Source organism: Glandiceps talaboti, chromosome 6, assembly GCF_964340395.1.
Source record: "Glandiceps talaboti chromosome 6, keGlaTala1.1, whole genome shotgun sequence".
NCBI classification, from domain to species: domain Eukaryota; kingdom Metazoa; phylum Hemichordata; class Enteropneusta; family Spengelidae; genus Glandiceps; species Glandiceps talaboti.
In genome coordinates this window covers 14399706-14471794 of record NC_135554.1, presented here as the reverse complement: position 1 = coordinate 14471794, position 72089 = coordinate 14399706, and the positions used below count along the sequence as shown (strand labels likewise).

The 72089-nt window shown below is 35.4% G+C and overlaps 3 protein-coding genes across 4 annotated transcripts in view; all 3 read left to right on the top strand.

Annotated features, from left to right (window-relative positions):
- Positions 1–17777, top strand: part of LOC144436877 (protein dbl-1-like) — an 18858-nt gene extending 1081 nt beyond the window's left edge. Inside the window, exons 2-3 of the mRNA XM_078125738.1 lie at positions 1096–1344; positions 16945–17777. Coding sequence (XP_077981864.1) covers positions 1096–1344; positions 16945–17777 — 1082 coding nt within the window. The remainder of the gene's footprint in view (positions 1–1095; positions 1345–16944) is intronic.
- Positions 17778–24859: 7082 nt separating this feature from the next.
- Positions 24860–32232, top strand: LOC144436044 (palmitoyltransferase ZDHHC21-like). Its single transcript, XM_078124700.1, has 7 exons — positions 24860–25100; positions 25984–26082; positions 26950–27061; positions 28117–28261; positions 30083–30199; positions 31290–31354; positions 32076–32232. Exons 1-7 carry the CDS (start codon positions 24860–24862, stop codon positions 32230–32232), a joined length of 936 nt encoding a protein of 311 aa, XP_077980826.1.
- Positions 32233–40324: 8092 nt separating this feature from the next.
- Positions 40325–70143, top strand: LOC144436538 (nuclear factor 1 X-type-like). 2 transcript variants are annotated; one of them, XM_078125351.1, is made up of 13 exons: positions 40325–40550; positions 40974–41514; positions 54281–54346; positions 57433–57513; positions 57862–58161; positions 58853–59035; positions 59220–59359; positions 59984–60139; positions 60394–60601; positions 60913–61094; positions 61570–61744; positions 62140–62184; positions 63359–70143. In XM_078125351.1, the coding sequence occupies exons 1-13, from the start codon at positions 40542–40544 to the stop codon at positions 63394–63396; spliced, it is 2124 nt and encodes a 707-aa protein (XP_077981477.1). In that variant the 5' UTR covers positions 40325–40541; the 3' UTR covers positions 63397–70143. The 2 variants fall into 2 exon arrangements, with proteins under 2 accessions (XP_077981477.1, XP_077981476.1); XM_078125350.1 differs by having other exon boundaries at positions 63097–70143.
- Positions 70144–72089: the final 1946 nt, after the last annotated feature.

Sequence of the window (72089 nt, the reverse complement as noted above, 5' to 3'; positions counted from 1 at the left end):
GATATAGCTCCGACACATCTCTGTTTCTGAGTTATCAAAGTGCATATATCCAGAGCTAGCTAGGTCCGCGCTATTAGTGAAGAGGTGCTGAACTCGACATCAGCAAAAAACATTGAAAATGCGAAGGAAATGAAGAGGTACAGGTAATGAAATCTTGCCCATTCCTAGGTTAATCGGAACATTCTTTCACACTATACTATACGCCACATGCCATTTCACACGCATAGGATAACCAGGTCTTCAGTACATCAACTCACATTTGCGTTCATACGCAGACACGACGCGACATTACATATACTGCACTTCTCGAATTCTCCATGAGAGCGAGATGTACGAACTTTTTCTCAAATGTAGGTCATTTTACAGTCTGTAATTACTACGCAAGTTAAAAGAGTTCATTCCGGGTGATGTGTATTAATTACACCATACAACTTTTTCTAACGTATGGAATGAAAACCAACATGGCCATTTGTCGAAAAAGAAATGCACTCAAAGTTCGGATGATTGACACATTGGATGTCAGGTTAGTCTTCCACGATTGCCACAGGATACTCGAGAACTTCGTTGATTCTCTAGTCTAAATGTATGTTACCGTGAACCCGGGCGCGCGCTGTTGATGACCTTGATAAACTTACTACCAATCAGAGATGAGGTAAGTAGCACTATTGAACAGTGAAAGTGTGCATTGTCGAGTGTGATTGGCTACAGTTATGTTACACCTGACGTCGTAAGTCAAGGTTGGCATATTAACAGCACACTGGAAAGGACAGTGGAAATTTTTCACTTCATTATCACATCAGTATTTAACATTTTATCATACACAGTGCAAAGACGTATAAATTCGCCGATAAAAGACTCACAATTTCATTCCGTGGAAGATTTCGTGTTTCTCTCTCTGTACCATACACGGCTCAGTGGAAACTGACGGAATTAGAGAAAACGGCTGTAGAATTTACAGACAACAAAGTTTTCGACTGCAAGATTAAGACAACATGGCAATATCATTTCTCTGCAAAAATTTCACTTCAATGATGATAGTGCTCTGCATTTTTCTCTCCCGTCTGGTAAAACTTTCGTTTGTTGATTCTGCACTAGTTAAGAACACTTCAAGACATCTAACCGACTACGATGACCTGGGAAGAGAGTTCCCCGAATTGTTTGGGTTAAAATTGGCAACAAAACCAGAGATGTTGGATATAAAGCCCCATCCCCCGAAGTACATGTTAGATTTATACACCCAGTTGCAATTGGCAGAGAGTACGGAGACAACATCGTCTGCATGGCAGCGTGATACAATATCACCTTACAACGAAGGCATGATACAAAGCTATCTACTGCAGAAAGGTACGTAAGTATATTTTTCGTAGACACTACTACGTAATCTCGATATCTCTAAAAACCAAATCAAGTAGTTTATATTTTGAATAATGCCGCCATCGTGAATATACAATGAAAATATAGCCATAACGTTTAGTGAATTAATAAAAGAATGTGGGAAAATATGCTGGGAAGTGGGAATGGGTTGTACAAATTATGCATTGCAAGATTTAGCAAAACAAGTCGTAAATAAATGAATGAATGAAGGAATGAATGAATGTACGTGCCTAAATTCTGTTATTTGTTCTTGGTATTTTGAGAAGTTAGATTTTCGATGTTCAGCCACTATCAAATATTGCTCTAACTACAACATTACTGATTTGGCAAATAAAAGTTTAACTGTACGATTTGTGTCACTTGGCATTGCAAAATTGTTATCAAATGAATTGTTAATAGCGAATGATGTACTGTTTGACAAAGGGGGAAAGGAGGGGGAGTGGGGAGGGGGGTCAGTATCATGAATCATGGGGAATAAAAGTGGTCATTTATGAATAACGAAAATTAAACAAGTCGATCATGAATCACAGAAAATATAATACCGGTAGCAAAATTTAGTAAGTTTTTAATGTTGCTTCTTATATAGCGCTTTCCCACCCAGTCTGGGTGCTCAAAGTGCTTTACAATTATTACCCCTGGCTTGGATCTATAGCAGCACAACAGCCCTTTATACTTCCTCAACTCCCTAGGGAGCATACAATCCATTGCAGCCTTAATAAGCACATAGGATTAAAGCATTCACATTGCAACCTCTATCCTACCAGGTCCCCAATTATACAGCTGGGTTGACTAAGGCACAGTCATGGTTCAAATCTTGCCCATTAGGGACTTTAGCCACTCAGAAACAATGGCATTGGTGTTACTCAAACCTGCAACCTAGAGATTCCAAGCCAATCACTCTAACCATTTGCTCATCATGACTCCACTTTGCTTTCCTCTGTATTTAGAATAAGATGAAAACTGAAATTTTCATCAACTGTCAAAGTTTTCTAAGAAAGTACTTCTGTTCTGAATAGCAACTGAAAGAAAAATAACAAAATAAGAAGTAGAATTTACATCTGTATAAACTAACACTATATACCGGTATAGTGAAACTTTACAAGATCTTGGAATAGACAAAATAGTTCGAAAGAAGAAGTGTAATAGAAAATCAGGAATACAGATATCTGTGTGTTAGTCAAAGTTTGGTGTGTATGCAAAGATCGTCTCTACTTCAGAGTAATAGTCAATGGTTAAAGACTAAATATACAGTATTTTCTTCATTTCCCAACACAAATGATATGTCAAACCATCGACAATCACACCTTGTACAACATGCCAATTTGCAAATTATTGACCACAAAAGCATGTTTTAGTTCATCTTAGACTATCTTCAATGAAATGTTCAACAGTCGAAAGCTACCAATATAAGTCTATGACATCACTTTCACAAGATCATGGAATCACAAGAAATAAGATATTTCATGAATTCAATGATTTCAGTCATTCATGGCTCACATAAAATACATGTTACAGATCACAGTTGGTTTTTTTTTTAGCCTTTTCACAAATAACAGGAAATAAAAAGTTGCAGTCATGAATCACAAGAAAACACTTTCCCCCTCTTGTGTAGCTCTTTACAACAACTGGTATTACTAAATGTAAATGACTGCAAGTTGATTCACTTTATCTTCCTGATTGAATACACCATGGTTATACCATCATAATGCTAGTGGTACTGAAGCTATGAAGATGGGATCAGCGTTTCTCGTTTTTTTCTCTGCTAACACAGGCAGTATAGTAGTACTAGCAGTAAATAGCCAGCACATATAGTAAACATTTTATATCTTGCCTTCAGGAAGAACCTTAAAACATACTTTACATGCTTGTTCACGAAAGTTTTCAATATTTAACTGTACAGCACCTCTGAACTCTACTTCGTGTTGGATACAGATGTTCTATAAATGTTATGATTGATTGATTGATACATCTTAATATATTGGCTAACCATTTACTGTTTATCTGGTGATTGGTTTAATACAAATTTAAAATTGTCAGTGTAACTGCTACAACAGCAATTTAAATATATGGGACTTTTTTCATTTGGTTGCAAGGATTATATAAAAAGTGAAAACTTCTGACGAGTTGTGCATAACAGTGAGAAAAAAGAACTAAAACAACACAGCATGAACACTAGAATCAGTCTTTATTCGGCCAGTTAATGGAGTGTGAGGATTCTGCAAACTGTAGCCAGTAAATGGAGTGTGAGGATTCTGCAAACTGTAGCCAGTTAATGGAGTGTGAGGATTCTGCAAACTGTAGCCAGTTAATGGAGTGTGAGGATTCTGCAAACTGTAGCCAGTAAATGGAGTGTGAGGATTCTGCAAACTGTAGCAAAATAAGGGAAACATAAAAAGACAACAGAAAAATTAATTTTACTAAAAAAATCTTATAATTCTAGACAACACAGTTGCTATCTCTTCCATCATACAGAGCAGATTTGTCTCTAATATAGCATCTAAACAGAATATTTTACTTTTTACCATTACCAGTGCATTGTCCTTCCTGAACTTTTAGCCCATGGTTTATTAATTTATGTGTTGTCTAGAGTGTATATCTTAAAAGGTCAAATCAAATATTAATAATTATTTGTATGAAAACAAACTGCATTGCTTAAAACTTCACATAACAATAAATAAGCCTTCATAGAAGACATAGCCCCCAACTGGTGTGTTGTATGGTCAAGTGATTGCCAAAATAGGAAACTTGCAAACCTGCCATGTTGAATGTTGCATCATGGGAAATGTGATAATAAATACTAATGAATCGGTATTGTAAGCAATATTGTTACATTGTTTGCAACCACGAATGATCAATTCATAGTTACCCTGACAATTGTGGGAGGTTCTTTTATTGGTAGCCCAGATTAGGTATTACGATAACCACAGATGATCCCATAGTCCTTTACGTCTGAGCATGCTCAGTCTGGATTGCAAGTTCCCTATTTGAATGGCATTTCTAGATACAAAATTTCATAATCTATTGACCAATTTGTTATTTGACCTTGGGGTGATCCTGTAAGAGTTGCATATACCTATTCTCTGTATCTTGATTTTGATAAGAAACCCTGTTGAAAATATTGAGTAGATTTTAATTCACTAGGCTCTCCCATCCTAAACAATTATTCAGGCTATGTATGTCCACCTCAAAAATGTGTATACGTGCGTTAATAAGAACTGTCCTCTGTCTGTTGATCGATACCAGAAAATGCCAGTATTTTTTGAACTTTTTCCAAAGATTTTTGTTTTTCTCTTGAGATACTTAAAGACAGGTGTTGAAAACACCTCTCAAGTTGGATAAACATCCACAGCTTGTCTCCAATCATAAAGAACTTAAAAGAATAAAGATATTGTCCTATTGAATACATGCGTACCTAAGAAAATACCCCCCAAAAAAGAGGTTGACATTTTTAAGCTACACAAAAATGGTATACCTTTACTGTACTAGAGCAGTATTGTGTACATCATCCCCAGAGTTCAGCCATAAATGTTGTTTCCTTTTTGTACACCCAGAGATTTTAGGTCAGATCAGTAATTTGAATAAATAAAGTTTACCTACAAGCTTGTAGATATCATTGATTGAAGTTTTGCCTGAATAAAAAAGCAGGAATATTGTGGAGAACATCAAGTATCGAATATTTCAGACCAATTTTAGAAGTGGTCTTCTTTATGGTGAAATCCATGCCAAATTTCACTGACCCACACTCCAATATTCTGCCAAATCACTACTTAACTATAATAGCTACATATTGTACATAATTGTTTGTCCAATGCCCACAGTGAAGAATTACACTTAAACTACATGTAGTTTAAAACCAGTCAAAACTGGTTTGAAAATAATTTCAAACCAGTTGAAACTGGTTAAAACTGGTTAAATGAAACTGCTCACAACCACAAGTAAATAAATAATGAACCTTCTTTGACATTTACATCTAAAAAGCCCAAATTATGAATTATGGAGAAAATAGCTTTATCTAAACAGTTAACAAAATATTTGCATGTCTTATGATACAATTTCTGATAAATTTCTTTGAACGTACATTAAAAATTATACTTTTTAATAGATTAAGCAGAAAAATCTGTGGTTACAAAGTAAAGTGGATATCAAGTTGTAAGTTTTACAGTTTACCAAAAGTAATGAGGTAATTAAGGTTAGGAAAATATCCCATGCTCGAACAACACAAACAGCTAGGGACATGCAATTGCACAAATGTCACACAAGCTCTACAAATGAGCTTCGTTCATTTAGGCGAAAAAACCCTCCTCCTAAATAAATGTTCACAAGTGCAACATTGACACGTTTATATATAATGTAATCCATGATTATATTAAAATTGTAGTGGTCACACCACTATGATAGATGCACTGTAAAAACAGTTAACACATTACCTGTAAAAATAACACTGGAAACCCCAAAGTACAGTAAAATTATCACATTAGCAGTAAATTTTGATCAACATATAAACATCTCAATAGTAAATACAGAACTTTGATGGTGTGACAATTTTCTACATTAGCAAAGTTTGTTTATTGAGCTTTTGTGCCATATGTGTGATCATCCCTCACCATGTACCAGAATGAAATGACAAAGTCACCTTAAAGTATGAACAATGTCATACAGAGACTAGAAGGAGTATTAAGTCTAGAAGTCCAGGAGCTCAATGTCACAACCATGAGATCATCCAAAAGGGCAAGGATTTTTTACCTACAATTTCAAAATGGAATTGAAATGAGCATCGTGTTGTAAAATGAGACATTTCTGTAGATTTTAATGAATTCTACAGAAATCAGAGCTCAAATATACAGCACCTGGGCCGGCTGTGATTGATTAACAAGTTGAAATATGCTGAAATTCAAGTTACGTGAGACCTTGACGTGTATCATTTGTAGACAACAGATGTGTCTGGTATGTGAAGGTTGCCAGAAAAACAAATCTCTGTACTTCATGTTGTGCTAAACCCAGATTTTCGTGTCGACCACCACGTACCGTACGTGGTCATCGTCTATTTACAACAGGTAACACTGAAATAAAGCACTTTCTCTATGTGCTACACTCATTTATAGCATTCACATCAAGTATAAAAGTATATTAATTCAATTGGTTTATTTACAAGCCTAGAATGAGGCCTTTCTAATGTGGTCAATTAACAAATGAAACACTATACTTTTTACATTAGATATGGATGCTATAAATGATTGTGGTACATACAGAAAGCACTGTACTTTGGTGTTAGGGGTTGTATTTTAGTTTAGCTATTAAATCAGTGCAGGTGAAAGTAGGCTTGGCAAAATAGTGTACAGTATTAAAACCAAAGTGTGCTTTGTGATTCCAAATGAACTTTTGTAAATATGTAGCTGCAGCATTTCCTTCTTTCTTCTTGTTTTATAATTAATGAAGAAGATTTACTGTTTCTATCGTGATTGTGAATTATTGTCAATTCTAGATGCATCAGCAGTCATCTATAATATTACACTGACAGATACTTTGAATAACTGAACAATCTGATGTCATGTAAAAGTTCTCCGTTATGACCCATTAATTTTTCTGAATGGCTTCCCAACCAACTAGAGGGTTCAATAGGGAACTTGCAATCCAGACTGAGCATGCTCAGATGCAAAGGACTATGGGATTATCTGTGGTTATTGTAATACCTAATCTGGAGCTACTGATAAAATAAACCTCCCACAATGGTCAGGGTGACAATGAATTTTATCATTTGTGGTTGCAAACAATGTAACAATATTGTTTACAATACTAATTGATTAGTATTTATTATCACATTTCCCATGATGCAACGTTCAACATGGCGGGTTTGCAAGTTCCCTATTGTTACCATTACAGGTAGGATGTAGAATAAAGTGTAGCAAAGTCACATGACAAATCCAGCCAATAGACAGTCTAATATAATCGTGACATATCGCCATATCATGTGATCATGTGATGTAGATCATGTGATGTAAATCATGTGATGTAAATCATGAGCAGAAAAAGTACAAAAAGTCAAGTGTGCAAAACATGTAAAAAAATGTAAGCCAGCAGTGTGTCAACCTGTATCAGAAATGCATTACTATAATTGTACAGAGAAAAGTGAAAACTCCAAACATGCCAAAAGTATCAGTGTAGAGAAGATATCAAACAAATTTAATACATAAAAATAGTACTAATACCATACACTCACTGTCACAGTTTTTGGACAAGGTCCTGTTATTCGGCAATTACTATTGGATAAACACTGCAAAAAAGTAACCCCCATCATTGCTGCTTAGACATTTTCCTTAGGGTCTTTTTCAACAGGGTTTAAAGTCAGATGTAACTTTGTTGATGACATAGTCCCTGAATTTATAACCCTACATGAATGACTTAGTAATCGGAGGACAGTATTGGTAATCAGACACAAACTTCCACACCGATTTACATTTTTGTTATGTAAGCTATGAATTTTGCCACTGTTTGATTTAAATATTGGGCTAAAACATTGGTATTGTGGTATTTTAATCACTGTTACACTAAAGTTGATTGTTTTTGCAAAGGAATAATAAGTGAACACTTTCCTACTACCAAATTCAACTCTGGATTCGATCAGAACTAGTTCATGGCGCCACTTGGCACGCAAACGTGAACACTATCCGATATCTGAGGCACATTTTTGCTCCAGAGACATACCATATTTTCATTTAAAAAAACACCCAGATTTCGTGGCAAATGTCATCTAGTTTGAACAGAGCACTGGGAGAAAACTATTACTGAAATATTTGTAGATTTAAATAAGAGCGAAACGATATTCAAGTGATTTTCTAACATCTCTGTGTATTTTGATGTAGCGAAAACACTGACAACTATAGCAGTGTTGTTACATACGGTAACTTTGTGATCACCGATATTAGTGCTCTTGAAACCCGATACCACAAATTAGAGTTGAATCAAAGCTTAGTATCACCCGATCTTTCACACAAATGCTTGAGCATGACAATATGACAAGTCAATATCTGTCTGAAAACAGAGTCTGTCTGAAAACTACGACAACGAATGTAGTAAACATGAAGGCCAACATGTTATCCATGCAGTTACTATCTTAAAGATAACAATCTAACTTTTGTTTTCAGTTGCAAAGGCAATTATTTATAAGGATTTTAAAAATTGGAGGTCATCCATACTTAATACTATATATTTCTGCTTGAAACTTCCTGTGAACTTTTTTACATTGTAACCGTTTTGGACTGTTAGCAATTCACATTCTTGCACTGAAATAACCTCATCAATATGAGACTCAGCTCAGCAATTATGAGAGAAGTATCACTGCAGTCAGTCCAGAAGTTTTCGACTTCAAAACGCTTGACCAAACATCATTACTTTTCTTCATAATAGTAAACGTGGGAACTTTTGTTGTTGAGATAACTACTGGTTCTACCTTACATAGATAGTAAATGTCAGGAGTATTAAGTTAAACTTATTTGGCAGGCTATTCATTCAGGTACTCATGTATGTATTTATAGCATCCATACGAACTCTTCGCCTTTGCGATAATTTGGTGCTAGCTGACACAGATCATGATAAGAAATTCTAGCGGTAAATGTCAATGTATTTGTTGAGCTACCGTTATCTTTAGGGGATAAGTAAAAAACAACATTAAACACCGAGATATAAATTCAAAACAAGCGTATAACAAACAAGTTGACATCATTATTGTACATATGGCATACAAGGCGAACCCCATAATATAAACAGTGACTCAAATGAGGATGGTTGCTTACTTTTCTGATATATACACTAGACTAAGTATCATCTTCAAACCTGGTATACACTAGACTAAGTATCATCTTCAAACCCGGTATACACTAGACTAAGTATCATCTTCAAACCCGGTATACACTAGACTAAGTATCATCTTCAAACCCGGTATACACTAGACTAAGAATCATCTTCAAACCTGGTATACACTAGACTAGTATCATCTTCAAACCCGGTATACACTAGACTTAGTATCATCTTCAAACCTGGTATACACTAGACTAAGAATCATCTTCAAACCCAGTATACACTAGACTAAGTATCATCTTCAAACCTGGTATACACTGGACTAAGAATCATCTTCAAACCTGGTATACACTAGACTAAGTATCATCTTCAAACCCGGTATACACTAGACTAAGTATCATCTTCAAACCCGTTATACACTAGACTAAGTATCATCTTCAAACCCGGTATACACTAGACTAAGTATCATCTTCAAACCCGGTATACACTAGACTAAGTATCATCTTCAAACCTGGTACACACTAGACTAAGTATCATCTTCAAACCTGGTATACACTAGACTAAGTATCATCTTCAAACCCAGTATACACTAGACTAAGTATCATCTTCAAACCTGGTATACACTAGACTAAGTATCATCTTCAAACCTGGTATACACTAGACTAAGTATCATCTTCAAACCCGGTATACACTAGACTAAGAATCATCTTCAAACCCAGTATACACTAGACTAAGAATCATCTTCAAACCCGGTACACACTAGGCTAAGAATCGTCTTCAAACCCGGTATACACTAGACTAAGAATCATCTTCAAACCTGGTATACACTAGACTAAGTATCATCTTCAAACCCGGTATACACTAGGCTAAGTATCATCTTCAAACCTGGTATACACTAGACTAAGTATCATCTTCAAACCCGGTATACACTAGGCTAAGTATCATCTTCAAACCTGGTATACACTAGACTAAGTATCATCTTCAAACCTGGTATACACTAGACTAAATATCATCTTCAAACCCGGTATACACTAGACTAAGTATCATCTTCAAACCTGGTATACACTAGACTAAGAATCATCTTCAAACCCGGTATACACTAGACTATCATCTTCAAACCCGGTATACACTAGACTAAGTATCATCTTCAAACCTGGTATACACTAGACTAAGTATCATCTTCAAACCTGGTATACACTAGACTAAGTATCATCTTCAAACCTGGTATACACTAGACTAAGAATCATCTTCAAACCCGGTACACACTAGGCTAAGAATCATCTTCAAACCTGGTATACACTAGACTAAGTATCATCTTCAAACCCGGTACACACTAGACTAAGTATCATCTTCAAACCTGGTAAACACTAGACTAAGTATCATCTTCAAACCTGGTACACACTAGACTAAGTATCATCTTCAAACCCGGTATACACTAGACTAAGTATCATCTTCAAACCCGGTATACACTAGGCTAAGTATCATCTTCAAACCCGGTATACACTAGACTACGTATCATCTTCAAACCCGGTATACACTAGGCTAAGTATCATCTTCAAACCCGGTATACACTAGACTAAGTATCATCTTCAAACCTGGTATACACTAGACTAAGTATCATCTTCAAACCTGGTATACACTAGACTAAGTATCATCTTCAAACCTGGTATACACTAGACTAAGTATCATCTTCAAACCTGGTATACACTAGACTAAGTATCATCTTCAAACCTGGTATACACTAGACTAAGTATCATCTTCAAACCTGGTATACACTAGACTAAGTATCATCTTCAAACCTGGTATACACTAGACTAAGTATCATCTTCAAACCTGGTATACACTAGACTAAGTATCATCTTCAAACCTGGTATACACTAGACTAAGTATCATCTTCAAACCTGGTATACACTAGACTAAGTATCATCTTCAAACCCGGTATACACTAGACTAAGTATCATCTTCAAACCTGGTACACACTAGACTAAGTATCATCTTCAAACCTGGTATACACTAGACTAAGTATCATCTTCAAACCTGGTATACACTAGACTAAGTATCATCTTCAAACCTGGTATACACTAGACTAAGTATCATCTTCAAACCTGGTATACACTAGACTAAGAATCTACTTCAAACCCGGTATACACTAGACTAAGTATCATCTTCAAACCTGGTATACACTAGACTAAGTATCATCTTCAAACCTGGTATACACTAGACTAAGAATCATCTTCAAACCTGGTATACACTAGACTAAGTATCATCTTCAAACCTGGTATACACTAGACTAAGTATCATCTTCAAACCCAGTATACACTAGACTAAGAATCATCTTCAAACCTGGTATACACTAGACTAAGTATCATCTTCAAACCCAGTATACACTAGACTAAGTATCATCTTCAAACCTGGTATACACTAGACTAAGAATCATCTTCAAACCTGGTATACACTAGACTAAGTATCATCTTCAAATCCGGTATACACTAGACTAAGAATCATCTTCAAACCTGGTATACACTAGACTAAGTATCATCTTCAAACCCGGTATACACTAGGCTAAGTATCATCTTCAAACCTGGTATACAGTAGACTAAGTATCATCTTCAAACCCGGTATACACTAGACTAAGTATCATCTTCAAACCCAGTATACACTAGACTAAGTATCATCTTCAAACCTGGTATACACTAGACTAAGAATCATCTTCACACCCAGTATACACTGGACTAAGTATCATCTTCAAACCCAGTATACACTGGACTAAGTATCATCTTCAAACCTGGTATACACTAGACTAAGAATCATCTTCACACCCAGTATACACTGGACTAAGTATCATCTTCAAACCCAGTATACACTATAGACTAAGTATCATCTTCAAACCCAGTATACACTGGACTAAGTATCATCTTCAAACCCGGTATACACTAGACTAAGTATCATCTTCAAACCTGGTATACACTAGACTAAGTATCATCTTCAAACCCGGTATACACTAGACTAAGAATCATCTTCAAACCTGGTATACAGTAGACTAAGTATCATCTTCAAACCCGGTATACACTAGACTTAAGTATCATCTTCAAACCCGGTATACACTAGACTAAGTATCATCTTCAAACCCAGTATACACTGGACTAAGTATCATCTTCAAACCCGGTATACACTAGACTAAGTATCATCTTCAAACCCAGTATACACTAGACTAAGTATCATCTTCAAACCTGGTATACACTAGACTAAGAATCATCTTCACACCCAGTATACACTGGACTAAGTATCATCTTCAAACCCAGTATACACTGGACTAAGTATCATCTTCAAACCCAGTATACACTGGACTAAGTATCATCTTCAAACCCGGTATACACTGGACTAAGTATCATCTTCAAACCGGCCGGTATACACTAGACTAAGAATCATCTTCAAACCCGGTATACACTAGACTAAGTATCATCTTCAAACACGGTATACACTAGACTAAGAATCATCTTCAAACCTGGTATACAGTAGACTAAGTATCATCTTCAAACCCGGTATACACTAGACTAAGTATCATCTTCAAACCTGGTACACACTAGACTAAGTATCATGTTCAAACCTGGTACACACTAGACTAAGTATCATGTTCAAACCTGGTATACACTAGACTAAGAATCATCTTCAAACCTGGTATACAGTAGACTAAGTATCATCTTCAAACCCGGTATACACTAGACTAAGTATCATCTTCAAACCTGGTACACACTAGACTAAGTATCATCTTCAAACCTGGTACACACTAGACTAAGTATCATGTTCAAACCTGGTATACACTAGACTAAGTATCATCTTCAAACCCGGTACACACTAGACTAAGTATCATCTTCAAACCTGGTACACACTAGACTAAGTATCATCTTCAAACCCGGTATACACTAGACTAAGAATCATCTTCAAACCTGGTATACACTAGACTAAGAATCATCTTCAAACCTGGTATACACTAGACTAAGTATCATCTTCAAACCCGGTATACACTAGACTAAGTATCATCTTCAAACCTGGTATACACTAGACTAAGAATCATCTACAAACCTGGTATACACTAGACTAAGAATCATCTTCAAACCTGGTATACACTAGACTAAGAATCATCTTCAAACCCGGTATACAGTAGACTAAGTATCATCTTCAAACCCGGTATACAGTAGACTAAGTATCATCTTCAAACCCGGTATACAGTAGACTAAGTATCATCTTCAAACCCGGTATACAGTAGACTAAGTATCATCTTCAAACCTGGTATACACTGGACTAAGAATCATCTTCAAACCCGGTATACACTAGACTAAGTATCATCTTCAAACCTGGTACACACTAGACTAAGTATCATCTTCAAACCCGGTATACACTAGGCTAAGTATCATCTTCAAACCTGGTATACACTAGACTAAGAATCATCTTCAAACCTGGTATACACTAGACTAAGTATCATCTTCAAACCCGGTATACACTAGACTAAGTATCATCTTCAAACCTGGTATACACTAGACTAAGAATCATCTACAAACCTGGTATACACTAGACTAAGAATCATCTTCAAACCTGGTATACACTAGACTAAGAATCATCTTCAAACCCGGTATACAGTAGACTAAGTATCATCTTCAAACCCGGTATACAGTAGACTAAGTATCATCTTCAAACCCGGTATACAGTAGACTAAGTATCATCTTCAAACCCGGTATACAGTAGACTAAGTATCATCTTCAAACCTGGTATACACTGGACTAAGAATCATCTTCAAACCCGGTATACACTAGACTAAGTATCATCTTCAAACCTGGTATACACTAGGCTAAGTATCATCTTCAAACCTGGTATACACTAGGCTAAGTATCATCTTCAAACCCGGTATACACTGGACTAAGTATCATCTTCAAACCCGGTATACACTAGACTAATCATCTTCAAACCCGGTATACACTAGACTAAGTATCATCTTCAAACCCGGTATACACTAGACTAAGAATCATCTTCAAACCTGGTATACACTAGACTAAGTATCATCTTCAAACCCGGTATACACTAGACTAAGTATCATCTTCAAACCCGGTATACACTAGACTAAGTATCATCTTCAAACCTGGTATACACTAGACTAAGTATCATCTTCAAACCCAGTATACACTAGACTAAGTATCATCTTCAAACCTGGTATACACTAGACTATGAATCATCTTCAAACCCGGTATACACTAGACTAAGAATCATCTTCAAACCTGGTATACACTAGACTAAGTATCATCTTCAAACCCGGTATACACTAGGCTAAGTATCATCTTCAAACCCGGTATACACTAGACTAAGTATCATCTTCAAACCCGGTATACACTAGACTAAGAATCATCTTCAAACCCGGTATACACTAGACTAAGTATCATCTTCAAACCTGGTATACACTAGACTAAGTATCATCTTCAAACCCGGTACAAAGACTGTTCTACAACTGTTAATTTGTCACCTCATCAACTCTTTATTAACTCCAAGTAACTGAGCATATTAAAATTCAACTGTCTACATGCGAGTACTATCATGGATAGACATGAATTCTGTTCAGCATACTGAATTATTCCACATGGTTTTTCACCATATTGTCAGTATCAAATTAAATATATCACAGACTGCTTTATGTCACTGTGGCAGTAGCTGTTTATAGTAATACTTAATTTACATGTCAAAAATCAGATCATCTTGCCTTGACCATACAATCATTTAGACATCCCAACAAATATCCCCTGGAAATCAAATGTCAGACCAATCTGCCCAGTATTTTGGAGTTATATTCATTTTTAGACCTTAAATTTATATATCGACAATGTATGTTTCATTATCTTATGATGTAAATCTCTGACGGTATTTCTTTCTGCATCTACATTCCTTTTAACTGTGTGATTTGTATTATTATATAATGTAAGCTCCTTCACTTGTAATAATAACAATAATAATAATAATAATAATAATAATAATAATAATCTTTATTCGTCCAAATAAATGTCATATATGTTAGTATCACTCCCCATTGCGAGCAATCAGTTTGAGCACAATTATTTTCAAACTGCAATAATGATTCATGTTTAGTGGAGAGTGAAGCCAAATGACAGATCACGATGTAGACAGGCTAAGAAACAGATACTGTCCTCAGACGCCATATACGCAGAGCAACAGCGAGGCTAATATGATGTCTGAGGACGGTATCTATCTTGTACCCAAAAGACAATCCACATAGTATTTCTCAAACACCTTTTCAAATACACTGATCATTGATTGCACCATATACCACAAAATGGTTCACTTTCAAATAGTCTGCCCATAGACAAAGCATTGGTTGTCGCATATTCTCCGTTCAATGTAAACGCTGCATTGTCTAAATCTCATAACTTCTGTGTTGACCGACACTGGCAATTGACTTTTCCCTGGACCCAATAATAAATAAACAAATTGTTACTTTGTAACTCATCATGTAGTGTGACCTAGTTTTCGGGTGCCTATTTATCAAAGTTGTTGATAATTATTACACCCAAGTATTACATCCAGCACTGACTATATAGTTACAGTTGTTTTGTACATTAATTGAGCTATCATCATTTTTTTTTCAAATATCAGACGCTGTGAATGTTGTCATAACCAGGTTTACATAGAAATAGTTTAAGTCAAACACCCTGCCATGTTGATGTACACATTATGCAGCCCTTACTATACCATTCATTGTGTGTTGTTATCTCAAACGGACCAAGTGGAATCCAAAAAATATCCTTCATAACAAGAACTGTTTACATTGTTATCAGCTAAATTTGGAACCCTGTTATCACACAGCATAAAATGCTTTCAATAATATATTAGTGATGACATGATGTAAACGAATGACTTAATTCCAAAGTAGGTTATGTTAATAATATGATACATATTAAAATCACTTGGGATGGGTTGCAACCTAGAGTATATATAGGTCAGCAGTATCTTATACTCAAAACTCTTATCAAATTTTCATGTCAGAGAATATTACTTTGATCATGTGTGTACTAGTTCACCTATGCCTATATAGTGTGTGTGTGTGTGTGGGGGGGGGGTTGTATTGGGCTGGGTAATGGGTATAGGTGCAAGGTGTACCCTGGTGGATTCCAATTACAAGCACAATCACTCAAAATTTAAAAAAAAAAAAACATGGGTCAAACGTCTAAGAGTATCTTTCAGCCAGAAACTAAGGGTCAAATGTCTTCACTCTGTAAGAAAACAAGAATCAAAAGTCTCAGAAAAATTGAAAACAGCAACCTGGGAACTATGTTTTTGAATATGAAAATCAACAACTCAGGTCTAAACTAAAGGGTCAAAGGTCAAACCTCTACATAAATGCATAAAAAATGGGATCAAAAGTGGTACATGAGTTGATTGAAAAGGGGGTCATAACATATGGTACATATGTATGTACTCTCACTATGTGCGTACCCCCACACTCCCTGTGAGTATACCCACCCACTCCCCGTCCCTGTCTGTCATAGTACAACCTTTGACAATATATACATGATATAGGTGACTGAAACAATTCATCTTCATTCCTAATGCAAATACATCATTGGTCGAAACAACAAAATACTTAGTAAATACTTTACATTTTAGATTTTTATCCAAATTTCTGGATAATTTCATCATATATTCCTTTCACTTAATGACAGGAAGTAGTGAAACACCTAAAAAAAAGTGTAATCTCTCTTTTATTATCTGTTATAGGGCAGGTCAAGCGAGGGTTTAAGAATCTTACATTTAAATACCAAAGTTCCATGGCTGAGGAAATCACAGCTGCAGAAATTATACTGACAAGGAGAAAGCTAAACCTGTTGCCATATCAACCTCATATGTACAGTCATTATCTGACAACACATAAAACTACAACAACGGACAATGTTAACCAAACAATCTATCCAATGAAGAGATCACCACGCTATGATGCATTTGATGTCACAAACAATATCAAGGAATGGCTGGCAGTAAATGACACAATAGAGTTTACAGTACAGCTAAACACTGTACGTCGTTCTTTTCCGGATGGATTTCCTTCATCTTCATTTCCACATCTTAATGATATCTATAGCCTACACAGGTCTCTTTCTCCTTTGTTAGTCCTATATCGTGGCATCAAACCACCTAGCAGTTGGGCTAAGCCTAATGAAAATCATAGGGGAGGTCATCAGTTACAATATGTACGAAATAAGAGAGAGTCAAGGAAAAGTAACTTCAAGAAAGATTGCAAACTAAGAGACTGGCATGTGAATTTACAAGATTTTTACTGGGGCAAATATGTAATCCAACCGCTTTCTATAGATGCCAGTGTCTGTAAAGGAGATTGCCCAGTTACAATGTTGGGATCAGGTTTCAATGCAACCCTTCATGCATTTATGAGGTACTGGGTACGTGTAAAAAAGGGCACAAAATGGCAAAGAGTGCCCAGAGTTCATTGTGTACCAATAACTTATAAGCCTATAACTGTATTGTACTTAGGGAAGGATGGTTTTGTAGTGCAATCCTTGCCAGAAGTGATACCTAAAAGTTGTGGATGTCGGTAACTCTCTCACAATATATAATGTAATATAGTAATCCCTGCCAGAAGCAGTACCTAAAAGTTATGGACATATGTCATAGCAACTTGTAGTGACAAAGACCCCTTAGGTAAGTTGTATTTTCCTTTGGCTGAATGAAGAAAAATATTGGGGAACAACATCTAATTACTCAGAGACAGCACTGGTTTAGTCTCTGCATGTACGTCAAAACAGTTGTCAAGCTTTTAGTTGATATTATATTATTATATTCCTGTTGAATACATAGTCTATTTTAAAATATCATGCAGCTTTTTTGTTTGATACAACCCTGTAGGAACCAACAAGAAACTGCATATGCCACACTTCAGTAGGAAGATCAATTTTTTTTCTAAATTTAGTCTAACTGAAATAAACCATTTAAATTTATTGCGGCTCCATGCTGGCATTTGGCACCGATGTTTTTCTTAGTATCAAATGCCAAGGAAAGGTTGTTGTATTGTCTAATTTGGATGTAATTAAAGGAAATATTGGAACTTTTTTTAGTCGTTGCCAACGCACAAATGTCTTGCATCCATTATGAACTGATTACTATATATACACCAAATTTTATATTCAATAATGCCAAGGTATCAATGTTTGTGTTCCTTGGATGTAATTTGTATATTAAAATAAACAAACACTTATAATGCTAGTACATAAACAAACACTTTTTATTTTAGGGGAAATAATTTTATTTATCTTGATATATTAACAATATTGTCCTGCATTAACTGGAGCCAATTTGCATATTAATTAGTGTTTACAAATTGATTATAGCAAGGTTTAGATATCAAAATTGTAATATGCATATTAATTAGCACTTTACAAATTGATTATAGGAACGTTTAGATGTCTAAATTGTAATATGCATATTAATTAGATTACCTATTGATTCTAGTAATGTTTAGATGTCTAAATTGTAATATGCATATTAATTAGTGTTTACAAATTGATTATAGCAAGATTTAGATGTCTAAATTGTAATATGCATACTAATTAGTAGTTTATTATGATAATGCCAAATAAACTAATGTAGAAAGAAGCCATAAGCTAGCTATGAAAATTTCTATACTTATTGATTTGAGGAAACTTAAAAATCATTAATATAAACATTTTCAAGTTACCTTTCGTATCCTGGAGAGTATAGAATTATATCAATTTGGATATTAATCAGTATTAATGATTACATATTTATTTAGATAGGTTACATATTAATGACTAACTTGTGTTTTAATACAAGAACACACAATGTATTGACTAATTTGCATATTTAATATGTAATATCAATTATACAATTATTGATTTTTTTTTTTAGTCTATGTAGATTGGTTGTATTCTAATGACTGGTTATATCTTCAATGCAAGCACACACACACCTTTTGTCAATTGACTGTAATTTGAATATTAAGTGAATAAGTAATATGAATTACACAGTTATAGATTTTTGTCTATTTAGATGGGTTGCATATTTGGATATTAGTAATCCGGTATTTTAGTCTTGTAATGTATTTAATGGGTTTTGATACAAACGTTGAAAGTTGTGGACTAAGAAATAATATACTATCCCATTTGATACATCCGTGTATAAAATTCAATTCTTGAAAGATTGGCAGCTGAAACAAATCTTAAGCAATATTCACTTTTATATTCTATTGTACCTTGTTTTATATATTTACTGTAAGGGTCATATTTAACAGTTTCTACTGAGATATTGTATTTATCTTATATATATGATATTTGATACACAATATGACAACTGAATGATGCATGAGTGCAGGTGTGGCGTACGTGGGGTATTTGCACAACTACTTGAAACCTCTGCGGTCATACATTCACTAGCTTAGTGAGCGAAAGTGCAGCAGAAATACCCCCCGAGTACCCACACTGACACTCACACGTCATTGGGTTCGTGTACAAGGAATGATTGTGCATTCATTTGCATACAGGTATGCAATAATATTTTTGGTATTGCACTGCAGTGCCAATTCTAGCAGTATACGTGTGCAATACGGGGCAAGTAATCACTGGTATATGTGATGTACTATATTATACCAGTATATTGATGGTGCAAATCAAGAGATCTGATTGGTCAAGACATCAACCTAACACATCTAAAATACTGATAATGCACAGTTAGTGCATCTCTAAGTGGCCCTCAATGAGAATAGTATAGTTATTTTGTGATTGCAGTCGTCTGCATCCATCATGGCAGTCAAACCTGTGCTGTCGGTTGCCTGCACAACAATAAGTCTTTCATGCTGAGTGCTAAGATATCCAAAGCCCTAGAATTTTCCGATGTTTACTCAAAATCATCTTGTTAGAGCAGCACAGCATAAGCTTACAGTGTCATTCTTGGCCCTATAAGATGTAGACACGGTGAGGCAGATCATGTACGTAAATCCATCACAAAACGAATCTAACTTCAGACCTTTCACAAATAAACTTATCACTGTACAAACAGCAAATCTACATATACGCTGCATTAGTATTAAATGATTCATCGTTTAAATACAAATTTAGTGATGTTGTCCTTGACTTCATATTGTGAGATCATCTCAGTAATGGAAGGAACCACAATTGAAATTCACCAGATATTCAGGTTCAGGGACTGATCTATACCAGGCTGCACTTCATTTCCATTCCAAAGTACACTTTGTTTCACCGGTTTTTAAAAGTTTCATTGCAAATTTTAATATACTGGTATAATATAATAGCAATAAACCACCCCCTAGGGATGGTATACCCATGGGTTTTGACCAGTTGACTACATATATGCATGAGCATAAATAATTACTTTTTCTGCTTAGATAGGCATACTCAATTAATTGTTCAGTCATATGTGATTACCCTCATCTGTATCAGGACAATGAAATCTAATCTTTTAAATAAGTATTTCATTTAGCAGTTTTCATTCATATATGTACCTACAGTGTTTACTGCAGTTAAGGCACTTTGTTTTCAGTGTAATTTTCATGCACTTGTATGCACTTGTCATAATATTATCTATTCTACACATTCAACTGAAGGTTGTGTTGTATATTTGGAGTATTTAATGACATTCCGATCAATTTGTTGAAGAAAACTAACTCTTGCACACAATAGCAATTTTAAAACTATACAAATGTACAAATACTCCATATAACCATCAAGACATTTTGTTAGTGTGTAAAGTACCATAATAATATGTTAGCATGTTTTAATATTGACATTTAATCAGAGGCTTTCACAGTATGAGAGTATGATATTTGATATATAGCATTATTTAATTGAGTTTCCTTGACATTTCAGATTATGACAGAGACATCTCTTGATAATAATTGATAATAATAATAATAAAAGGGACTATATATTGAATGTAATGTGTTGTGTATTTTTTTCACAAACATTCTAAGATAAGAAGTGTGAGTTGATCTAAGAGGAAATCAGAATATGAGTGCATGATTATTTTAACCAGTGGGTTTAGGACCTTCACTCGGCTGATTTCAGCCAGGCCTTCTCAATTCATACCTTGCTATTAATTTATCCAACAGTTCTATATTTAAACCTAAAATTACATTACAACTTTATGCAGCAACATCTCAAACCACTTAGATATTTCTTAGTCCATCATGAAATCTATCCCTTTGTGATTGGCTGATCCCCTCTTCTGCGATGGTTTCATTAATATTCATGATGAATCAGAGCACATAGTGATTGATATCACTGACATCACCACTGTGAATAGATTTAAAATCCATTTCTGGTCATAATGCTTCAAAATATTGAATTCAAATGGAGAGTGAACTAGCTGAAAGGATTAACCAAACAAAAGTCCTAGCAAATCTACCAGTGAGCTTCGTCCCAATACGCCCTATAACTTACAAGGAGATAAAACCATTCTTAAATTTGAGTGCATCATTATACATCCACCAGTGATCTTCAATCCCATATATCCTACAAGGAATTGAAACCAGTCTCAGAATGTGATCATGAGTGTATTGTTATATTCACCACTGACTGAGCTTCATCCCAATATTCACTGGTCCCTGCATACATTGCGTGTCGCACCTAGCACTCTCTTTGGCTGAAATGACCATCCACCAAAATACCGCAAAGGATTGTGGGAATATATCATCATTTTCATGGTAATTCAATATGGCCGATACAAAATGGCGATTACTAGTTACCTGCAGTCATACACACAAACTGATGCGATGATGCAGGGACCAGTGAACACTGATCACAATATGACCTACAAGAAGATGAAACTAGTTTCAGAATATGAGTGCACCATTATATTCACCAGTGAGTTTTGTCAACAGATACCCTCCAAGGATATGAAACCAGTGTCAGTGCATGATAATTTATTCACCCGTGAGCTTCATCCCTTTAGTCTTAACAAGGTATTACAATGTCTAAAGCCATGCTACAGACCAATTCTATAAAAATAAAGAAAGTTAAATATTTTTGAATATATAATATCTAATATACAACACTCATAGAAAGATATTATGAAACAAGATGTACACATATCTTGTAGACTAGTCACGGTAAATTCTCAAAAAAACATGGTCATGTATCCATCAAGTACATGTATAAGGTAAACTATAATCACGTCACATTTGCAAAATTTGAACAGTTCTTTTAAATTACTTGGACCTGTAGGAGGAGGAGGAGGGGAGGGAGGTGATTGGTGGTCCACTGGAGGAATTGGACCAAACTGATTTTTTTTTCACTGTCATGACGGGAATTTTCTGATTGGCTTTATATTCAGAGAACTACATACTACTAAATACTGATTGTGCTGTCTGAAACGATTATCAATTTTGGCCAATTACATTAGAAGGCGGTGGTGGGGGTCTGAGGCCTAACTAAAAGAATTTAGGGGTTTTTTTGTACACTGAACTATTGAGCTCACCCCTATGGGCAGTGGGCACAGAAAATTGTTTTTCAGCTCTGCTATCAATGACAAATGCCAGCTGCAGGTTGGGATGTTTTCTGATGTTGAATCACAGTTGGTGAGAAAAAGGATATGCATTTTATTTCAGTTAATTTCCATTAACTGCTAATGGATAAGCTTAAATGACTATTTTGACTTCCAGAACTAAATTACAAAAAAATTATTTCTTGAAATATAAGTGGTAATTCAACTATATCTGGAACTTCCTTTGCAAAGCTGCTGATCAGAATAGACCTGTAGGCTGTTGGGAAATATTTTTATAGTACATAGAAAATATATATAAGGCACAAAGAGCAAACATTCAAATGAAAACTGTCACCAAAGTTTACCTTTTCAAAGAGTGCAACACCTATACATGGCAATTTTTTTAAAGATTTACCTGAAACAAACTTTTTTCTGTCATAAAGTTCAGGAACATTTTTTTTTATCTTGAGAAGCATCCTACTGATGGACAACCCCACACACAATACACTGTGATTATACTATTAGTTTGATCATGGCTGCAGAGTTGTGTATCAAATCCAATCATACAGCATGCAGCAGTCTGAAAGGACTATTGTACTTCTCTCTGCAAACAGAATTTGACAGTCTCAGTCTCAGCTAGCCTCTGACACTGACACTGATTGTACGAGAATTAAAATAAAAGTTTAACAAATACAGCCATGTGGGGTCAACATACTTCTAAATAATTGTACTGCACAATACCAGCCCATACGTAGAGCGAGAGTATTTTGTTAATATGTTTGTATGCTTGCTATGGTATGTTGTTAATGTTATGCAATACAGATTGATTAATTATTGTTACTGATTTACATGCATAGACAGTGGAGGGGCGGGTGGGGGGTGGGGGGGGGGGCACTCTACAAATGGATCAAAACTGTAGTGGATAAATCAAACCATATACATATAGACGTTGGGTTGGGGAAATATTTTTCTCTATCAATATAGTATCATAACGTCTATGAAATAACGTAGCCAAAACTTCAAAAGATATGTCAAATATTTACCTGATATACTGATAGTGATAATGATACTAGCCATAATGTATTAGCTTTCACCCATGGATATATTTTTACATTAACTACAATAACTATCAACCATTTTGTTAATGAGACAATCGATCAATAGTCCATTCGTTTGATCTATAGCTCTGATTTCTAGCAGTCGACTATATTGGTTCAGGCGCAAATTATACAAGTTCTGATTGGCCAGGTTGGTAAAATTAACAAGCATGCAATGGGATTGACCTTTGACCGTATGTGTGCTCTCGAATCGCCACGGTCGTTTCGTGAAAAACACAGGTAACGGCTGTGTATATTTCGAACATCTGCCGACTTACGTTTATCTCATGGTTAGAAGAACTTGACATTGCTGATATACTACATTGAATGGATTCAGTTAAAGAAGAATTGTGGTAATAATAGTCTTTTACTTTTAAAAAAAATGTGAGGTCATCAACATTTATAGTTTGTGTGCCGCATTGTTTTGCATAATATTGCCTATAAAAGATCTGTTTTCTGCTGTTTATATCTTTGGTTGTCAGGTTTTTGAATACTCATATTCTTGTTTTCAGGTGATAACTACCTGAAATTCAAAGAGTCGTCAGTACGCATTTATCATAAAGGCAGTATTTACATTGAACCTGTGGGAATGACCTCTGACCTCTGCAAATAGCAACCACTGGGTGCTCCTTGGACAGCAGTGTCATGTGAAAGAAGAATACCTAACCGAGGAAGAAATAAGAAGGACTGCTTAATTATTGCAGATTTAACAAGGACACCTAATTGATGAACAATTCAAAAAAAAAACTAAGATTTGACTTGGACTACTTAACTGTTAAAAAATTTAATGTATTCAACTGTCAACTATCAGCAAGGACTCCTCAACTGTCAAAGAAAGGACTGACAAGGACCCCTTAACAACTTAAGGATTAGTAAGGACTGTTCAACTTTCAAAAGATTAGTAAAAACAACTTTCAACTTATCAGTAAAGACCACTCAACAGTGAAAAGATTGGGAAGGACCCCTCAACTGTAAAAGATTATCAAGGAGCCCTCAACTTTCAAAGGAATATAGCAAAGACTCAACTTTCAAAGAATTAGCAAGAACAAGAAAGATTTATAGGCAGCAGTATGAATATCCAAGGTTATCCAACCAATCAAGTCTCTACATTTCTCCTAGCAGCTCAAAAGACTGTGCCTAATATAAAAAAACTTCCATGTGGTTTAACATTTGTGCAAGATCCTGAAATAACTGGTTATATGTGCCTTGGTTTTATTGTGTTTGGTCTCAGCTATGGTGTTTTTATTATTCCTCCTCTGGCGATTTTTCCAATGCATCAGCAAGGTCAGATCAGTACTCTCGTTGTAATCGGTACGTCATCTTTCAAGATCATTTAATTTTTCAATTATCAGTATTCTAAGATGAAATTTTTCAACCATTTGATCACTTTTCAAAGCATATATTTGAAGGAGCATTTTAAAACATGATTAGATAATAGATTATAGTTGTACCTTTGACTGAAGAAAAATATATGAAATAAGAAATTTATTTGTTATATCTTTCCCTGATGCAAGTTTGCTGGAAAGAAATAGAATCCCATCGATGTTTATTGATAGAAATGTCTACCCAACTTCATCTAAACTCACTGAAAATTGGATATAATAGTAAATCTAAGTTTTGAATCAAACTCCAGATATACCATAAATTAAAAACCATCATGTTTTTACCAATGACATTTTCATGTGTTCACTTATTGTTACAACATTAACATTCCAAACATTTGGCTTGTTATTGTGTATCAAATATGTAAAAATTATGACATAGCCACTTTGGAAGAAATCACGTATGATATAACATTTTATCGACCACCTACAGTGGGTAGCATGATAAGTCAGTTGTATCAAAACAATGTACATACTGTTTGATGTCTAAGATCATGGGTTGATGTACAAACTGAATTAAGAGGTCCTGTTGCTAGTTGAAGTTTAAGTTCATGATAAGGGTGGTCAACAAGTTATAGAATGGAACTTTACTTAATTATATTTATGAATTCTCAGTCATCCAAGAATGAAGATATTATGGAATGATAATAATCTATCCTACTGAACTTGGCCACTTGTTTTTGTTTTACAGAGAAATCTGGATATATTCCGTTGAAGTCTATCGATAATAAAATGGCTTCTCTTGCCACTCAAAATATTATCATTATGCCATCAGAACTTATTTTGGTTTATTGTTGTTTGTTTTCTTTCAGGATATTTTACTGTGACATTATGTACTTTTGTGTCGTTATTTCGTTCGGTAACAAGTGATCCAGGTAGAATACCGTTAGATACTAGACCAACATCAGCTGGTAAGATATGTTAAATCATTAAATCATATTCATAGTAGTCATTTATAGAAGGCAACCAATCACATCCATTATTACAAAGTGCAATATCAGCTGTTAAGATTATAACCAACCACATTACAATACATAGATAGTAGTCACCAATCACATCTGTTATAACAAACTTCTGAACAGGTGATAAGAATATGACCAATCACATCTGCGATTACAAACTTCACACCAGTTGGTAAGCATATATGACCAATCATATCTGTTATTACAAACTTCAGATGAGCTAAGCTGATCACATCTGTTGTGATAAACTTCAGATCAGTTGATAACAGCATGACCAATCACATTTGTCATGACAAACTTCATATCAGCTGGTGAGAATATGACCAATCACATATGTCGTGACAAACTTCATATCAGCTAGTGAGAATATGACCAATCACATTTGTCATGACAAACTTCATATCAGCTGGTGAGAATATGACCAATCACATATGTCGTGACAAACTTCATATCAGCTGGGTAGAGTATGACCAATCACACTTGTTATGACAAACACCATATCATCTGAAAGACAATAACTAATCATTCCCATTGCTCTAACAACATTTCAAATGTTTTATTTCTGCCTTCCAATCTGGTTGGCATAAAATCACTGATGGAAAAACAAAGTATTAACTGTTACAAACATGTTTTTATTATCCTGTTGTTGTGCAATTGTGTGAATAGAGGGTTTGGAAATGTTTGGTCAAAGTTATGTTTACAGACAGGTTTGGTGGGTAAAAGTCAATTCAAGTCAGAGAATTACAAAAGGGTTTATCCCTGAACTATTTTTCCAGACTATACAGTTATTTTCATGGTCTTTTTTGTTTGTCACAGAGAATATCAACTGGAGTCATTGTCAAAAGTGTTTTATTCAACGTCCTATTAAATCTCATCATTGTCGAAGATGTGGACAGTGTATACGTCAGATGGACCATCATTGTCCATGGTAAGTAATGATGTGGACAGTGTATACGTCAGATGGACCATCATTGTCCATGGTAATGATGTGGATAGTGTATACGTCAGATGGACCATCATTGTCCATGGTAAGTAATGATGTGGATAGTGTATACGTCAGATGGACCATCATTGTCCATGGTAAGTAATGATGTGGATAGTGTATACATCAGATGGACCATCATTGTCCATGGTAAGTAATGATGTGGATAGTGTATATATCAGATGAACCATCATTGTCCATGGTAAGTCATGATGTGGATAGTGTATATGTCAGATGGACCATCATTGTCCATGGTAAGTAATGATGTGGATAGTGTTTATATCAGATGAACCATCATTGTCCATGGTAAGTAAAGATGTGGGCAGTGTATACGTCAGATGGACCATCATTGTCCATGGTAAGTAATGATGTGAACAGTGTATACGTCAGATGGACCATCATTGTCCATGGTAAGTAATGATGTGGATAGTGTATACGTCAGATGGACCATCATTGTCCATGGTAAGACATGATGGGGATAGTGTATATATCAGATGAACCATCATTGTCCATGGTAAGTAAAGATGTGGACAGTGTATACGTCAGATGGACCATCATTGTCCATGGTAAGTAATGATGTGGATAGTGTATATATCAGATGAACCATCATTGTCCATGGTAAGTAAAGATGTGGACAGTGTATACGTCAGATGGACCATCATTGTCCATGGTAAGTAAAGATGTGGGCTGTGTATAACAGATGGACCATCATTGGACATCATTGGACCATGGTAAGTCATGATGTGGATAGTGTATATGTCAGATTGACTTTGACTATCATTGTCCATGGTAAGACATGATGTGGTCAGTGTGTGTGTGTGTGGGGGGGGTGTACTTTTGTGTTTGTGGGTACAAATGTCGGTCATTTTTATAGGAATATAAACTAAATATTTAAGCACACACAATAGAGCAGAAAGTATAATAGCCACAATAGGCAGGCTGTTGCAATACAAGTTTAAGCCATATAATTGCAACATACATTTATTTTGTTTATTTTCCAGGATAAATAACTGTGTTGGAGAAGATAATAAGTGGATATTTGTATTATTGGTATTTTATGGTGCCTTGATGAGCTTCTATGCATTAATTATCACCATCTGCCATTTCTATGTCTTTGACCCATGTAGAGAAGACATCTGTGATATGGTAAGTAAAGTCAAATGCATGCATACAAAGAAATACAAATACAAATTATTCACATTAATAGTTGACTGTCAGCTGGCTACAGAGTTTACGTTCTGTTGTTTTAAAGTATCAAATTCAATGACTGAGATTATTTCAACTATCACAAATATGGTATGGCCTATAGTGAATGAGTGGGCTGTGCAGCTGTTGATGTAATGTCATATAAACACATGTTGTAATAGTAATACATGAAAGAGTAGGGAAGTCAGCAAGTAGATACTCTGGAAGCCCAAGATGTATTCATTGAAGTCCCAATTCGATACAAATAATCTGAGCCTTTCACCTAGCCTTCTCAGAGAGAGAGACATCTTGTTTTACACCAGTTACATATAGAATACAAACATGGAAACTGATCATAAGTAAATAAACATCAGCCATTGACATTTGCCGACTAGAGTACTACATACTTGGCATAGGTAAAAAACGTAAAAGTAGTGTAGGATTGTTTTCCTAAGGAAGTCCTGGTATATAGAATCCTATAGACTACATTTTATTTTGTCTACTGCCCTCACTAGTGAATACTGTATATTCTAACTGTGAGAATTGTGTATATGTGCATAGACAGTGTCAAACCAGACAAAACTAATACAAAGGAAAATAGTTTTGAGAGAATGATATAAAATGTCACCATGGTGCATTTTTTAGACCATGATGCTGGAAGAGAACATGGAGGTTGTAATGTAATTCACTGACATATGCTGTTCTGGTACTGTCAATTTAATTAAAAGTTTATTCAAAGCAGTTGATAAAACATAAAATATTTGTGTCTATTTTTAATAAGTTTTCAGTCTACATCATGTACATATAATGATAAAATAAATACTTTATTGATCCCACAAGGGGAAATTGGGAAACTGCCAGCAGTACAACAATCCCACAAAATACAAAAATGATACAATTATAACAGATACACAACAAGATACACATACATGTAATGTTAAATTTAAACAACTACAATAATTTAAAACTCAAACCCACAAGATCACTGCACTGCAGCTCAACACTGGTCATTAAAAATTCTTATTGTCTGTGGTAAAAAAGAATTCCTGAAGCGCTCAGTTACAATCTTTGGTAGATTCTGACATTGTTCCTAGCATTTGATGATTTTTGTAATACAGAACAGATTATGTCATTGAACTCGTTGTGAATACTCGGAAAGTTTTTTTTGTAAATTCCATGCCCACTTTGACAATTTTGAAGTAGACCAGATTATTGACCTTTGCCCCTGATGTAATTTAGTCGATATTTTGCATTTCTGATGACATGAGAGAGTTTTGTAAGTAACACATACATCTGTCAGTGTGTAAGTTGATGTTTGTATGCACGTAAATGATGTCATTGAAGCAAGCGTATGTCTGATGTGTGTATGTCAGCAGACAGATTAAGGTGTACTTGATCCATTTTAATATCACATATGTTGATAAAACTGTAATCAAAGAACATCACTGCCAGGCAGTACAAATTATCAAGTGACAGTTGTATTTCCTACTTGGGTCAAAGGTCAATATCCCAAATGTCAATAGGGGCATGAATTTATGGATGTAGTTGTTGCCATCCCCAGTGATTTTCTTTCTATAATAGATACACAAAAAGGGATGTAGACTGACATAGTCAGTTCTTCTTTATTTGGGTTATCTAGAAATCAGATTTCAGTGATCTTTATAAGTTTTCCAATAAAATCTGAAGTGACCAAAAGTAAGGAATGTCATGTGATTGCAAATAAACATTGAATCTCATGTGATTTTAATTTGTTAACATTACATTGTTTCTGTTGCCTTTCAGAATACTTTCATGTTTGCATACTCACGATGGTTTATGTATGTGGCGTTTCTATTGGATGTGGTTCTATTATTGATTTGTTTCACACAGGTGGTAACTCAGGTCGCCAACATCTACTGGGTAAGTTTGTATATATGTGGCGTTTCTATTGGATGTTGTTCTTTTAATGATTTGTTTCATACAGGTGGTAACTCTTGTCAACTGTATACTGGGTAAGAATATAACTGTGAAATTTAATTTTTGAGTTGGAAACCATAAAGTTTCTGAACTGCCAGACATTAATGATAATTCCCCAGTTATGGTGCAAAAACAACCCCAGAAAATCTTTGTATATCTGCTGATCACTCTGCAGACAGTTCATGGCTTGTATAATGTGTATACCTAGTTGATGGGTGAACTCATCGTATGAAATCCAAACAACAACCACAACAAATCTGAATTTTGCAATGTGTGTATATGAATACTAGCATACACATAGACAGTGTGTGGATATGAATACTAGCATACACATAGACAGTGTGTGGATATGAATGCTAGCATACACGTAGACTACTGTGTATATGAATGCTAGCATAAACAGACACTGTGTGGATATGAATGCTAGCATACACATAGACAACTGTGTGGATATGAATGCTAGCATACACATACAGTGTGTGGATATGAATGCTAGCATACACATAGACAACAGTGTGTGGATATGAATGCTAGCATACACATAGACAACTGTGTGGATATGAATGCTAGCATAAACAGACTACTGTGTGGATATGAATGCTAGCATACACATAGACAACTGTGTGGATATGAATGCTAGCATACACAGACAACTGTGTGGATATGAATGCTAGCATACACATAGACAACTGTGTGGATATGAATGCTAGCATACACATAGACAACTGTGTGAGATGAATGCCAGCATACACATAGACTACTGTGTGGATATGAATGCTAGCATAAACAGACTACTGTGGATATGAATGAAAGCATACATGGAATATGGAGTGTGTTTGAATGCTAGCATATACATGTAATGCAGTGTGTATATGAATGCTAGCATACATGGAATACAGAGTGTATATGAACGCTACACATTAAATACAGAGTGTATGCAAATGCTAGTATGTATTATACAGCTGTAATCATTACATATTTTGCAATGAAGTATTCTAATTGATGTTCAAAAATGTATATCTTTTATTTGCAGAATCGGACAACGTTAGAACAAATTATTGAATCAGCACAATACTATAAATATGGTTTCCAAGATGAGTAAGTTAAAACATACTTTTCTGTCTGCATGATGTATAAAGTTTTAAGCCTCCAATGGGCACCATCCGCAAGGGGCTATTACGTTGGGTTCCATACATGCATGTGTGCCTTCACCCTCATATCTCTGACATGCACAAAGTTAACATACTATGTGAGACGTATGCATGTGGATGAATGGCAGCCATATTTGTTGTAAAATTTCACAATTTGCATCTTAACTGTGGAGATGTAATTTGTAGCAACTCCATTCAAGTGCCTACACCGATGTTATCATGTTTGTACTCTTATGAAAATCCATGTTACCAAAATGGTAAATAGTAATCATGTGTATTATTTGTATCAGTACCAGTTTGAGTCTAATTTTCATCCTAAAGCATTTGTCTGACATCTGTGCAAATTTTCTATCCATAGTTATATAGTTTGATATGTCTTGATATTCTCTGTACAGAGACCACAACAAAGCAAGGATGTCAAGTTTGACATGTTTTGTGTTATTTTCTGTTCAGGGACCACACCAAATTTGAGTCTATTAATCTTGACATATGACATACTACAACTCATTGACTTTCTTGTTTATAGTCATAACTTTTCTTGATCATGTGAATTTAAAATGACTGAAAAAATTTTGCTCAGTAGTGAGCTAGTTTCCAGTATTTATACAGATACAGAAATGTGTTTATTGTTCTACAGTTTGATATGTTTTGTTATTTTCTCTGTCCAGTGACCACAGCCACAGCCACGGCAAGGGTGATTTAACTGCCTATGAATCATTTCAACAAGTCTGGGGAGGTGGATGGACATGCTGTTGGTTGAATCCATTCAGGAGAAGGAGACCTTCACCCCAATATGTCTACAATGACAAGCTATTACATGTGTAGTTTCATCAACAGCAACCTGGTCTTCCCTATATCAATAGTGAACATATCCAATCAAAGACAAGATTGTCGTGTCCTTTACTCTTTATTTAGAATTTTTTAAAAGCCAAAAATGCAACTCCATTTTGATACTTCAATTTTAAAATGGTGCTTCACTTTCTCCTGCAGAAAATGTATGCAGTCAAAAAAGTATATGTGATTATGTTGGTTGAATAACAAATGCTATAATTCACTCTCAGTTCAAGTTATTAGTATTATACTTTGATCTGTCTAGATTGACAATTCTCATTAGAATAACAAATTCCATTCTGATGAGGATTATCGACCAAGATTGAATGCTCAATGCTAAAGACTTTAACTGTTTGTACATTCAAACCTTTGTAATTCATTTGATTTAGCAAGCTGATGACATGTTAGGTCTTTTTGGTGATTGTTTTATCTACATTTCTCTTTCATATGACTTGACTTTTCTGTTTTATCTTAATTTTTTTAAAGCTAGAGTTAGAAAGGTGTTGAGGATTGCACTTAGTTGTGATATGTTTAATTATGTTATACCATTATTTTGGGGGTAAATTAAGTGGGGATGTCAGAAATTTTACTCATTTGCTACCCTTAGCAAATTCATGCATGATTCGAAATGTATTGTTCCAAGCAAGATTTTTCATGGAGTTCTGTTATTATTTGAAGGGGCACAAGGTGAGTTTATACAGATTTTTTTTCCTTTTTCTTTCTTTCTTTCTTTCTTTCTTTCTTTCTTTCTTTCTTTCTTTCTTTCTTCTTTTTTTTTTTTTTTTTTTTTTTTAAATTGTTGCTGTGTACCTGTTGTACTCTAATTACTGAATTTGAAGCATGTTTAACCATCATTTGTTACTGGCAGAACTCAAACCTAGTATTTAGAAATATTACATAAATGATTTGTTGATATGATATATTTTGAGTACATGTCACTATAGTATCATGTTAATCAAGTGTGCTAACAACACCAAAATACCATGACAATCATCAACATACCAAACACTACACTACAAAGTAGTATATATTCATTATGGTTTTTATGTAAGTATTTTCACTGTAGTCAAAAAGCTAATAAACTCAGCTTGTGCCACTTCAATGACAAATCATTCAGTGAATTCATTAAGACTTTGAAGGAGAACTAATTTAACCCTTTCAGGACTAGAAACTTTCCCGCCAAAATTTTTGAACAAAAATTCTTGTTTCTCTGTAATTTGTGGAAAAAGATCAACTTTATTTTAGATCAGAATTCAAGAAATATTACTTCCCAATGAAGTAATATTCTTAAATTTTAGAAAATGTTCTTACAATCAAGTTTCTATTTATTCCAATGTCGCCTCTAGGAATGAAAGGGTTAACTGATTTGATAGTTGTTTTGTGTTCTAGCAACAGTGGTATCCAATAGCATCAATAAACCTAGTCTGTAAGATGCAGACATTTGTACCACGCTATCAGCCAGTGTTTAAGAAGCCTGATAGGGCTGAACAGCACAACGTATCCTACAGTCTGCAATAGACCTTACATCTTTGATATTCAAAAGTTGAAGAAAATTCTTATTTGGTTTTCCATTTCATATTCAACTGAAACACACCTTCATTCTTAAGGTTGTTTTTTTTTTAAATACCTTTACAATAAATAATAAAAAAAAAAAATAAAAAAAAAAAAAAAAAAATACCTTTACAAGTGTGTTTGTAACAGACACATCTATTTTGATGCAATCATGTCCAATTGATTAGTGAATAGAAATTGGTGAAGAAATAAGAAGAAATGTTGTTAATTCTCAGACACTTAGTATACCTAGTGTATGCATGAAGTGATTTCTTTAGATAAAGCTGTGTACCGGTATCTCCCATTCGTTAACTAACATTTTATGATAGATGATGGTGGCACATATAAAACTTCTGAAATGATAATGTGTAAAACTAGAATAAGGTATCTGAATGAAGATATCTTTAGTGTTGCAGACAATATCCACTTACTAGGGGATGTCAGCAGTGCTGCAGATAATATATTTAGTGTTTCAGATAATATTTGCTTACCAGGGGATGAGTTACAACATGCTGCAGATAATACTTTTAGTGCTGTAAGGTATATCCATACTATGGACTACAGATATCCCCACCAGCATTAAATATCATCTGTAGTACTATGATATGTAATGCTGGTGGGGGATATCTGTAGTGCTGCAGATAATATCTTTAGTACTGCAGGGGATATTCATAGTGCTACAAATGATATTTCAGTGCTGCAGATTAAATATCTTTAGTGCTGTAAGATATATCTATAGTACTATAGATGATATCTTGAATGTAGCAGGGGTTATCTGTAGTGCTGCAGATAACATCTTTAGTGCAGCAGGAGATGCTCGCATTAAAGTGCTGCAAATGGTATCTTTTTGTGCTTCAATGAATATGCATACTGTGACTACTATGAAAAATAGATATTTATTGAGCTGCAGGGAATATGCAAAATAGTACAAGCAATATGCAAATTGATGTAGGTAATACACAAAATGCTGCTGACAATATACATGGATATGGAAATTGTTACATGTATATTCAAAGTGTTGCTGGCAATATGCATAGTGCTATAGAAATACCATAGTGTCTTAAGTGATCATGGCTCCTTGTTGGTATTGACAACGTCATTCTATGCAAATCAGTAGTAGTGATTCGATACAGATTTAACAATGGGCATTGGACAGTATAGCATTGTATTAATGAATTTTGAAACTGTAAAGAATTTTCCCCCGAAAGGGTTTGTTAGTAGCACAGGGTTTTGTTGGAAAAAACATCAAGGTGTTAGTAATAATTGAATTACAAATTTTCTAGGCAAGAGTTGACTCATCTCAAGTCAATCGATATCAAATGAATTATTGAGGCCTATTACCAATATTGATATTAAATAATGTAAAATGATGACTTCAACAGAGAATTTGAAGGAACTGTCACTGAAATTGTAAATAAAGAATAATTTTAATGACACTTTGACCAGATCTAGACACTGTCCTTAAATCTATTGTCTATGAATTTTTGGTTTTAAATTCTTACTGCACAAAACGTTATCAAACAAGAAGTCTTGCCAATTGAAAAATGAACTGCATCTGTATATGCTGAGAGTTAAAACCCATGATTTCAATGACTTAAAAGTACTGCACCTTATGTTTTGTATTTTACAGATAATTAATTAAATTAATAAATCACTATGTATATTAAGATTCCATATAAATGTTATTTTGTGAATGTAGTGTGATTTGATACAAGCTATATGTGACTACATATCATTCTCTACTACAGTATATGTATACTATATTTCATATACATACATACATATGTATGTACGTACATACACGCATACATACATACATACATACATACATACATACATACATACATACATACATACATACATACATACACGCATACATACTTGTACTCCGGCTGGGCATGCATACATACATACATACATACATACATACATACATACATACATACATACATACATGCGTACATACATACATACATGCATACATACATACATACATACATACATACATACATACACACATACATACATACATACATACATACATACATACATACATAGTCAGACATACAGACATATGTACACATATCTTACCTACCTACCCCTCCCCATCACACACACACACACACACACACACACACACATACTCTACTACTACTACTACTACTACTACTAATACTACTACTACTACCACGTGATATATGAATCAACATGTGTAGGATTGAATCGCCAGACTTGTATTTGAATGTATGACATGCTGGTGTTGACATGAATATTGAGAAATTCAAATTTTCCGTTTCTATTACATGTAATCTCAGCCCACTAACTTTTTACTGGTCTGAGATGGTTATTCTTTTGTTCAAGGTACATATCGATTTCTTTACAACCCCTTCCGTATTCAGAACTTACAAGCTTCATATGAGTTTTCATGACTGGATTTATTTTTGAAAATCAATTTTGGTTCCGCGGGGTCTGGTTAACGCCCCAAGCACGCTACATTCGGTGGTGTTGATGGATAAATTCACTGCATGGATATCACATTTAAAAACATTAATTTTCATAAGATCACAGTCAGGTGGTACGCGGCCTTTCCTCTACGATGTATGTATGGGACCATTAATGTTCTTGTATGACTTTAATACACAGGTTGTGATTTTCTTGTATTTATACTGTAAGATATTTATAAACGGACTTTCATGAATTAGATGTACCACGTCTCTTTCTCATAGGCCGCCCTCATGCGACAACATACAATATGGAGATTGCAATCCCGGCAAAGGAATATGTGAAATAAGTGAATATATACGGGTTTATTTAATTCCATTTCCACTTGAACAAATTGAAGTGCTGGATGTTATATTGAGTTAATCAATGTCTTTGTCGCTTTTGGCGCCAAACATGGTAGGTTCAAGTTAGTTGGGTGGTTGGGTGGTTAGTACTGATGAGTACTGGCATTGGACTGACGAGAACGAGCTAGACTAGTTTGAGATACCGTGTATACTTGGAGGACGCCACCACACTATCAAGTAAGATAATATTGATGTATGCATCGATGCAATTGGGCTACTCTCGTTATCTGATCTGTCTTTGTAGATTTGTGGTTTGTGCGTAAAATGCTAAATTTTCACTTGGAATTTTATTTTCACCTTTTTCGTTGGTGTGGTGTTCCACTAAAATAAAATCCCTTTAAAATACTTAAAAGTTTTTATTCATAGATACCATGTACACCTTCCTAAATCAGTGAAAATTAGGTCCATGAAAAACATTTAGTTTCTAGAAAATAAAATCCCTTGAAAATATAGCATTTGAGAGTATATCTTATTTCAGACAAAAATAATGTAAGTTTTTAATAGAAACGCCCCCAAGAAAAATTGTGGTGAAGGTGTTTAGCTGCATGTTCCTATGTACCCTCCCACTGATGATGAAGGATATCTGTCATCCCAACCTCTCGCTGGGTTTCAACTTCAACTTGCCCGCCAACCCACTACCCATCCAATATTGTGAATTATTTATCCACTCCCACCAGGAAAACGTTCGTGCTTTCCACTATACCAATAATTCAGTTTGACGTACGCAATGTGCACCCCTTCCCCACAACACCATGTTTTCCCCACTCCCACTGTATCTAAATCAGGCCTTCCCCACTGCAATTCTCCCTTGTTTGCCCCCCTCCCGCTACCGATCGAAAAAAGTTACCCGGCCGCCCACTGAAAAAATGCAGCCTTTGCGAGAACAGTTTCGTTGACTACACATGTGTCTGTAAACACGATATTTCAAAAACCGTTGCTCCAATGCTTATGATAATTGCCACACATACATGTTATGGTGATTACAAGAAGTGATTAAATTTTAGTAAAGAAAATATGCATATTAATGAATCATTTGCATAAATAATGGGTTTGATAATTGAGCAATATATTGAAATTACACGTAACTTAGCACATAGATCATGATAAGTAAGTATGCATACTTGACTGTTTCGGTAAACACACTGCGCTATATTAATGAGAAGTTATAATTACTATTATAAGTTATAATTATTATAAGTTATAATTACTATTATACTAGCAATTTAGATTCAGCTTTCACGTTACCCTTTGTCGCCTCGAGAGGGCGCTGCATTATTGCTTACTTGCAAGTATTTCTTTTTGTAATAGTAACCGCAAAAAAATGGCCTGCTCAGGTAATAACACAACTAACACGCTATCATCAATTATTTGAAACTACAGAACATTTCATATTTCTGTACATGTAATTGATACTTTAGTCCGATATTTATAAATACTATTTGCACGTCCCTCCACTGTACTCCCTATGGACGATTCACCTATAATACCAGAGTAAAATCTTCATTTTGCTAATCTTGTGCAATTTGAACAATTGAAAACCGTCTCTTACGGGAGGTATTCGGTTAACATCTGATTATTATTTTTTTTTTAAAGAAAGTGGTTAAACTGCTGAATGCTGGGTTAAATTGATTTTATTTTAAAAATCGTCAGTGATTCCGTAGAGCAATAGACAGAAATATGCCAAGTTTCTTGGAAAGACCCAGTAACAGCGTTCTAAGGTCTACATGCAAGCTTGTGTTCTTGGTAATACCTAGCATGAAGATCCCGGTATACATTTTGTATATAACTGTTCGAGTGTTCTATTGGGAGTTGGTAATACTGAATATTGCACAAGCTTTCCAGTTACGGGTGCCCTTAAGCTACAATAACACATTTATGTTTGTGAGAAGTTAAATCACATGTATGTGATTTTACCCTACAGATGCGAAATTATGAAAACTATAAAAGGTTTTCAAAACTTTAGATAAAAAATTATACTGACTTGAATATCATATAGCAATGCAAAAATAAACAGTACATAATTATAATGAAATGTAAGCTTGGTTACAGCTCAATGTATGTTACTTGTTGATTGGTAAATACAGCTCCAACCACTACAACTAAGTCGTAATTACATCACAGGCCTATAAGCCAACTCGTGTAATATCGGCAGCACTATTAAGAGTCCGTGCGTTTATTCAGGCCTATATGACCACGTGATAGAGGGACTGTGGTATTTAATTTGTTTACGTCTTTTGAATGCATTCCTGTGTTATTTTGTAATTCCATTCTCGAACACGGAGATGATACAAATACAAGTAAGCTCTACCGTACTCACGTGATTTTGTTTCGAAAGATATAGGGCCTAATGCAGGTGCGGGCCTACTACTGTGGGCCTTTAAGATGATTGAAAATAGAGGTTGAAGGTCAAATTCTTTCACATAATTTCCACTACAACACAGGAGGCTATTGTCAACTTTTTCAGAATATTGCCTGATAGTTTCTCAAATAAGTATGGCTCCTTAAAGTACATTCAGGCAAGCCAATCCTATCACGCGTCGTTATGATTGCAAAGTTTTATTTACCTGCGTCGCCAGACTTTAAATCTCCCAAATCAATGGGGTCTCATTTGTAAAGCTCTTTACACATCAGAGTTTACACTGCTGTTCGTGAAATTACGTGTTGGGACATGTCCATATACGTAATTATTGAGTGCGGTAAAAGAATACCTGTCTCGTACAATACACGCACTCTGTGACACCTGTACGCTCCTGTCGTAACTTATTCCACTTTCTAAATCTCGACACTGTTTAAAGTGACCGGTATGCTTCATTCACTACCTAAAATTTAAATATAATACCGGGCGCTTTTCCAAACCACAGCTTCCTGTTTACAAAAAAAATTGCCACCGTTGCGCACTTGTGCCGAGTCGGAAAAATAGATTCCTTATCATCGATTAAATTTTGAGATTTTGCGCAGAATCTACGCATTCAGATGAGTCAATGACCACTGAACGTAGATTCAGTTACGAGAAGTTTATTTTCGCCGTTGGTAAATGACAGAAACTCTGAAAAGTGGGCGTGTTGCTAAAACACGCCTTAGTTGGCTCGATGCCAAAAACATGTCTTCACACTCGCGTCTTTCGCGCGGGAACTGCACGTGTATGAACAGAAATTCACAAAGCGGGAATATAATAACACCATCTAATTTATTTTTTACGTATGAAAGTTTAGAGAAGGTGTTTAACAATTGAAATTACATTGTTCTTTCTCAGTGAAACCATTGCGTCAAGAGAAGGAACAAATGTAGACGCACTTTGTGTGATGACTTGCTGCAACCGGCTAGGTGTCGAGCTCTGTGGTTGGGAAGAATTTTCAGCTCTTCTAGCTTATAACCTTCCTTTTGGTGTAAAGTGCTACCTTTCCACATAAAGTATGTGTATGGTAAGCAAAGAGGTGCTAACTTGTCTCCAAATGTCTCCGAGAATAAAAGTTTAGTGAGAAGGACCTAAAGTAATTAACGGTGATCCAACGTAAACAATGTGATCAAAGCATCAATTCTTCTATATGTAGTTTCGCAGCTGTGGGCTGTCAATCAATTATTATAATAACGGAATGGCTCACCAAGTCTGTATTCTGATTGGCTACCGAAACGATTGATATGTAAATCAGGTCACGGGAATCAACAACAAGGGGAAAACAAAAGATTGCAACACACACAACATTATTCTTACTACGCCATCGAAGAAGAGTCAAATACTCCACTATTTGGGCGCGATTTTTCGGAAAACTGCCTAATTGATCGCAAGCCAGGGTGACCAGGCCAACGTGTAGGGTCTGAACTTTGAAACGTCGTCGCACCAAGACTATCCGACCGCACAATATGCGTTGAAACATTGCATCTAAAAATAGTTGCAGTCATCATAATATGGCGATGGTGAGTACGTTGTATGGCATTGCAATATTTTCGTCTGCAATCGTCCAAAATATTTGAGTATGATCGTTGTATTCCTAATATTGTGAAGTTTTCGGTATATAGTCTTTTATTGTTTATCAGTGTGTGACAGAATGATTTTATTTGGGCTATTTGCCCATTTTTCGTGTGATAATGTTTTCAAACTTGAGGTTCAAAGAAGGTCATTCGACACAAGCCGATTCACCGGTACGACCGGTGATTAATTCTTATCATTAGCGAGCCGGCTATTTTTTTTCTGGCAAATCTATTTTATAACGAGTTATATGGATATTTCAGTTTTAGGGAAATACTCGGTATTATACTTTTAACTGTTCGTTGGCAAGGTAATTGTGCACATTTTGTAATATGCTCATTAAGATTTGTTCGTCATATTTTGATTTGTAGGATGAATTCCACCCTTTCATCGAAGCACTTCTTCCCCAAGTCAAATCATTTTCGTACACATGGTTCAACCTTCAAGCGAGGAAAAGAAAATATTTGAAAAAGCACGAAAAGCGTATGTCCCCAGAGGAAGAACGTCAGGCTAAAGAAGAGTTGTTGAACGAGAAACCAGAGGTGAAGCAAAAATGGGCGTCACGTTTACTTGCAAAGCTCCGCAAGGACATACGACCCGAGTGTCGAGAGGACTTTGTTTTGAGTATTACTGGAAAGAAACCCCCCATGTGTGTACTCAGCAATCCAGATCAGAAGGGTAAAATAAGACGCATAGACTGCCTTCGACAGGCTGATAAAGTATGGCGGTTAGACTTAGTTATGGTTGTGTTATTCAAGGCAATACCGTTAGAGAGTACAGACGGAGAGAGACTGGTAAAATCTCACACATGTTCCAACGCAGCGTTGTGTGTTCAACCCCATCATATTAGTGTGTCTGTCAGAGAATTAGATCTTTTCCTCGCCAATTTTATCATACAGGCTCCTGGATCAGGTAAGTTACCGGCATCCATTTAAATCCTATTGTTATATCTTTTTTAAAGTTAGTAAAGTTCGTAGTGTAAGCTCAGTGCAACTGTAACAATTTATTGGCGCTGGCGCTTTACATGTACGTACATGTCCTACCTGCATACCTTGCCTTCGACCCATTGTCCCGCTGTTTGTCTTCTTATTTTGTGAAACCCCGGATTGAGACCTAGCACAGGTACATTTTAGGCAGAATTGTTCAATTTACTTTAGACATAATATCTAGGGTGATACACAAGTGGTACCGACCATGTGTAAGATAAATAGAAATTTAGTCTTGTATTTCCTGTTCAAATAATAATGATTCCCAGAAAAAAAAGAGAGATTTGTTAGTTTGACAGTGTGGGTATGTTTGGGATATTGGTTTCAAATTCTAGAAATGTCCAGTTGCGAACGCCCTTTGATTTGACCTATTACATAGCAAGTATTGGATTGAGTCAATCACTATTTTTAACTTACAAGGAAGTTGAACAAATGTACACATATGAGTAAACATAAGTCAGCTGTTGCTAAGACCATTTTGTTGGTGATTTAATAACAAAAAGTTGGTCACCCTTTTCTAAAGGCATGTAGATTTAAAATGGCTTCAGTCATGTCCTATAACAAGGAATACAACAGTCTTAGAAGAGGAACATGTCTGTCCATGTAATATCTGACAAAACAATAGCCATTGTAATGTACTGTGATATCCAAGGCCAGTCTAGCTTTGAATCAATATTTCAAACAATAAGAGACAGCAGCAAGACAATAATGATGATGACGTGTGAATGGTGCTGTTTCAAGGCTACATTATACAGTAAGTTGTGTAGACAGGTGGTTAAAAGACAGTCAACAGTTTCATAACACCCAATACAGGCACTGAAAAGATTCAGAATTTGTCCAAGTTAAGAAGTGTGAATTGTTAAAAACATACAACAAACCAGTGTTAACTCAAGAAAATCTGTCAGTGCATGTTTAGGGCAAGATGTATACCTGTTCAGTTGATCTAAAATGTCAGTAAGAAATTCAATTTGCCATGCATCTAGTAACTTCATAATAGACAAATTTTAAATTTTAGTTGGGAACCCTGGTCACTGTGTCCCCATTTAAGGTTACTGGGTCAACCAGTGCCTTCAACAATGGGAAATCCTGTATGTGTTCAAGAAGCAGCTTGTAAATAGAAGTAGGCAACTTTCCAAAAAGAATTATACAGAGGAAACAATTCTGCCATCAAAATCAGGACTGGTGCCAAGACTGACAGGGCTTCCCCCAACATCACTCAATAATACAATACATGTTGGCCTTGATACAAAATCATGTCACCTACATTTGCATGCACCTTACAATAGAAGAAGTTCACATTAATGTAAAAAAAATATTATGTAATGGTTTTATATCATATTGCTGTATTTGTAGCTTAGTTGTATAGTTGGTTTCTTTATTTTAGTGTGTACTGTAGTCAGTTTTACATGTAAGAATCACAATATCAGTACAATGGAGTGTGATGTTCAGTCAGAATATATCCACAGTAGTTTGCGTTGTTAGTGAATTCACATCCCCAGACCAGTCCATTCATGGTGTCATTTTTCTTACACTGTTTTCGTGTGATGTATAATATTTGTTATTGATAATTATTGTAACTGGGAATATTTGACTTGTCAGCAGTTTTGAAGTGTGAGTTATACCAGTGCAAAAAGTAGGACGCATACATTTGAATCATCTTGATGTAAGATGCAGTGAATGTTACAATACGTTTTATGAATACAAAGGAACATACTGCCTAGTTGTTACACTATGGTATGTTTTCTTGTAACATATTGAAATGTGATAGTGTTTTCCCTGATCGCATTTCATCCAGCTTTTTGTAGAGTGCATTGGCCTGATCTAGGGGATGGCTGTATGTGGTGTGAACTAATCTGAAAAATTTGGCCTGAGCAGTACACATGTAGTGTGTTGTCATGCGAAACGTTTATATGCCTTGCCATGTACCCCAACTGTAAACAATGTGTGACTTGGGTAGATGGTCTTTTGTTTCTCTATCAGTATTTTGCATAGAACGTTCCACTGTCTAATAGTGATGTCTCACCAAAATGCTATGTTGTCATGAAATCTATATATCAGAACATGATGTGCTATATTCAAGCCAGGAATCAAAAAGGGTAACATTATGAGAAAATAAAATTTGAACCATGATAGCAAAGAAAAACATGGATGTTACTCAATTACACTAGGAAATGAGTAAACATAGCCAAAAATATTATTCCTGAAATTTAGATGATACAGCTCGGTAGGTTATAAATGACAAGACCTATCATGCCTAGTTCTTTTTTCATTAATTAAACATATGGGGGAGGGGTGACAACAGTGGCTGCTACAATATCATTGAAACATAGTGAATTAATGTATAATACTATTAAAGGTATAGTAGAAAGAAGTAAACAAATACAACATAAGGAATATGACAACTGAATATGATACCTGAAATGTAATATTTAGTGTAAACTTTGTATATTTAATAATTATACAGTAAATGATGTTATTTATTCACTAATGGTAGTGAATTGTGAACTGATGATGGGAAAAAGGGGAGGGTCGAGTGTGGATAACATATTTGTTGTAAATTGTATGGATCCTTTTAATCATGTTTCATTTACAACTGATAGAAATTCAGAGAGTCACCAGATTTGAAACCAAAATATGTACAGATAGTCTAGTGAATTGTTATGTGGATTAATTTAAATATCATCATTTGTGAGTATGTGAAAAGTGAAAGTCCTATATTTTAAACAACCATTATTGGAGTTAGTTGCAACTTGGGAATGCATGGAAAAGATGAATTTGGAAGGTGTAATATTTGATTTTGAGTCTCTTGGTAATTTTAGGGAGATTTACTGAGACACAGAAAGACGTGATTTGTGTTGAGAATATGTAGGATATGAATAGATGTGGATTAATGGGTGACAGGACATTTACAGGCAGTCAATTAACACACCAAATGAATAATAATGATGCTGGTTACAGTGTAACCAATGAGTCATATCCTGTAGTGTCAGGGACATGACAGCGAAAATGTAACCAGCTGACTTTGAGATCACTGACCAACAAGTGTGAATGCCTAGGATTAAGATGACTGTCTCCGAAAAGACTTTTGTGTCAGGAGAACCTAGGAAAGTGACAGTTGTGAAAGTTTGTTTATTCAGTAAAACAAAAGTGAGATGATAAACTATGCAGGTACAGCCTGTTTGAAGGAAATGCGGTTCAATTTTTCCACTGGTCAGTGGAAGGGGACAAAAACTATTTGTTCTATGGTGTGCAGAGAAAACAATTTTACTGTATTTTCTGTTGGAGGTGAACAACCTCTCGCCACGTGGAGGGCAACTTTTCAGTTAGCTCAGAGGAGAATGGTGAAAGGAAATAGTAAGCTGGAGATGTACTCTGGAGAAAGGGATGTTGGTGGGGGGAGAGAACACTTTGGAATGTCAGGGAGGAGGGTGGGGGTTGGAATATGGTTGTCAAAAAAACGGTGATATGGAGAGGGGAATGGTTATGATACATAAGTGGGAGGTAATTTAACCTATTTACTTATCTCAGTGGGCAGCAAACAGTACAAACAGCTTTCACTTTCCTTTCTACACTTGAACCAATTTCCAAATTGTACAGAAGTAACCTACAAACGATCCGAACACCTTTGGTAAATAATTTTGCCAAATTTACAATGTATTTATTGATTGCATCTGGCTGAAAATAAAATAATAGATATGCATGTTATATTAAATTGATATCACTTTTACTTGGAACCATATTATGTATGGAAGTCCATTGTATATAGAAAGTGGTTAACTTCAAGTAAACCATTCTTGTAAACCAGAGCTGATATTTGTTCCATGACACTGCGAAATATCAAGACATCTTAGATGGTGCCGTAAAAGAAGAAGCTGTGGTTTATGACAGTTAAGTAAACTTGAAAAGTACCAATTGTAAGATATTACTTTATAAGCTTCATTTGTGTCTCTTTGTAAAGATCTGTCTTCAATGAGAAACTTAATAGTAATATATTAAGGGATTAAAGAAATGGAAATAGAAATGTATATGCTTGCAAAAAAAAATTTTGGGAATACCAGAGACCAAGTCACTAAAGGGTTAATTAATCAAATCCAGATCAGTATAGATACAATATTGATATTGACATGTAAATTAATGGTAAAATCTGTGGTAAATGTTGATAGAAGTGACAAAAACAAAGTGTATGTAGTGTTCCATAAATCATTGGTCACAAACTATGTGCTTATCTTGCATACTGTACTCAGATCATAGTACATTCAGGTCTTTGAGACCCATTTCATCAGATAGTTACATTGTGTTGTTGAATACTTGATGAAGTACACCAATAACTTATAACTTTAATATGTTATTTATTTGTTGTACATGATTATCTCACAAATTATGATAGAAATGGAAGTTTGAATTTGAATGTCAACCAACAATGACGATGAAAGAATTTAAAACTTGAATGGTTATTTGTCTGTATGGTCATATTCTGTGATATTGGATAACTTTCAAACATACTGTGCTACAATTTCACCAATGTCCCATCACCACTTGTATAATGAATTTGACTTGAATGATGATGATAACCACCACCACCACCACCACCACCACCACCACCATCATAACCATCATTGTCATCATCAGCAACAGCACCACCATACCACCAGCATGACACCATAACCACTGTCCACCATTGTCATCATCATCATCACCATCGTCATCCTCACCATCATCATAACCATCATTGTCATCGTCATCACCACCACCACCACCATCAGCAGCATCATCGTTGTCGCCGTCATCATAATTTGTATCATATAATCATTGCCCTTTATCTTCATCATTTAGCATCATCTTTGTCTTTGTCTTGATCACCTGATCCACATCCCTCTCCAACCCTTATTTTGTCCCATATAATGATAACCATGTACCCTGGCCTACATTCAGTTAAATCTTTGATGAATTATTCAGAATGTATTGTTTTGTACAATTGTGTGTCAGGGTTGTCTTTTCACAGAGTGACATCTCATTGGTTCATTATTTCACCTATGATCTTTGCCCATAGAAAACTTTACTGACAGCATTAAGTTACCTTTAATAATAGAATGATGTAAGAGTTGCAAAGTTCACCTTTTTTTGGGACAAACATTTACTACCTATCTACTATAGTTGTGATAATGAATGGATTTATTGTCTTGACGCTTCTCACAACTGTCAGTTAAAACTTTTTATCTCAAAGAGACAAGTTTTCCTCTGATAAATTCAGTGATGCCCAAGATAACAAATACATGTTAATGTTAATTGATCAATATAGCGTTGCTTTACTGTGACATAGGCTACAAACTGTCAATCATCTGTCAATCAAAGTAGGCGTTTAGGTCAAAGGTCAATGAAACCGTACCAAAAAGTTAGGAATCTAGGTTGATTGACATGATACACCTGGTCAGTTATCTTAGGTATTTTACAACCAGGTATTTTGACAAGTAAAACATTTATTGTAACACCCAAAAACTTGCTCAATTAAAAAAGATGCTGACTTTGAAAGGAACCTTTAAGCCTATATATTTATTTTGAAGGATCTGCAACTGTATGAGTACAGAGAAGTGGTCAGATAATCATTTTACTCCATTTCAAGATAAAACACTCCAACATTTTTTGAACCCATATTGTCTCAGGAAAGACTTGTATTTGGGTTGTCAGTTAAGTATTCTGATCACATGATAACGTCACCTGTGTTTGTATGACAGTAGTGCTTGGAATGTTAATAAGAGAACAGCCACTGCCCCTCTGTACAGTGTTTGTTTGCATGATGTCAAATCTTGTTATGTTGTCTCACAGTAAGGAGGAAATTACACTATAAGAACAGCCATTGTCCCATGTGCAATATTTGCATGATATCAAAACATACATGTTGTCTTGGTTTAACGAGGCAACTTATGAGGGTAGCCATTGCTGAAGTACGGACTGGAAAAGTGAAGGACCTCATAAATCACCAACGATAACAACATATTTTACATACTCTCTTAGCTACATATTATAAAGCTGGAATAGACTGGTTTATTTGTGATAATACTAATCGACAGTGGTCTTGTTGACTAGCAAGTACATGTACAACCAAATATTAGAATTACATATATATACATACATGTATGTTTATATATTTATTTATGAATCGTTGATGATTATATCAGAGCACAATTTTTTTGCTGATGCAGCCTTATATGGGAGGGGTGGGGTTGTGTCTGCTGCTGTTCAGAGGCTTAGTGGTTTACTGTATGATAATTAATATTAGAAACAACTGAAATATTGGTATGTATTGATTGTACTTTAGATGGTAGCCCAGACACTTGTCTATCAATCGACAGACAGAGAATAAAATTTAAAAAAAAATGAATCTAACCAGATGTATGGGAGGGAGGGAGGGAGGGAGGGAGGGGTAACTTATAATCAATAAAAACATCAACTTTGATATTCATAGTGGGGGAGGAGCTGAGGGGCATGATTTAAAAAAGAAAGAATCTGAGTGACCAGCTATATGGTAGGAAAAGATGGGTTAAAATAGATGGAAGTAACAGTTTTGTTATGGAATGATAGATATTGAAGCTGGGGCTTAAAATTTGTCCATTGTATTTGTTGATGTTGTATGCAGGTATCATATCATTCTATGCATTGCAGTAATACTCAATGGTTTGCTTAATAGTGCTATGTCAAATTGGATTGAAAGAGTTTTTCATCCACGATGGAATTTAATTATTTAGTTTGTTTCAAGGATAATATTACCATATGTGTGTAAATTAAGGTCTAATCGGGTTCTGGGAAATTCTGGTAATTTATGATTTCTATGTTTGTCACTTTTTAAGAACATATTAGTTGAATACAGAAAGATGATTAACTACTGTGACTGAAACCTTGTATGGTTGTACAATAATTGCATTTGTATAAAGAAATGCATGTATCTTGTGATCACACCCAGAAAGGCAGTACTACAACAGTGCAGAATGTAAATGCAATTACATTATTGTATAACATATCGTGTGACCTTGAAAGGTGAACAGAGTGACCTTGATAAGGAATGCAATAAGGAGATGTAGCATGGGATGATATTGATGTTTGATCCAATGAATATCATAAACATTTCTATGTATTGTTTCTGTATGTATCGCTCTTTTTGTCACTCAGTTTGTCTCTCCCTGACTCATAGCGGGACTGTCTCTGTATCTGTGTCTCTGACTACCGTACTCTCAGTTTGTCTGTTTGTCTCTCCTCACCATGCAGTGTGTGATATGACTATTCTCATTCCTCTCAGTCTCCCCTGACTCATAGTGGGACTGTCTCTACATCTGTGTCCCTGACTCACGCAGTTTGTGTGTTTATCTCTCCCCCAACCATGCAATATGTGACTGTTCTGTATCTCACACTCTGCAAGTCGATTGCTCTCAGTTTGTCTGTGTGTAGACTCTTCACTCTAATAGGCTGTCTCAATGTGTATCACCCCTTGTCTAACTTACTTATCAATCATTTTACTGTGTATGTATATATGACTGTCACCTCTGTGTGTGTGTGTGTGTGTGTGTGTGTGTGTGTGTATGTGTGTCTGTGTGTGTCACTGTGTGTGTGTGTGGGGAATGTGTTGAATTACTTTTGGTTAATATGCAGTTTATTACCCTGGGTCAATATGCAGTTTATAATCCTTGGTCAATATGTATCTTGTATTAACCATGACCAGTATTTATATAATATTATTATTAGTGTTACCCTAAGTCAGATGTCATTTAACTCTTGATCAATACATTGTGTGTTAACCCTTGGTCAGTATGTATTTTATTTCCCCCTTGTCGTTATTAGTTTATTACCCTTGGTCAGTATGTCGTTTATTACCCTTGATGGGTATATAGTTTATTACCTTCATAAATGGTAACTTGGTCAAATTATACCTTTGGTCAATATGTTACTAAGTACTGTTGGTGAATATGTTGTTAATACACTTTGTCAATATGTACCTATCATTTATTACCCTTTGTCAATATGTAGTTTATTGCCCTTTGGTTTGTCAGTACATGTATGTTGTTTTATAACCCGTAATCAATTTGTTGTGTATTTACCACTTGTGTTGAATATAAACTGTGCCTATGTGTGTAAAATGTATTCATGATGTGTTGATTTGTTTTGATAACTAAGTCTGACCCATGTAACTAGAAATGGTTGCATGGCACAATTTTATTATCTATCAACATACATTATATTCAATAAAATATTGTTTACTTCAATCAAACATGTTTGTTCCTTACTCAGGATGATTTGCAATATTTTGTCATCATCCTCAGATATTATTTTTAAATTCTGATGTTTGTGTACAGAAGGTGGTTAATCCTCTTTAGCCCAACTAGTAATACCTTGTGCAAAAATAAAAATGGAAGGTGTTGATATAGTATATTGTATGTGACAGCTGATGGATGATCCATTCACCCTCCTAATTATAGCATTCAAAATTTACATAAAACATAATTGTGTTATGCCATATATGGGCTTTACATAGATTCAGAGCTAATGTAATCAAAAGAGTATTTATAGTAAATAGGGGTGAGCAATGTTTGTGTCATGTTGTTGACTGTTGGATGTTGAAAAATGACATAAACAGTATAGGCAAGTAACCTTGACTTGGCAATGCCCAGTGCATATGGAGGGCAGCACCATGAGTGATTCTTTCTGTAACGTCCTTGAGGGAAGTAAAGTGATAGCAGGGTGTATGCTGATGTGTATTCTATATACTTGTACTGTGACTGTATTGTGTAGGAGGTGACATGATCAAAACAACATATCACATGACCCGCTCTGAAGAATGACTTATTCTCTGGCATGGTAAACATCCCATAACCATTGTTCATATGGAATGCACTTTGAGTTCACATCTGACGACATGTGATGAATTACATCAACTTAGAAAGAGCTCAGTTTTATTTATGGAAACTCACAGTATGACATCATATATGCATTTGTGGAATAAATACCGGAGTGAGACAAAAAGTTGTAAATTTAACATTAAAATATCAACATATACATGTTTGTTTTGATTTCTTGTAATTGATTGCATTGATTTATACACTGTAGGTTAGACTAGCAGGAAATAGATTAGAACAGCATTGTCAACAACAGACCCGTCAGGAGTCAATTAATTCAATTCTAACACTGTTTTGTTTATACCATCATGATATCTTGTCATATTATTCATCATTATTTAATTGACAACTGTGGAATATACAATCCCAAATTATTACCTGCATTAATAAGACTATAAATAGAAGAACTGATTATCGATGAAAATGATATGATGTGTTCAGGGAAAATTATATTAGGTTCAAATCAAGTCAAAGAAATGTGACCCATCCCTACCATTGAGTGTGGTGGGTGGGTGGATGGGTGGGTGAGTGAGTAGGCGGGTGAGTGAGGGAAGGAAGGAAGAAGTGAGTGAGTGAGTGAGTGAGTGAGTGAGTGAGTGAGTGAGTGAGTGAGGGAATGGGTAAGGGAGTGAGACTGAGTGTGTGAGAGTGAAGGAGTGAGTGAGTGAGGGAGGGAGGGAGTGAGTGAGTGTGTGTGTGAGTGAGGGCCAGCTAGAGAGGAGGGAGGGAATGACTGAGTGAGTGAGAGTGAAAGAGTGAGTGAGGGAGGGAGTGTGTGTGTGTGTGTGTGTGTGTGTGTGTGTGTGTGTGTGTGTGTGTGTGTGTGTGTGTGTGTGAGTGAGTGAGGGCCAGCTAGAGAGGAGGGAGTGTGTGTGTGTGTGTGTGTGAGTGAGGGCCAGCTAGGGAGGGAGGGAGGGAGGGAATGAGTGATAGATATGTGGATCAATGGACAGACAGATGGGTGGGTGTTTGGGTGGATAGGTATATAGATGGAGGTAATTGATAATTTGTTTTTCATCTGAGTTGGCTTAGCTGTGTTATATTGTTAGTTTTAAATCATGACAGTTAAAATTTATATGTCCCTCATTAATTGTTATTAGATCTGTTCAAATGTTGACACAGTAAATTTGCTCAATGTTTAAACAACACACAGGTAATTCTAAGAAGTCCTCAACACATTGTCAACATTTTGTCGGAAGGTAGAAAATAGAAAACAGACATTGTCAGATTTTGGTGAAATTTCAAACTGTAACATTATATAATTAGACTGACATCTCATAGTGTATGTCAACAGGGTATATTATCAAGTCAGAATGGTACAGAAACAGGTCATATTAGCTGTGACAAAAAGTTGATATCTGTCTCTACATTATGTGTACAATAATTATACAGTCGACTCATTGATTTTACTTGGTATGAATAGATCTGCAGCACACTATTACCACCCACTCCAAATATTTCTACCCAACATGAATAGTTGGTACCTTAGTATGAATAGTTGGTTACTGAGTAGTAGAAGGTCTTTGACCGACCTATATTGTAAAATGCACAATAGCATTGCATAATGTGTACAGTACTTCTCTTTGGCATCTTTTTGGCATATACCCTGTATAGTGTGTGTGTAGTGAGATAAATGATGAGTACCATGGCACCCTTTTATATAGCTGTGAAGTCATTTATATTGACCAAGTGTCAAAGGTTATTTCAAATGTCAAAGGTCATTCCATATCTGCTACTGCTGTTAGAGTGTACATGTGTTAGGTTATTGACATTTACTTGGAAGTTATGAAATATTTTCATAGAATCTTGTATAAGCAATCGCTTGCATCCTGCAACCCTATATACAATATCCTTTCAGCTGTCCAGAACGTGCTCTGTGTGTGTTTACTTTCACATTTCCTGTTGTGTAGTTGATCACTACCTTGACAAGTTTTGGAGTTAGTTACGGTCATTTCAACACTTTTACTTTTAAACTGGGATCATGAAGGGAATGCAGAGTAATGAACAAATGTAACAAACAAACAAACAAACTTGTTGACAATGCTACACAGTACGATTAAAATAGACAAACCTACAAACAAACAAACAAACAAACATGTGATGTGAGCATTCTGGAAGTTGCAAATACACTGTCAACACACAAGTTATATGGAAGTTGTCACAATGTCCATCTATAACAAGTTCCGGTTCTATAAAACAAATAGTTCTCAAGATTGAAGAAAGTTTGAAAATACACTGCTTTCTTATTACTAGTATAAGTCTTGATAAACATACAACAAAACAAAAGTAGGTGAACCTTTTGTAATCAAAACAGTAGGCAATCTTTCAGTTTGTCACATAAGCTGTACAATAGTCATTTGTAATGGGATAGGTAAATGAGAGATGTTGAATGTAAACATGGCATGTGACAGTTTGACAGTGTGTATTTGTAATATTTTCAAAGTTGTACACTGTATGAAGGACAATTGGTACAGTGAAAAATATGAAGTGTGTAAGTGGGTACACCTGTGAACTGTGAACTCAACAAAACTAACAAGCTTAATGTACAGCTAATGTTGTTATGATAGTACTCTGCCAACTTAATGTCATGTCAACTGACCCTTGACCCCAAAATAAGGTCAACATCCTTGGCACAATTAGGATGACAAATGAAGGATTGTGTAATGTCAATCAACTGCAAGTATACATACATCACTGAACAGGCAGGTGAAAGGCCAATCAACTACACCCATTCATACATCACCTTATAGGTTGGCAAGCAGCCAATCAGGTCCACTTATACATACACCACCTGATAGGTAGGTGAGAAGAAAAACAACTCCACCTATATACATACACAACCTAATGGGTAGCTGATTGACCAATCATCACATGCACACACCAGCTGATAAAATTTGGCCAATCAATTTCCCACGTACATCACCTGATAGATGACTGATTGGCCAACCGATGTCACCCATACATCATATTTAATATAATATACATCATTATGTATGTATTTGATGTGACAATTGTTTTGGCAAAGAATGTAACATTTGTGTGTTTTTCACAAATTAATGTTGAACAGTGAATGAGTTTTTAAAGGAGCATTGCATTCTGGGAGTCATGTACTGTTCATACTTTACAAAATATCTTTGAAATAATGCCCTAAAGTTTCAATTTAACATTGTGTGTGTGTGTGTGTGTGTGTGTGTGTGTGCAGAAACTCTGCATGCAGATCATTTTGAGATGTTTAGGAAACAGACAAAGCATATAATTGATCACATCATAAACAATGATATGTTTTCCCTTGAACTTGAAGGGTATACATGTATATATGTTATACATAAGAAGAACTTCTTTTGAAATAGTGTCTATAAATACAAATTTTGGTTTTGATAAAGTTTGGTTGCCTGTCCATGGGATACATAGTACAGCAGCTACTTTTCCATTAGTCTAGTTCCTATACTGTATTGTTACGATTTACACCTCCTCTTTAGTCAGAAACCATGTTGGCATCCAGACTATGTTTCTATTTTCCATCTTAAGAAGCAAATCCAAGTATTTCAGGAAAGGAAAGTAAGCTAAGAAAAATGTAAGATATCAACACACAACATATGTACTGATGCTGATTGTTTTAATTATGCCTTACCTCAAGTAGGGAGCCGCAGAGAATATCACTTACACTTTTGTAAGTTCCCAGAGTGTGGCACATTGGCATTCACACATTATGCAAATACTTGCAATATGCCATGCCATTGTGTTCTTTTATATTACTTTATTACTTGTTTGTAAAATTTTTCTTTTTTTCTTTTTGTGACTTTTTTGTAGAAAATATACCAGTACAGTGTGGTGTCAATTTATCAATAAGGAGCAGTAGTGATCCAGATATGTCAGGTAAATGTCACATTTCATACTTAGTATTATTGCTATGAGATTTTAATGACAACAGTGGTAGCTGACTTACTAGTACTAAACAGATGAAAAAATGTGTTGTCGTCGGTCAAAATACTGGGTTTTCTTGTGAGTCACCGCATAGCAAGAGATAGGAGGACGACAGATGTAATGGGTCACAAGAAATGGGTGTGCATAGTTGTATATATCATATTGTGTGCTTACTTCGTCTGATAGTGTATTATACAGATATGTATGTGGTAACAGTCAGCTGGATGAAATCTGTTGGTGACCATGGCAGAGAATTGTTGTGAAATCTTTAATTAAGACGAAGGACAGAGATAAATGAAAACGTGACGTCTTAATAACATACCTCTAAGCAAGTCATCATAGCAAATGAAAATAAAATTAATATTCCGGAATTAATCCTTAGTTAGTTAGTTAGTTAGTCAGAAGAGATTCCATTTATAGGAGATGAAAGAAGGAATACCATGGCAATATGCAAACATGGACAGTTTGTATACGGAATACCATGGCAACTAGAAAGTAGGAATACCATGGTGATAAAAGTATACAAACATGGACAGTCTGTATACTGAATACCATACTCTATAAAAGTAATGTAAACATGAGCAGTCTGTACAAATAGCACACTGCAGACCCTCTAGAGAGAAGAAATATTTTGTTGCAGGTCAAAATGACAGATACTGGGTTTCCTGGTGAGCCACCACATAGTAAATCATATGTTGATAGGCAAACATGCAATTTATTAGGTCACATACGCAAGAATTGCTGTGTGTCAGTGGTGTATCAAATTGACTCAGAGGGCACATAGCAAAAAAGAGAATGTCAGTACACAATGCAATATGAAGTGTTAAACAGTTTACCCTATTGCACATTGAATGAGTGTGGCCTTTTTTTTGACATTGAAGAAGTTAAGAAATAGATGGAGATTTGGGTATGTCTTGAAAACTGACGTATATGTAATTTTTGCTTGAAACAGTCTCAAGTATTCAAACAGAAACAGATATGTACAATATTTGCTTCTGAATATTGTGAACAGTAGCCTTTACTGAGGAAAGAATATGTAGTTACCCTAGGATAGTAATATACATTATAACCTATGTATAACCAACTTATTGGGAGAGATGAATAAAGGTTTTAATAATGAAGTGTACTTTATAAATTATAGGCAAGGATGTATTGTGATGGACGTGTAAGTTTTGAGGGAGATGAAAGAGTGTTATAACAAGCAGTGTGTAAATTACAGAGAACACTGCAGATAGGTTTGTCTATAAAGCTATGGTATGATGACACTGTCTATAGCTAGGCAGGTGGATGGTCAGTGAACAAATTATAACATTATGAGAATGACCAGACTAAAGTGACAGAAGCACTCAGACATCTGTGAATTAAGTGAATTAATAGTTAATTTATACATGTCTGATACCGTGTCTAAGATATACACTCATTAAACATTTTGTTTTCTAATTATCTTGCCTGTAATTCTGATTGAAATGTACATGTCATTTAATTAGAAGTGTTTATTAAAGAGGAAGTGAATTAAGTTGCTGACAAGGTCATAGATAATTGCATTTCATTATGGATTTATTCAGACACATATTTGATGTAGACAAGCACATCTCATTTACTTGGAAATTGATTCCGCACAAACTCAAGGACGTGTCATTACATTTGTTGTAACAGCTTGCTCTGACAGGTTTAAAAACTGATTACGTATTTGGAAAACCTTCATTGAAATAATTACTTTATTACATTTATTGTTTGTGGGGAAAAATTTATTTCGAAAGAACGGAATTACAAATTTAGTGATCTTGGAATTACTGTAAACTTGGATGTGGATACCTTTAGGACTTTAAACTTTGTGAAAATGAGCGTAGAGAAATTGGATCAAGTTAAAAATGGTGTAGATAAAAAAGGTGATGAAGAGACATCAGATGCAAGTATTGATTATTAATCCCAATCAATATAAAGGTCATTTACATGGTATCCCATCATGCATTGGTATGTTGTCACGCCATTGAAGTGGTGTACTGATTGTTAATGTATACATTTATGTCGGCAGTCTTTGAATCACATGACTTATTCTGATACATGTTATCAAGCATAGAACCACTTGGCTAATTGTGATACATGTTATCAAGCATAGAACCACTTGACTAATTCTGATACATGTTATCAAGCATAGAACCACATGACTAATTCTGATGCATGTTTAATATCAAGCATAGAACCACATGACTAATTCTGATACATGTTATCAAGCATAGAACCACATGACTAATTCTGATACATGTTATCAAGCATAGAACCACATGACTAATTCTGATACATGTTATCAAGCATAGAACCACATGGTTAATTCTGATACATGTTATCAAGCATAGAATCACTTGGCTAATTCTGATACATGTTATCAAGCATAGAACCATGCATGGTTCTGTATTCCGAAGGGATGTCCAATTGTGTGATGTAGGAAATGTTGTATGGATTATTAAAATAATGTATTAGATGAAACACAATATAGCAGACAGTAGCCTTGCAATAATAGGAGGCAACAAATACCAACACTAGAGTACTAATATACAGGTACCAACACTAAATTTGATTTGTATATAGTGTATTCATTGTTCAGGAGTTTCTAACCATTTGCTGTGAAATATATTGTCTGTTTACTGCAAACACCAAATCTCAATACTATATTACAGTATTGAGATTTGGTGTTTGCCCTAAACAGAGTTAACACTAAGAAACCTGGCAATATTTTGATGCCAACAAGTACCACATCCAAGGCTTTGTGGAAAACTACACAATACATGCATATACACTATACATATGAAAATATTTCTGCTCAGTTGAAACGGTTGAGATGGTGTGTAACTTGCTTTGATGTAGTGTATCTTTTATGCATAAACTTACATTGTCAAATTATAGACCATACAAGTGTATGGTCTACGGTCAAATTCACAAACTTCATCATGCTACATGTATATTACCCACTGTATTTGTACCAGGTTCAGTATATTAAGTTCAATGTTAATAACGGGTAACCCTGCTTTGTTTGACAGTGGTCAATGGTCATTGTGGTGTGGACAATTTTTGTTCCAGTGGAGTTTTCTCGGCACAAGAATTAATGAGAATTACAAAAAGTAAGTCTTTCTGTCAATCTGTGCTTCTTTAGTGTTTGAAAAAAATATTGTCAGAATCAGGAGAATCTAACCCAGCTGGTTTGAGTTACTGATATCAGGAAAAGATGACAAGTTGAACAACACTGAGGATAACCTTGTCATAAGTTGTTCATTAATATCTAGAAGCAGATGCCCGAGATTTCAAAAAATGGGAAACAAAAAAGCTCCATGGTGTTAAAACCAGTCAGGAATTGTTACTGCTTTGGAATGCACCTACTACAATGAAAGTAAAACAATAAAAAAATTTTGAGATGTGCTTGTAGAGTAAAAAAAGAGCATTAACCGATCAATCTTTGTTCTCTACATCAGCTCCCATAATGGAAAGCAATGGTGCTCATCGTATGTCCACTTTAGGTGAACTGGACAGTCCTACATTCTATAACTTCAGTGCTGACCAGAGTATGTCACGTAATATTGGTCTAAGACGGAGTGTGCCTACAACACAACCGCAAAATCTCAAACGTATGAAGAGAAATTCCAGCACAATGTCAACAGAGGATGATGCAGATAGTGTTGGTGAAGAGACAGATAATGTCAATAGCTACTATGGCAGGTCGCCGGCGTCACTGTCTAGTCAGTCTTCCAGCTGGCAAAGTGATGTAGATCCAGGTATGGCTTGGAAGTGATGAATTATCTTTAAGAATTCCCTTGTAGTCTACCGACAGTTAAAAATAGATGTTTGAAAACAATTGTGAATGTTTTGATGGCTGTGTTGGCATTTGAAATAAACAAAACCAAACAGTCAATGCAGTGCAGTAGAGTTTGAACATACACCTCCTTCCCCCCCTCCTTCGGTACTACATGCAACCCCAAGTGCACTCAGAAGTGTGTATTGTAATATATCGTAGGTGGAGTTTGGAAATGATGTAACAGTAAATATTTTATTAATTCTGAATGGTGCTAGGTATGACTTGCACTGTTGTTTTGTAGAGTCTGTTCCTACCATGCTAATTGTATATGGCTTGAATGAATATTGTGTAGACTGTTCCATTCATGTAAATTTGTGTACCTATTCATTAAGACCCTAAGGGACCCTATTGTAGGGCATGGTGGAAAAATATACACAATCATAATTATGAGATTGTATGGTGAATGTACAAAGTGAATATCAGATATTTATGCCTGTTGCATTCTGTTGTGTTGTCCTTTTAAATGACTTCCTCTCAGGGATCTGAGACCTTTGTGTGTTCCCAATGAATTAATTGTTTTAGTGATAGATTGTTAAAACTAGCCTGACTCATGCTAAGTATAATGAATTATGAATAATTAATATGCGAGATATTATATGCTTTGTTGACAGGTGCAAGTCCTGCATTGCCTTCACCCAATGTGGCACATGTCACCAAAGTGAAAACAGAGAAAGCCTCCAGTTTTACACAGACAGCTAATACACACCATACCCATAGTCCTCACGCTGCGACAGCTCCACAACCAATGACAGTAGACGTGCAACAAAGAGTACATAACAATAGTAGATTACCAGGTAAGATATCAATACTGCCCTCTTTAGAGTAGAGTAGTTTCTACCTTTGTTTTTTTATGAGTGCTAGATTTCATTCAATGAGCTATTTAGAAATGGGTGCAATGAAAGAAAAGGTAAATAAAGAGATTCTTCAACTAACTGAATATCTCAATTTTACAATGTAATGTTTTCCTTTCTTTTACAGTGTCGTCATACAATTCTCATTTTCAACCAACTGGATATTACCAACAGTACAGGTTACAGCCAAACTCGGATACACCATTGTCTGACTTTGTACAGTTAGTATGTCAGGATGCAGCTAACCAACAGGCAGCTCAACCACAGGTCAGTCAACTCACTGATTCATGTATTCACTGCTATGGGGTGACCTTTCATGTTGGGGGAAAATGAAATACCTAGAGTCCATATCTAGTGATGTAGAAAGACAAAAGGATGACATTGACAGAGACAATACATGTGCATTTCCATTGTCCAGAAATACAGAACTGATAACATACACATACCTTGCCATTATGTGGAACTACATAACTGATGACATAGACACACATTGCCATGATGCAGACCTACATAACTGATGACATAGATAGGCACACGCTATCATGATGTAGCACTACAGAACTGATGACATAGGCTCACATTATCATGATGTAGCACTACAGAAGTGATGACATAAATACTCATTTTTATGGTGCAGTTCTAACTGATGACATAGGCACACACTATCATGATGTAGCATTACAAAACTGATGACATTGGCATATGATTTAGGCCGACTTTGTATTTAACATGTGTTATATTTCATGTGCTGTGGTTTTGTTTCCATATGATAACCATTGATCCTCTCTTATTAACTTACCTTAGTTTATCTGTATTTGTGTCAAAAAGCACACAGAATCGATATATGGTTTGTTTTAATCTTACATATTTTATCTGTATTTATTTCCACAGCACACAAAAAGCAGTGATGATGGTATAACAACCAGTAGTAGTACACACACATCAGGATTTATACCTGTCTCTGTACAGTCTTCGTTGCGCACAATTCCAGTTGACTTGATTTACCACAATGTAAGCAGTTTTAACCCGTTCACACCTATTCATTCGGCAAGTAAATCCATTCACTCAGAATGTATGAAAATTTGGATTGGTAGATGTTGATGATCTGTCAACATCTTTGGATCGGTAAATTAAATGTAATGTTGATAATCTGACCATACATTCAGAGAGTGCATTTGAAGCATATCATTTGATAAAGATGTAACGCAAGATTTTTATTGGTTTCAAATATTACATCCTTATCATCCTGTGACCCACTTGTTATTAAACATTTTACTCATTTGTTGTGTTCCTTTCCACAGAGCAAAGCTACTGGTCTCACACATGCAAACAGTCCAAGTAAGATAGCTGGTTTCATCCCTGCCACCATGCTGCCACCCCCTCCACCACCACCAGTGGCACGACCTGTTGCTATGGTATCGGGAACAAATGCAACAGTTTCTGCCAGTGGTAGTGCTCAAACAGTGTCATCAACCGGCATCACGTTACATTCACCCACTAATGTGTCAGGTTTGTCAAATAGTCTTGATTTAAGGGTTATTATTTGAGGGTAATGGGGGTGTGAAATAGTTACCGTTTGAGGGTAATGGGGGTGTAAAATAATCACCATTTGAGGGTTATGGGGGGGGGGGGTGAAATGGTCAATTTTGAAGAGATAGGGTTATTTCAAGTAGTCTTAATTTGAGTGAGATAGGGTATGTGAAATACATAGAATGTGAGGACGACATATGTCACTATAGGTCATGAATGCATTATGTATGTACTTAGTAAATATTGAAGACAGACCATGTTTATAATTCGAGTAATGGTTTGATTTGCAGGTATCAGTACATCTCTTGGCTTGTCCACCACATCTAGTAATGTATCCAATGGTCTGAATACAACTTCTAGCAGTGCAATCACATCATGTCCATCTACACCCCCAGCAAGTAGAACCATTATGACTAGCCCATTTACAGTATTAGGAAGGCATGAAAATGGTTTATTTCATTCCCAACAACAGGTAAATTATTTTGGATTTCTTCTTTTGATAAGAAAGATGATTGAATTAAAGAAACTAAGACTGTTCTGTATGTAACATGGAAGGGTGACTGTATTAACTTTTATGGTTCTCATCACAACATTAAGAGTGGGGTCGGTTGAAGAAAAGAAAACAGCAGATAGAGTTAGCATTGTATCTAGATGTTGGTGATGCTGTCAATTCATAATTGTACTTCTAACTATCAAAGTACCTTAGAAATGTCAGTTGAAGTCAAAAAGGAAAATATTTATTTCATTAATGGTCTCAAATTTCAGCAATAAATAATGTACACCCCAAAAGAGAAAGTCACGTGACTTTACAGGATAGATTTTATTTTGCAATTCTACATTTAGGAGTGTAGATGTAATTTTATCTCTTTCCATCACTTTAGCTATGTGTTGATAAATTTGATGTTCAAATACTGAATGATGTTATCTGTTTGTCTGTCTTATTATAGCTGTTATCATATCCCAGTATCAGTCCAGTCAATATGCAGGCTATAAGCCCTACCACACTCAGTTTGTTAGCATCACCAGTTGCCACACCACGTACCACACCAAGAACAACACCCATACCCAGATGGACAACTCCTCTTGTGTTGGACGAAACAAGTGATTATGCTTTACTCACAGGTGAGTTGGAAAGTGAACAGCATTTTGTTTCTCAGTGGAGCACATTGCAACAACTCTTGCAAAACCGTCATCGCTATCTTCAGGATAAAGTCTTGACCAAATTTAGATGCTAGTGAAATATATTATTGACTGTATTCGAGAATAAGTACCATCTTTGAATTGGAGTGAAATAGAAAAAAAAACTAGAAAAATGAGACTTCAGAATGGCAAGTGTTTGTGCAGGCTATTTGTGAGATAGTGGGAGGTGTAAGATGATTGGCTGATTGTGTGGAAAGTGTAAAGGGAGACAAGTTGACAGAGACAGTCTTGATATTCTACATGAACACATTTCCATGTTGACATTATATGAAATAGAGAAATCTGGAATGAGATGTCCTGTCTTCTGTTATTTATAGGCATGATACCAGGAGTAAACGCTGATGAACCCTTACTAGATCAAGGTAAGATCAATCTTTTATGACCACCAGCACAGCACTGCATATAGTACTGCACATCATAACACTGCATAGTACTGCACTTCACTGCATATCTCTACACATCTCTGCACTGCACACTACACAGCGCAGACAGTACAACCCAACCTAGCTCAGAGCAGTTCAACTCAGCCATAGACAGCACAGTGTAGCATAACACAGCACAGTATGACACAACATGTCAGCCATTCACAGCACAACACAAGACAGCCTAGCCTAGCTCAGAGCAGTTTGGCACAACATAGCATGACCCTATGGTACATAATGGTACAGCATCACCCGGCACAGAACAGCTGAACAAAGTACTTAAAACAGCATAACACCTCAGCACAGAATGGTACTTCATATCCAAGAACAGCACAGAACAACACAACATGACATAGCAGCATAAATTAGTACAAAGGATGGGTTTGCAGACAGTGACATGCTATACCACAAACCAAGATGAACACATGAGCACATGTTAGAATATCAGGATAACAAGACTTGCATGCGACATTATACTATAAATATAATGCAAATTTTAACACAGCATGGCTAGCATGTCAAACCATAGATAGCAACTAACACACACACATGTATGGAGAACATTGCATGCTATGTATCTGTCAAAGTTCTCTCTCACAATATACAACCTCAGCCCCATAAAGAAACAATGCAACATTATACAATAAGTTGATTATGTAAATACCTCATCAAAAGATGACAAGACGAATGTCTGTTCTTTTGTAAAATTTGGCAAAAAGTTACAAAACTGGTTTATCAAAGGCAAAGTAAAAACAAACAGATATAGCATTTACCAAACAACTTAAACAAGGCAAAAAATGTGCCGTGTAAGATGTTAACACTATTGTTTGTTTGTTTGTTTGTTTATGGCAGAGAGGTCAGGCTTTGTTCCTGTTCAGATGCAGAGTGAACCAATGGACACAAGTGCAAGTAGCAGTGTACCCAATACACCAACAAAGTAAAATATCAATAATTAACAATAGACTTCATAACTTAAATCATTTTGTAATCTGGCCTCTTCAATGTTCCAGGCTGTCTAACTCGATAGAATGATTAGAAACACACTTATTAACATATAGAGGGTAACTACTGTACAATAATGTTAATGACAGACATTTCACATACATGTACCTAGCTGCAGTACAAAGATGGCAGTCTGAGTCGATCAACTGATTTCTGGGTTGGATAGACATACTGAAGATACAAGCCGGTCATCAGCTGATTTCTGGATGGACTTTCCGTAGGTATGAACCAGCCAGTCGTCAGATGGATTGAATGAAGATATAAGACTGCTGGCAATTGTTTGATGGATATCTTGTGCTGCTGTATATTTATGATGGATGACAACCACCAACTGAATATCAGTTTTGATATAAAGCTATAGACAGACACTCAATCTAATCTAAGGCGTGAATATATTCCCCTAGATGTAGACCTGTTAATGGAAACCCATTCCATGGATAATTCCCTCCAGTTGTTGTATATTGCTGTGGATAAATTTCACAGTACAGTTCAACTGTACCTTGATGAATATAGAAACTAGATGATGTATAGATACAAGATATTTGAGATATTTGACCTATAACTTGAAAGATATCCAACAGCAGTATATACTCCTAGTACCTACATATTTGTACAACCATTGATAAATACCTGGTTGATACTTGTGTTACGTTTACCAGTGGTTTGAACATAGTTTGAAGAATATCTGAAAAACAATATAATGAGATATTGTGCAACCAGTTGTAAATATCTGGTTGATAGATGTACTATACTTTGGATATCTGAAAACAATATAATGAGATATTGTGCAACCAGTTGTAAATATCTGGTTGATAGATGTACTATACTTTGGATATCTGAAAACAATATAATGAGATATTGTGCAACCAGTTGTAAATATCTGGTTGATAGATGTACTATACTTTCGATATCTGAAAATAATGATTGAGATATTGTGCAACCAGTTGTAAATATCTGGTTGATAGATGTACTATACTTTGGATATCTGAAAATAATGATTGAGATATTGTGCAACCAGTTGTAAATATCTGGTTGATAGATGTACTATACTTTGGATATCTGAAAATAATGATTGAGATATTGTGCAACCAGTTGTAAATATCTGGTTGATAGATGTACTTTACTTTGGATATCTGAAAATAATGATTGAGATATTGTGCAACCAGGTGTAAATATCTGGCTGATAGATTAGCATATTTATTTGGATATCTGCAAACAGTATATTGAGATACTAGTATTGGGCAGTGAATGTGAATGTATCCTGTCAAGTGACAATACTATTGATGTTAGGTTATCTGGGAGTATATCCTGTTGTTGGAATAGTGTGCATTATTTGATTGGATATCTATAGCAAAATCACAGCTGGTAGTTTCCATAGCAACAATATTAAATATCTAAATACAGCTGATACTTTGTACAGCAACATCATATATCTATGTAATTCTGAAGATGTTTCCATAGCAACATCATATACCTGGGTATTGCTGATAGAGTATCCATAGCAAAAACATACATTTATGTACAGCTGTTGAAATTTCCATAGCAACAACATCATATATCTATGTATAGCAGGTACAGTATCCATAGCAACAACGTCATATATCTATGTACAGCTGATGATCATCATAGATTGAAGCTGGTACGATAAATATCTTTACTTTTGTGAATATATTTGATTTCCATCCTCGATAGCGTATGCTGAATATATGGTTTTCACAACAGTACAGAGTATATTGTAGTCTTGATATAATTGTTTTACTTTGAAGTGAATGACATTTCAGCAATATACAGTCAAGTTTTTCCCTGTAAAACTAAAACAATAAGAGACAAGGTACTGTCAATAGTCTTTCAATTTTCCATATTCTAGGACAAAAAGAGTTTAACTAGGTGTATGTTCAGATTTGACTATACACAGCTGTCTGTGCGTGTGTGTGTGTGTGTGTGTGTGTGTATTTGTATAATCTCTGTTAGTATAAACTGATTTCTTTTCATTTGTCAAGTGTAGCGTCACCATGGACCAACACAATATCTGTGCAGATAATGCCACTTGATATCAAATGCATGCTTTATACATATATCCAATATCCTTTATTCACATTTAGGGATAAAGCTAAGTCAAAATGATTTGTTTCCCAATCTCCTTTGATGTCTAAGTTTGCCTTTGGTGATGTTTAGGAAACATTTGTACCATGTGATCATTAACTAGCGTCAGTAGAATTTTGTAGCAGTAGTTAGAGTAAACAACTATTGAGTTGGATGATGTCCTGAACAGATTAAATTATCAACTTCATCAGTATATAGCAGTGATGAATTAACAGAAAGTCAAATAGAGTGGTCTAAAGTCACAACTTTACTGAAAGTAATGTTGTCAGGATGACCACCCCGTCCACATAGTAAATGATGAATGGGGAGCAAATCATGTGTTGGTCGGTTTATGTTTGTTTTGTGCTGTTTTCCAAAGATTGGAAACATTTTTAAAAACTGTATAGAGAGAGAGGATATAAACTATGGAATAAGACAATAGAGATTTTATTACAGGCCACATTACTAGTTTCACTACCTGGACATCAAAGAAACATATTTGTTTTGTTGTCTTTAGTTTTATTTCATTAGCTATGCTTTGTACTAGAGTGACCATACAGCTGACTAAGTGAACAAGTAGTATGCTAGCAGTTTTCTGATACAAGTACTGGCACTGTGCTGGCAGTTTATTGAAATGTGCCATTTCATGGAATAATGCTAGCATTATTAGTCAGTTTATATGTAATGGTGTACTAGCACTTCACTAGCACGCTGTAGAATCCTAGATCAGTATTTCAAACTGCTAGTATAATGCGAACAGTTCATGCAGCATGCTAGTGTTAGTAATTGTGTTACTGAATGCCAGCATGTTGTAGCCACTAGACAATATGCCAGCATTGTGCAAGCAGTGCAGTAAGAAAAGAATGCTAGTATTATGCGAGTGACTAGTATGGGATGGTATTATGTTGCTAGAACCATATATATGGTTTATACAAATACTAGTAGTACTAGAATGTACCGGTACTATCAGAGTATATCATTTTGTTTTGTGATATTTTTTGTTTTGAACAGAGGAGTAATTCCTAACATATCTTAGCCTATGTACTTGAGCAGCAAACTTATTTTAAACACTTTTAGTAGTGAAAGGTTTTTATTATCTGTTGATAAAATCACCATCTCTGAAGCAATGCAACAATGGGGTAGTTCATGTCTTCCAAAAAAACCTAGCGATTTCTACACCATTGGTACTTAAATAGTGAACTTAGAATATTAGCATCAGTGCTATTACTACTCCATGTTTGATATAAATTCATTGTCTTTACTTCTTCTACACACAAGATTTCATCTACAAAAAACAAAATATTTTAAAAAATCCAAAATTTACACTACCTGATGAACTATTGTAATAACACTCACTGTCCTGATGAAATCATATACAACCAGTTATTACCATATAACTGCTTAGCTTTACTCTTCACTTCATAATGGTCATATTTTATTGTGTGTGTGTTGTTGACATTTATATTCAATATTTTCCAATTCTGTAGCAGTTTATTCATATTTCTTTGTAAAATTGCAATTTAATATATATTCCGTCTTTATATCAAATTATTATAGTTTTCTGTTCTGTGTAAAGAGAACTAAATTTGTGTGTTCTTTCCTGTAAATTTTTATTTTGGAACAAAAAAAGATATTGAAAGGCAAAAAGTGTTTTTATTATTGGCAATGAAATGTTGGTTTGTACAAAGATTACTATGTAAATAGATGTACAATTGAGAGGTTCACAACAAAATTGTTTTATTTCGTTATTTTTTAGCAGCTTTGGTGTACCATATTGGGCAGTGGCGGCGTTAAATAGGACTTTTGTGTGAGTTTTACTCTGCTGGTAATGAACTTAGAACTTACACAGTTTTTATTGTCAAAATTGATGAATAATTTTGATATTATGATTCTTTGTTGATTTGCCAATTGTATAGGGCAGTTTGAAACAACTTTGTTATGAAAAGTGTTGTCATGGTTACGTTGATTTGGTATGTTGAAATTTGACCTGTTCTTGTTGTATAGTAATACGTGAGCATAGTGTACCCTCCCTAATGCAATTTGTATTTAAACTTAGAGCACACATTCCATCGATAAAAAAAAAAACTTTATTTAAAGCACTTAGCTGACAATTTGGTATCTATATTTATGATAAGAAAAATCCTATTTATTTGCCTCCCTAGCCCTTCAGTTTTCCATGCTATGTAAAAGTGCATTGGTTGTACAGAGAGTGTACAAACGATATATATTGAACAAATAGTCCTAACATACAATGTATAGAGCTGTTGTACAGAGTATAGAGAGCTAGTATACTGAGTATTGAGAACTAGTATAGAGAGCTAGTATACAGAATATAGAGCGTTAGTATACAGAGTGTATATAGAGCCAGTATACATAGTATAGAGACTGAGGTAGTATACAAAGTTAAGTGTGATGTGGACAACACAAGAGAGCTAGTATATACTGTATAGAATGCTAGTATACAGAGTCTAGAGCACTAAGTGTACAGTATAGAGTGCATGGATAATACAAGAGCTAGTACACACTGTATACAGTGGTAGTTTACATTGTATAAATAGCTAGTATACACAAAATATAGAAAGCTTATGTACAGAGTATAGAAAGCATACAGCATAGAGAGATAAAGACTGACTTGGACAATGGAAAAAGATCTGTATGCACAGAGACATGGAACATATGTACAGTGATATACAGTTAGGTATTCAGAGTACAGATGAATAGTGGCCTTGAGAACACATGCAAAGGGATGTAAGGTATATATACGTACATAATACAGGGTATACAGACATGAAGAATGCAGAGATATGCAGGTACAGAGAACACATACAGAGATATGTAATAATCTGAAGAACTTGTACTAAGATGTACAGACCATGTATGGAGGGATATTACACTATAGCATGGGGGCATTAGATACAAGGAATTGTACACAGATAAGGGATACACATACAGGGGTATACAAAGATATACAGACATGGCAAGTACAGAATGAAAGTACACAGTGACCTCGAGAACACATGCTTAGAGATGTATAGTAACTGAAAATGCAGTGGAATGTAGAGATATACGCCTGAATACACAATTCACAAATATGGAGCATAATATTCACAGTTGGGTATATACACAGAATGTAGGCAATTGCACGGGTACAGAGAACACAGTCTACTGTAATTTGCAGAGTTGCACTTTGACACAGGAAACACAATAAAGTATACACAGGAATACATGACATGTAGAGACAAATACACTGATAGAGTTATACATACAGGAATACATGACATGTAGAGATACAGTGAGAGAATACATACAGGAATACACTGATAGAGTTACATATAATTTAAATACAAATTCATGATACAGGAATATATGTCGTGCAGAGACTAATACAGAGAGAGCATACATATCAGTTTACTTGTAGTGCACACTAAATCTAGGTTTGCTATTGACAAATGACATGTTAATGATAGCTCGGACCAAAAAGGACCTGGTCGTAATATTGTAGCAGTTTATTTTCCGAATTATCCATGTATGTATTAGATAACAGCTATAGTTACAACAAGTGGGAGGAACCAGCAAATGATGTATATTGGGCAACTGACAAAAAAAATAATGACAAAAAGATGAAGGAAATAAGAAACTGTAAATTTTGTAAAAATGACACAAATAGAGGGTTTTTGGAGAGATTTGGTCTATTTTGGTGATCTGCATGTTGGAGTGTACATACAGCTGTATAGTGTGTACAGAGGACAGTTGATGTATTTGTTAATAACACATAGCAGATTATTTAAACTTATGATAAATGTGAGGAACAGTGACAGATGAAATTACTATATAGGCTACTACAGTGTTGTCTTTACTGCATGTGAGTCAAATCTTGCTTGAAATATGTATACTAGAATTGTAAATAGAAACAGGACAAGATTAGTCAAGTTGTAGGTGCGGTGGATGTAGCTGTTTATAGTCTTAATCCTACTGAGGATTATCTCCACATAGGATTAGTGAGACAGAGAAGTAAAATCACAGATCTCGATTTAAAACAATCTGATCGGTGATCACCTAGAGCAACAAAATTGAAAACAAACAACACTGACTAAGCAATGGAAAATAGAGCTAATTAAAGCAACCAAGCTACTTTCACTACATCAGATTTTAATCAGATTGAATGGAAATAGGTTAAAGAAGGCTACATTGCATGTCAAACCCTCACAGACTTAAAGCCATCCATGCCTTTAAAGGCAATGTCAGACATCAGTGATGCAATACTGCACACCCTGAACATTACAATGCAATTATTTTATAGTTGCTAGGTGTTTTCGCAAACCTTCCAGATTCTCTGGTATACATATTTCAAGCAAGTTTTCAGTTCATATTCCACATAACCATACTTTGACTGGAAATCAACACAAAGTGTGACCAGGTCAAAAGAAAGGCTTGTGTGTGTTATTTTGTTAAAACGTGTTGTAAATTCATGTAAACTTGTTTTCTATTCTTAATTATGTGTGTGTTAGATATGAAAGCTGAAACAAAAGATTTCAGCATAATATTTGTAATGTGTTGATTTTCGTAAAAGTGTAGTTTTGATGGAATTCCACAGTAACTGTACAGCATGACTGCCAGTCTTGGACTCTACTGTGTAGTGTGTCAGTCTGCAGTCTTTAAAAATTGTAAAAAGTTGGCACAAGAATCAAACTGCCCTATTTTATAAGGAGAGGTTTTTTAATTGTCCTTTACGATATAAGATGACTGATGAATGATATGCAACTTCTTTGACTTGCCACTGTTTTACTTCTAAAACAGTTTAAATTAAATGTCTTTACAAGCTAAATCACATCTTGTTTTTGATTCTCTTTTACCTGAATGTGTGATAGATTATGATATCTGTATGCAAACAAACTACATACACTCATCATACTGTCTTCTCCCAAACATGTACACTTGCACACTATGGTTTTAATGTCCAATACAGTAGACCACCCCCTGCAGCCCAAATACAACATTTTGAATAAAGTATAGATCCTCCAGCACAATAGACAGATCACACTTCCTATGTACCTCCCCTTCAGATTGTCTTGGTTTGTACAACTTCCAACACAAGACACACCACACTTCCTACATACCTCCCCTTCAGATTGACTTTATGTGTATGTCTTCCAACACAAGATACACCACACTTCCTACTTCCAACACAAGATACACCACACTAATCCTACGTACCTCCCTTCAGATTGACTTGGTTTGTACATCTTCCAACACAAGACACACGACACTTCCTATGTACCTCCCTTCAGATTGACTTGGTTTGTACATCTTCCAACACAAGATACACCACACTTCCTATGTACCTCCCCTTCAGATTGACTTGGTTTGTACATCTTCCAACACAAGACACACCACACTTCCTACGTACCTCCCTTTAGATTGTCTTGGTTTGTACAACTTCGACACATCACACTTCCTATGTACCTCCCCTTCAGATTCACTTGGTGTGTACAGCTTCCAACTGTATGACAACAGAATCTCACCTCTTATCATGTACTCCTCTCCAAAGATTGGCCTGATGTGTATATTCTCCAATGCAACACAGGCCAATCCCCCCTGCCGCCATTGATTTACCCACCCCTCGACTGATTTGAATGATGTATTCATCCCAAAACACAAACATGTCACTCCCCCATTAACCTCCACCTCTCAAGACTTGAATGTGTTCATCTGACAATAATCAAGACAGGACGGGTTATTCCCCCGATTTCTTTCCCCTCACTCCTACTGTGTATTGCTTCTTAACCTTAACATCTTACATGAGAACTTAGAGCTAGCCAAGATCACAAACCTATTGAATTTTCATATCGTCAGTCGTCAATATATCATGCTTATAGCCTTAGTCTAGAAGTCATCTGGGTTTGATTTTCTCCTATCTCTCCTCAATGCTTGTAAATCAATATTCATGATTTAGTATCACATAATTTTACATAATTTCATTTGAAAGTCAATCTATGAGGTAATGTTACATATTAAAGTACATAGTTTGACAAATTTCTCTACCTGAATTAGGAATGTTGCAAGACCTTTGCAAAGTCGATACAAGTATTCAGTGAAGAAATGGCTAAGGACTTGTCTTTTTACCTATAGAGGGCGCTGTACCATTGCACACACTATGACTGATGTATATTAATTATTCAGAGGGGTTCACATATCTTGAATATACATATATAGGCAAAGTTTGTCTAGTAATGTTAAAGATCTGTTGTACAATTTAGAGCTATGCGTGTTGTACAGCCATCATAACTACCCAACAACATCGTCTCCATGAATTACTTGCCAGCTAAACCTGAGTGATACTACTGAAAGTGTAATCAGTAATCATGTGATTCCTATACACACTAATGTTGTGTACTATCTGGTGAAAAAGGATCTCATCTGGTGGAACAGGTTTAGAATAGACCAGCTGCTGACCAGTGAAAGGGGAGCGACAGATCATCGTCATCATCATACTCATACGTACTTCACTCGACAATGAAAATGCAAATATAAATAGTTACTATAATGCTTTCCTTGTACATACCTACTGGTCTGGTAAATAGTAAATATTTAAGTCTTTCAAAACTTACTGATGACAGTGAAATTGCACAATTTTTTAATTGTGAAAATATCTTATGCTTACAGTATCATCATCATCATCATCATCATCATCATCATTAGACTGTAAGATACGTCGTGACGTTTCGCCCTCACCGGCCTCCTCTCACATATATTGTTAGGGG

Bases quoted from the DNA above. Each gene is read 5' to 3' on its own strand.
- LOC144436044 (XM_078124700.1), top strand. From the start codon at position 24,860: ATGAATATCCAAGGTTATCCAACCAATCAAGTCTCTACATTTCTCCTA. The intron at 25,101-25,983 runs GTACGTCATCTT...GTTTTCTTTCAG, and splicing joins CAGTACTCTCGTTGTAATCG to GATATTTTACTGTGACATTA. The intron at 30,200-31,289 runs GTAAGTTTGTAT...TTTTATTTGCAG, and splicing joins AGGTCGCCAACATCTACTGG to AATCGGACAACGTTAGAACA.
- LOC144436538 (XM_078125350.1), top strand. The intron at 41,515-54,280 runs GTAAGTTACCGG...ACTTTTTTGTAG, and splicing joins CATACAGGCTCCTGGATCAG to AAAATATACCAGTACAGTGT. The intron at 59,360-59,983 runs GTCAGTCAACTC...TTATTTCCACAG, and splicing joins AACAGGCAGCTCAACCACAG to CACACAAAAAGCAGTGATGA.